Raw genomic sequence first — 72089 nt, forward strand, 5'->3', positions numbered from 1 at the left:
TATTCTGTAAAATTCGAGTTTAAATTATGAATGATTTTTGAAAAGTGTTAGGAATTGAAGCATGAGTTAGCATAATATAATGACGTCAGGCCAACGTGTTTATATTACAGTAAGTCATGCTAAATTTCTAATGGAAGATGATGATTCATAAACAATACCGTCATCATTTGCCATGTTACACGACTCTTACATTCTACTTAATCTCTAAACATATCAAGAACATATATTCTTGATAGTTCTATCCTCAGTAATTCTGGTAATTTAACAAATCAAATCATGATATTACGATCCTTTCTGCTTAGAACATGAGGTCCATTTGAAACTTCACACCTACAAATTCTGGACCATTACTCGCTTTACTTAAAGTCGAGAAGAGAAAACAAGAGCATAGAGCTCTGACATATGAGGGAAAATATAAAGCCCGATAACAACACAGAAACTACAAACCATGTATATCAATACATTTTACAACGTAAAGACACTGGAGAATTAAAAACATTATAACCCCAAGGTAACAGTAGAAGAAAATAAATTCCTCTGGTGGTAAATGAAAAAGAAGAATGACTGTATATATGGTCAATATAATAAAAGGATCAATACGGGATTGAGCATATTAACAAATCTTTTGGAAGTATGAATTGAGAAAGAAAGTATAGAAGTGGTGAAGATAATGAAAAGGAAGAAGCTAATTTATAGCGAAATTCCAGACACGACAATCAAGGCAATTCACCGCATTTAATCAAAGAAAATCCTAATTTCCTTAATTACCGGAGAAAAAAATCTTATAAAGATTTCGAAGATTTCTTTAAATCCCTTGAATTCCGGAAATCAACTTTAGCTATGTCAAAAGTTAAGACGAACATTTAATTTCCGCATTTCACTCTTTTGTGATAGCTTCGCTTATACTCTTCCTATAATCGAATTGTTTTATCCAAACTATTCAAAGGTGATAAAACTCTATTTATCAACTCATATTCGTCATGAAAACATTTTTATTGTTAGCCATGATGACAACAATCAAATTTCGGGACGAAATTTCTTTTAACGGGTCGGTATTGTAATGACCCGGAAAATTTCAAATTATTTTTAACTTAAACCTATAAATGATTTCATAATTCAGACGATAAGCAAAGTCTGTTATCTCGAATCTAAAAATTTTTTGAACTATTTATATGGATTCAATTAACCTTCGAATGTATCCGACGAATCACGAACAATCCTTCGTAAATAACTATGCATTAGTATCAATTCGTTATATTAATATTATTATTAATATCAATTTTAATAATATATCACTCATCATTATCAAGTATTATTATTAAAACTATTACTAATGTTATTATTATTAATAATTATTAATAACATTAATATTATTAGTGTTATCACTTTTACTAAAAGCGATAAGATTATTAGTAATATCATTAACATAATATATATCATTAACATTATTATTATTAGTATTATCATTACTAATATTATTATTATTAGTATTATTATTATTGTTACTAATATTATTATTATTAACATTATATAGTTATCATTATTAATAATGATAATTTAACATTTTTATTAAAATTATCATTGTTATTGATATTAACATATTATTATTAATATCATTATTAAACTTGATATTAATTATTATTATTATTATTATTATTATTATTATTATTATTATTATTATTATTATTATTATTATTATCATTATAATTTTTATGATTAATATTTATTATTAATTCTATTATTATTATTATTACTATTATTATTATTATAATATTATCAAATTATTATTATTAATATATTTATTAATTATTAATATCAATTGAAAAATAAATTAAAAAGTCAAATAAAGAGTACTAATAATTATCTACTTTTTATTTTTAAAACCCATCATAACTGCTTTTATTTTTTATTAAGATTGTAATCTGCTTTATATTTTTTTTATTTCTCCTTTATATTTTTTTTATTTTTTCTTTCCCTCTGTTCTTGACTTCTGCGAACCCATTTGGTATAATAAATTAATCATCTCAATTGTTATAGAATCATTCAACTTTCATCCCCATTATCAATTACAACTATCCACTACTGCACTTCATGAATCAAAACAGAAATTTTTATAAAAAAAAGCTCGATATCTCTGTTTTGAACTCAAAAGATCAAAAACTCAATTTCGTATTAATTTTAAAAATCCTTAAATGCAGTCTTGTTAGGAATCATTCACTCAATCTTTCTGCAAAATTTGAAGTTCCAATTCCTCAAAACGAATTCGAATTTCGAAGTCAAAGTTTTGGTTCAAAAAGTCAACTGAATCGTTCTTAGCAAAATTCGAACTCATTTTGATATCTCCAGTTAAATTAACAATTTATAAAGTTTATAGGAGTGATTTGAAAAACATTTTGTGTTATAATATTTGTCTATAACGTTTCTAAAATCACAATCAATATTTTTTTTAAATAAAAACACGAGCTGCAGTAGCAGCGACTTTAATTTTTATTTTTTTATTTTTTCTCTCATTCTCAAGTAATTCAAAGACTTATATTGATCGGTTATATTTTTTTAAAAGTCCTAAACCGTTTAGATAATTCATTGGTGTTGTGGCCGTTTGAATTGTAGAAGATGAAGAAGAAAATAGAAAAAGAAATACGGGTTATATTTTAAATTGTTCAAAGATTAATCAGAAAACAGAAATAGACGGATGGTAAGGGGTGTTAGCGGGTTAGCGAGAGGTCTTGGGTTCGAACCCGGTTCGTGGCATTTTTTTAAGACGGCTTATTTAAGGTAATTATTCTTTTTAATTATTATTATTATTATTATTATTATTATTATTATTATTATTATTATTATTATTATTATTATTATTATTATTATTATTATTATGATAATTATTATTATTATCATTAATATAATTAGTAGTATTATCATTATTATTATTATTAATAGTATTATCATTAAGTATTATTATTATTATTATTATTATTATTATTATTATTATAGTTATTATTATTACTAGTATTAAAGTATTATTATCAAATTATTATCTTCATTGAAAACTACTGCTATTATAATAATTATTATCAACATAAGTATTATTATTATTATTATTATTATTAACATTATCATTTTTATTATTAAATATTATCGTTAGTAGTATTGTTATTATTAAAAATTATTATCAAAATTATCATTTTTACAAAAATTATTATTTTTGCTATCATTAATACTATATTATTATTATTATTATTATTATTATTATTATTTTTATTACCATTATCATTATGAATATTATTATTATTATTATTACAAAATAATACAACTCTTTATTCATTATCATTATTAATATTATTTTATCAAATAAATACCTATATATAATATATATATATATATATATATATATATATATATATATATATATATATATATATATATATATAAAAGTATATATATAGAAATATAGAACTTATTCGATTACGAGTATATGTGTTAATATATATACTTGATATAGGTTCGTGAATCCGAGGACAACTCTACACTTGTTCAGTGCCATCATACTCGTAAAATACGAAATACAGTATAGTGAGTTTTCATAGCTCCCTTTTTGATATATATTTTTGGGCTGAGAATACATGCACAACTTTTATAACTATTTTACGTTTAGACACAAGTACTCAATTATTATTTATGCTGAATACGTGCTTTGTCATGCTAAATTCCTGTCGTAATATCGTTAATTGCTTGGTGAACGCAAATTTAGTTATTTTGAATATCGCTATTGAGAGTAACGTCTCTGTCCATTTGATCGTTGGTCTTGGATACATAATAAAGATTCAAACTGACACTAACTGTTCAAGGTATCTCGGGGTAAAATTCTGTTTAGTCGCGATATTACAAACTGCAGCAACTCTTTTTAGATTGATATGATGGGTATCAATCAACTTTAAACTAAATCTTGTGGTCTATATCTATTACTGAAATCATTATTTATAACAAACCTATGAACTCACTCAACCTCGTGTTGACTTTTTAAAGCATGTTTATTCTTAGGTACTTAAATATTGCTTCTGCTGTATATCTGCTGCTTTGATGATGATTTCTTGCCATGCTTGGAGTCTTCATGCATTACTTAGCAATTTAATTAAAAACATTTAATGCTCTAAATACAATGTAATCTATTTATCTTCCGTTGCAAAACTCAATAAAATGTCTCATATAGAGTCGTTCTCGTTTATACAACTGTGATTTGATATAATTAGTCACAAATACCCCAGGCCCTATTTGGGGGTGTGACAGCTGTAACTGATGCCAGTGAGGAAGTTGTTAAAAAGGCTGATGATGGGAAAAGGAAGTGGGATAACAACCGCAACCAGAACCAAAGTCAGTGGAAGAAATAAAATACTTATGGTTCTAAAAATCGTAATCAGTATGTTTGTCCGCGATGTTATAAGGCTCATGATGGTTATTGTACGGTTACTTGTAAAAGGTGTTCTAAGCAGGGACACATTGCTAAAAATTGTACGGTGATCATATCAGATACTGCTACTCCTGCTGCAAGTGGTGGTAATATTGGTGGTAATGGTAATGGGAAGCCGAGAAATGGTGGAAATCTGAAATTTTGTTATGAATGTGGTAAGCCGGGGCATTTCTGTGATGCCTGCCCTAATATAAATACTACGGAGAATGCACGTGGAAGGGCGTTCAACATTAATGCCAGGGATTCTGAGGAAGATCCAAAACTTGTTACAAGTACGTTCTCGATCAACGAATTATCGGTTTATGTACTATTTGATTCCGGGGCCGATTTAAGTTTTGTGTCAAGTAAATTTAGTTCAAAAATCAAAATACCGTTAACTCCTTTAGACAGAACTTATGTTGTAGAGGTAGCTAATGGTAAAGTGATTACTACTAAGAGTGTGTATCGTAAGTGTAACATTAATCTGCCTGGTAGAGAGTTTGAGGTAGATTTAATACCGATTGATCTAGGCAGCTTTGACGTTGTTATTGGTATAGATTGGTTGTCTGTGAATCGTGCTGAAATCGTGTGTTGTGAGAAAGTTGTTCGTATTACTAATGTGGTTGGAGAGCCGCTGATGGTTTTTGGGGATAAAAAATGCAGACAGTTAATCTTATTAGCTGTTTGAAAGTTCATAAATATCTTCGCAAGGGCTGTCATGCTATTCTAGCCCATGTTGTTGATTCTGATAGAGAAGAGCATTGGTGATGTTCGTATTGTTAGAGATTTTCCCGAGGTATTTTCCGAAGATTTACCTGGCCTTCTGCCGCAACGCGCGGTAGAATTTCAAATCGATCTTGTTCCCGGTGCTGCTCCTGTAGCACGTGCTCCTTATTGACTTGCGCAGTCCGAACTTCAAGAATTGACGAGTCAACTTCGTGAGTTGTTAGACAAGGGTTTTATTCGTCCCAGTTCGTCCCCTTGGGGAGCTTGTGACGACCCGGAAATTTCTGACTAAATTTAAACTTAATCTTTATATAATTCCGACTTGATAAGCAATGAATTTTAATAAATCTTAAACCTCTGAAAAGAGTTTTACACAAGCTTTTGGTCACCCTTTTATTCCGACGATTCATGAACGTCATAACTTGATTTAATTGTTTAATTGTTTAATTATTGTGTATATATATGGATTTATATATTTAACTTGAAAATATGATAATTAAATATCTCATTAAGTATATTAATAAAGTATTATATATATATTTTCATACTACTAATTTAAAGAGTTTTTGAACAATATATATGTTACTATTTAAACGACGTAATTAACTTATGTTAAAATGTATTTACATATAATGTATTATGAGTGTAAATACATCCTTACAAGTATTGAATACACTTTACAAATACATATAAAGGATAGCTATACTCATATTTCCATTCAATTTCCCCAAGAATTCTACTCGTATTCATACGACATTTTTACCCGTATTATACACAGCTTCTAGAAGTATTTACTATTGGTATATATACCAATAGAAATCTGAAATTATTTGTGTAATATGTCATCCATGACCTAATCAATTTAATATGTCATGCATGACTTAATACAATTTAACTTATCTTAGATATTTTCACTAAAAGCCAAAATTATAAGCTTATAAATAAGGACCATTTTAACTCATTTTTACTCCACATTTTCTTAAACTAAAAACACACACTTGAATGCTCTCATATCATACTTTAATCTCAGCAACTTTTCTCTTCATAATCAAGGTAAAATACTTCTCAAAATCCTTGTTCAATTCCTTGTATAGTTGCTATCTTATTATACTTATAAAACTTGTAAAAACTAGAACTTGTTTTGGTGAACACCAAGCTTGTTTGAAAAACTAATCTAATATTTCTAACTTAACTCTAATAACACTTATTTATATGTATTATGATGTTATATTAAGTTAATATAAGAACTTATAACTTGTACATATGAAGAACACCTTGAAACTTAACATATATCTTTTAATCTCCATTCGGTAAAAAGCGGGCTGTTTTAGGTTGTGAATTAAAAACCTATCTTAGACTATAAGTTCGAGGCTAAGACTTTGGAAATACGTTAATATATGTAAATAAGACTTCCAGTATTTTTTTCATGATTTTAGACAAAGTGGAAGTATTTTATCAAAAATCATATATTGGGTGGATGCCGGGAGTTTTCCAAATCTGTCTACCGACACAAAAAGAGGGTAAAGCTCTAAAAATTACTACTTGGGATGAACTTTTCGAATTGGTTTTGTAAAATTTACTTCTTAAGGAATCCATAGCAATTTGATTCACTTTAAACGGAGTTGTAATGAATATTTGGCGAGCAAAACAAAATCTGCTAAAATTAACGTTGTATGGACGAAATTTATATTATAAAAACTATATTAACCATATCCTTGTTAAATTTTCCTATATCCTATATATATTTAGACATGTTATCAGTAGTATAACAAAATATTATAATCTTGGTTAATTCTGTGATTGTATATATGTATAATAATATTCTTGGTACGTCCTAACACAATAAGTATACAATACGTTTTGATAAATCCTAAGACAATACGTACACAATACGTCTTAGTTAATTCTAAGATAATACGTATACAATACGTCTCTGGGTTGATGCAAAGACAATACGTATACAATACGTCGTGGGGTAATTCTAAGATTTTATATATATATATATATATATACCGATTATTGGACATTTCGGACTATTTTGGACTACTAACAAAAGACTACTAACAATGGACTACTAACATAAAATGTTAAAAATTATTATATAAGTATTCTATGAACTTGCTTTATTTTATTCATATGTCGTATTATTATCTGAATCGTTATTATTGTTATAGGTTCGTGAATCCAAAGACGACGTTCATATTTTTAATAAGTTGAAAGCTTATTATTAATATACTTTTACCACTGTGAGTATATAGTCCCATTTTTAAACTCTACAAATATTTTGGGATGAGAATACATGCATTTTATGTTTTACGCCATAGACACAAGTACTTAAAATATATTCTACGTTAAGTTGTACCACCTTGCATATCTTCCCTAATAGCTTGGTAACTAATATTTACATGTTGTAAGAACATGTAAGCGCGAATCCTATTGATAGATCTATCGGGTTTGACAACCCCAACCGGGCTAGTCGCTCTAGTATCGTAAACGGTTGCATAGTACTTCGTTTTTACTACACTTGTACAGTGTAGGGAGATTTCATAATAAAGGGAATATGCCACATTAATGGTTAAGTATGGTTACTGAAGCGCTCAACAACTTATAGAATACTTTTATACACTTGCGAGTGTACATATATTTATAACTATGAAATCTTGTGGTCTATATTTATATCGATGCTAAACCTATATATCTCACCAACCTTTGTGTTGACTGTTTAAGCATGTTTATTCTCAGGTCCTTAAGAAAGTCTTCTGCTGTTGCATTATCTGAGCAAGCTGTGCATGGAGTCTCATGTTTTTGTTTAAATGAAGTGTTGCATTCAATAAAACCTTCGTCATGTATTATATTCAACTTTTGTGTCACGTGTGTAGTATTTAGAAACTGATGTATTATGGGGATTATCTCTTAAATAATCGCCCACCTGTTTAAAACATGCATTATGTATAATAATGGTGTGCTTTTTATGAAACGAATGCAATAATTTCTAAAACGTATCATATAGAGGTCAAATACCTCGCTATGGGACCAATGAATAACGTACTGCATTTATAGTGATATGAACGGGTCGTTTTAGAGCTCCTGTTTTGTTTGTTAAGAAAAAAGATGGTTCATTTTGTTTGTGTATTCATTATCGTGAATTGAACAAGATTACAGTTAAAAACTGTTACCCACTTCCTAGAATTGATGACCTATTCGATCAGCTTCAAGGTTCGTCTGTTTATTCTAATATCGATCTTCGTTCCAGTTATCATCAATTGCGGGTTAAAGAATCTGATATTCCGAAAACCGCTTTCTGCACCCGTTATGGTCACTACGAATTCCTTGTTATGCCGTTCAGATTGACAAACGCAAATGCTGTGTTCATGGACCTCATGAACCGTGTATGTAGGCCCTATCTGGACAAGTTCGTTATCGTTTTCATCGATGACATCCTTATTTATTCCAAGAGTGATGTAGAGCACGAAGGACATTTTAAGTTGGTGCTTGATTTTTGAGAAAAGAAGAGTTGTACGCTAAGTTCTCTAAGTGTGCTTTCTGGCTAAGAGAAGTTCAATTCATTGGACATGTTGTTAGTAAACAGGGAATACAAGTTGATCCTGCCAAGATTGAGGCAATTGAGAAGTGGGAAATTCCGAAGACTCCTACTCAGATTCGTCAGTTTCTAGGGTTGGCAGGCTACTATAGAAGGTTCATTCAAGATTTCTCTCGTATAGCTAAACCTCTGACTGCTTTAACACACAAGGAGAAGAAATATGAGTGGAAGGATGAACAAAAGACTGCTTTTCAAACTCTGAAGAAGAAGTTGACTACCGCTCTGATATTATCACTACCTGAGGGTAATGACGATTTTTTTGTCTACCGTGATGCATCGCGTCAGGGCTTTGGTTGTGTTTTAATGCAACGAAAGAAAGTCATTGCATACGCGTCACGCAAGTTGAAGATCCACGAACAGAATTATATGACCCATGATTTAGAGTTGGGAGCTGTTGTGTTTGCGCTTAAGATTTGGAGACATTATCTATATGGGGTCAAAAGTACAGTGTACACTTATCACAAAAGTCCTCAACATATTCTTGATCAAAAACAGCTGAATATGAGGAAGCGAAGATGGGTTGAGACGTTAAATCATTATGATTGTGAACTTTTATATCATCCGGGAAAGGCCAATGTTGTGGCCGATGCATTAAGTCGTAAAGAAAGAGTTGAACCTCGCAGGTTTAGGGCCTTGAATATGACAATTCGAACTAACCTCGCTAGGAAAATTCTTGAAGCACAACAAGAAGCCTTGAAGGAGGAGAATTTTGTGAACGAGAAAGTCAAAGGCATGGCTAAGAAGTTTGAGGTACGAACCGATGGTACTCGGTACTTTGCGGGACGTCTTTGGGTTCCAAAATTTGGTGATCTGCGACAACTTGAATTAGATGAGGCTCATAAATCTAGGTACTCTATTCATCATGGTTCAGGAAAGATGTATCATGATCTTAAGGAGCTATATTGGTGGCCTAATTTGAAAACTGTTGTGGCTACATATGTGGCCAAGTGTTTGACCTGTGCTAAGGTTAAAGCTGAACATCAGAAACCGTCGGGACTTTTGGTGCAACCTGAGATTCCCGAGTGGAAGTGGGAAGGTATTACGATGGATTTTATTATGAAGTTACCGAGAGTGGTGGGTGGTTATGATACCATTTGGGTGATTGTTGACCGACTCACAAAGTCAGCTCATTTCTTGCCGATTAAGGAAACAGATTCGATGGAGAAGCTTACTCATTTGTATTTGAAGGAAATTGTTTCGAGACATGGTGTTCCTGTATCTATTATTTCAGACCGAGACAGTCGATTTATATCGAGGTTTTGACAATCCTTACAGGAAACTTTGAGAACAAAGTTGGATATGAGCACCGCTTATCATCCGCAGACGGATGGTCATATTGAAATGACCATTCAAACATTGAAAGACATGTTACGAGCGTGCGTTATTGATTTTGGTAATGGGTGGGATAGATATTTGCCACTAGCTGAATTTTCTTATAATAACAGTTATCATGCAAGTATTAAGGCCGCACCGTTTGAAGCTCTGTATGGTAGAAAGTGTAGGTCTCCTATCTATCAGAATGAGGTTGGGGATGCTCAACTAACAGGCCCAGAAATTATTCATGAGACTACCGAGAAGATCGTACAGATTAAAGAAAGATTGAGAACCGCCAGAAATTGGCAAAAGAGTTATGCCGATAAGAGAAGGAAAGATATAGAATTTCAAGTTGGTGACTGTGTTATGTTGAAGGTATCACCTTGGAAAGGTGTGGTACGATTTGGTAAAAGGGGAAAGTTGAATCCTCATTTTGTTGGACCGTTTGAGATTACCGAGAGAGTTAGACCCGTGGCTTACCGTTTGAAATTGCCACAAGAACTCAGTGCTGTTCATGACGTTTTTCATGTATCGAATTTGAAGAAGTGTTTGGCTGAGGCCGATGAAACCATTCCTTTGGAGGAGCTTCATGTTGATAAACAACTCCATTTTATTGAGGAACCTATTGCAATTATGGATCGAGAGGTTTAGACGCTCAAGCAAAGTAGAATTTCTATCGTCCGAGTTAGATGGAATGCCAGATGCGGACCCGAGTTCACTTGGGAATGTGAAGATCAGATGAGGCAGAAGTACCCGCATTTGTTCCCAGATGTCGAGTCAACCCCTGCACCTGCTTAAATTTCAGGACGAAATTTCCGTAACGGGAAGGTACTGTCACGACCCTACTTTTTCCGTTACCTTTTACCGTTTATTATTTAACGTCCGTTAATTGTTATTCGTGCCACGTCATTTCTATGACCTATATTATTATTTTTGTAATAATATATTAATTATTATGTGTTATATGAATATTTGTATTCGTATTTAAAATTGTGCGTTTCTACGCGTCGTGGATTTCTATCCGGCGAATCTTTTCGGTTTTCAAACCAACGGTTAAACTTTTGGGATTTTTAAATTCAAATTATTTTAAATATGATATTTTGATGTCATATGATTATATATAGTATTTATATATTTTATTCGTCGACCATTTGTTATCTCTCCGAATAATTAATCGCGTAATAGCTTTTTCGCGTTTTGGGCTTCGATCGGGCATTCGGGCTAAAAGCAAATCAACATTTTACAAGTTTGAGCCATGAGGCCCACCCCCATACCATGTTCGGCCGAACACTCCATGGGGAGGGAGTGTTAGGCTCATTTCTTCCCCAATTTTGATTTTTATAATTTCATTTCACCACTTTCCCTAAACCTAAAACTCTCTCATTTATTTTCTCCTCCCTCTCCCCTCTCCTTTTGGCCGTCACCATCTAGCACCACCATCATCATCATTTGATCATCAAATACTTCTTGGATCAAGCAATTGTTTACGTAATCGGATTCTACACATCGTTCTCTACGCGTTCATACCATCCGATTCTTGAGCAGGGTATAAACTCTAACCCTAAATTTTTGATTTTTACATTATTTTACTGTTTTTGATGTTTAATATGATAGTATAGTGCTTGTATGTTGTTGGATTATTGATTGTATGCATAGAATCACTCGTTATTACATGATTTCGGTTTGATTAAATCTGGACAGCGGAGTAATTGAACATTTCAGTAAACTAAACTGATGTTTTTGTTAAATTAAAGTGTTTATATGTGTTCCTCTCATCAAGACATTGATTTTAGACTCCGGATTCATGTTGTTTCGATTCCCGAAACTTAAGTTATGATTAAAATGGTGTTTTCATGAAATCAAAAGATAAAAACGAATGTGTTCAGAGTTGTTCCAACTTTGTGACCACTTTTGGAGTCTTTAGGGTGTACTAGTGTGTTAGGATTGATGATTGGATGAACATTCATGTTTGGGTCATCGAAATCCGAGCCACGAATCACCCGGTATGACTAAAACATGTTTTTGATCGGATTAAAGTCCCAAGTTGAATTATGGCTGTTGCTCACCACTTGGGGCTATTCTTGAGTGTACTAATGTGTCGGGTGGTTTGGTTACGCGAGGATATATATAAGACTCACCGAAAGCGACACCCGGGGCTCAAGTTATGACCCAATGAACTTTTAATTAAAAATTATGGTTATAAAATAAGACTTGTGATATAAATAATGATTTTCATTATTATTAAATTACTTATGATATAAAAGTAATTATTTTAATTTAATACCTATGATATATATTTATTATATCATTTATTAATTATATTTTGATTAATTAAACATTTAATTAAACTTATGATTAATAATACTTTTATTATTAATGAAAAATACTTATGATAACTATTAAACTTATGTTATGAGGTTATTATAATAAAGCTTATAAAAAGGATTAATTAATTATTTAATTATTATAAGGCTTAGTTATTATTTAATTATAATTTAATTATTAAATACTTATGATTTAATAATTATAATTAAAATTATGATATGATTAATAATTCATTATAAATTAATAATACTTATGATATGATTAAAAATTTATTATTAATTAATAATACTTATGTTATGACTAATATTTAATTAATTAATTAAATAATTATGTTATATTAATTATATCATTTAAACTTATGATTAACTTTATTAATTCAATTTAATTTAATTAAACTTATGTTATGACATGATTATACATATATGACTTTAAATAACATTATAACTTATATTATTATTATAATTTATACTTTAAAATTTAATGTTGACTATGTTTGACCAAGGTTGACTTTTTAGTTGACTTTCGGTTGACTCTGACTTTCAGTTGACTTTTGTTGACTTTCTAATTAAGGAAACTTTCCTAAATTATAAACTTTCCAAAAATAGTAACTTTCTAAATATGGAAACTTTCTAAAAATAGAAACTTTCTAAAAATAGAAACTTCCAAAAATAGAAACATTCCTAAAATAGAAACTTTTCAAAAATGAAAACATGCTAAAATTAGAAACTTTCTAAAAATAGAAAGTATGTGTCCTTACGTTATTCTGATCAAACCGAAGCATACTGAGTGTTATTCTATGTCTACTTGCAACAAGTACTATAGCTATCATACTAAGAGTTGACCTAAGTTAGTTATTTATATCGACCTGCTTTATTTATAGGTCGGCGTTGTGATCATTCTTAATCACTTTACTTCGTGCAGTTCACGTTTTCTGTGTTACTACTTCATTTACGTTAAGGTGAGTTATAGTCCCGTTTCCATACTATTTTAAAGTATTTTTGGGATGTGATTACATGCATTTTGTTTTACGTTTAGACACAAGTGGCAATTAAATTTCAATTATTCATTATGAGTTGAACGAAAATATTTCCTACTCCGGTAACTGTAATCACTGGTTTCTACTAGTGAACGCGAATCTTATGGATAGATCTATCGGGCTTGACAGCCCCATTTTGAGCAAGTCGCGCTAGCAATTTATAATAGGAATGTATTAGTACTTCGTATTTAATTGTAGATACACATGTTCAGTGTAAATATTGTGTTTGGTAAGGGTATGGAAATGGTTAAGTGGTTACCAGGTGGCTCATAGATAATGAAATAATGTTTTATGTTTTCTAACATTTGAAATCTTGTGGCCTAAAGTTTATACGTCTATTTAAACCTTTAATTCACTCAACATTTTTGTTGACAGTTTACTCGCATGTTTTCACAGGTACTTGATTTGTTTGGGCTTCCGCTGTGTTAGAGTGTCTGCATGCATTTGGGCAGGTTTTGTTAAACATTTTATGAAACATTGAACTTGCATTCTCTTTTGGATTATTAAATTGTGGGTATTTGGTTGACAGTGCTTTATGTCAACTTTGGTTATTTAATATGATGGGTTTGTTTAAACTACATATTTTGGTAAATTTTCTTTTTGAGAAACTTTTTAAATAAAAGAATGCAATGTTGTTTATTAAATTCATTTAAAGTTCGATCAAGCTGTGGGACGTGACGGAGCCGTTAAGGGTACTTGACGGGGCCATCACACCACCTGTCAGCGTTTTATGATATGTGGCATCGGTGGGTGCTATGTGTTGTTTTTTCGTGTTTTCCTTCAACCGCTTATTTTTTTTACATGTTTTGTTCCGCCGCTTACTTACATTTTTTCTCCATTTTTCTGTTCTTCAGAAAACTGTGCGAACGGCGTGTCACTTTCTGTTACCGTCCGTGGTGTGGCGTGGCAATGTTTGTGTTGCAGCCATGGCATGGTTTGGCAGTCGGAATGTTGCGGCCGTTTGTTTTGCATTTTGTTTCGTTTCCGATCACCGTATGTGATGTGGCGTGGAAATTTTGTGTTGCAGCCACCTCATGGTCTGGAAGCCAGAATGTTGCGACCGTATTGTCAGTCTTCGGTGACCTAATTTTAGGTTATTAGCATACCATTTAATTGTGAAAACGAATGTACATTAATCAGGGTTATAATCGTTAATTCAGCCTCAATGCCACATACGACCATTATCCGCCGTTTAAACAGGGGTGTATCTTCAAAAAATTGTACGAATGATGTGTGACTTCCGGTGACCGTATGTAGTATGACATCGCAATGTTTGTGTTGCAGCCATAACATGGTCTGGCAGCCGGAATGTTGCGGCCGTATTGTGAGTCTTTGGTGAACTAATTTTTGGTTATTCGAGCTTCAACTCATTGGTTTAACATGCTAATTATGTCTTTTATGTTATTATGTTAGTGTCTTTGTTTGATTGTTATGTAATTTTTGGTGAACTACTTTTATTGTCGTTGTACAGTTACCTCTGGTTGGTGGCTGTGTTCTGGCATTTTAATCTTTGTTGCGGCCCTATTGTGAGTCTTAGCCAAATAAATTTTGAACTGTTTGATTTTCATCCATTCGTGTTACTTGCTTTCATCTATTAATTTTGTTTTGTGGTATATTTTTTTTTTGTTGCAGCTATGGCATGGTCTGGCAGCTGTTTATTTTAATATTCTAAAATCTTTGATGGTTGATATGTGATGAGCGTGATTATCATTATCATTATCATTATGATATCTCCTAATTACAAAAATGATGTACGGCAAACAGTGGTAAAATTGTTATTGCTGAAACTTGAACTAGTTTGTTGTTATTGTCTTGTCGTTGCTGGTTTGTTACCAGTACATTGCAGCCATATTATCGTTATTATTGTCATTTGTATAGAACATTAATAAACGATAGGGTCTGTGTTACTAAACTTATGTTCATGCTGTTTGATAGCTGTTATGTTGTTTTGTCATATTTTCTTCCGTACCACCTGCGGTACGGCTACGGTATGGTTGGACGGCTGAATAGTTGTATTCTAATTGTGAAAACTGTTGTGCAGTAACCAGTGTTTTAGACCCAAATGCACCTGCAATCGTCATCCACCGTTTTAAAGGGGTCACGATTGTTGCTTCGGATGATATCCCACGCTATGTGACATTATTGGGTGCTACGTGTTGCCTTTGCGTGTTTTTTCTTCTCAACCGCTTCATTTTACTTTATGTGTAAGTGTTCGATTAATAACCAATTGTGCAACAATTGTGACACTTTTGGTTACCGACTATGGTGTGGCGTGGCAATCTTCGTATTGTGCCATAGCATTATCTGGCAGCCAGGATGTTGCAGTCGTATTGCAGTCTTCAATGAATTAACTTTTTGGTTATTTGTGATTTGATTCACTAGCTTAATTTTTGGTTATTAATTTTTGACTTAACTGGTCCGCCTTCTCTTTTTTTTTTTTTTGTAGAAACCGGTAAGATCTTTAGTGCAGCAAGAAGGGGTTGATCCGTATCACCTTGGTTTGATTCTTATTTCTCTGTCACTGAATTTGAATTCATGCTATTTGATTGCATCTATTAGATGAATCGCGGTCGCGAGTCTTCATCACAATCACGGCCGCATCGCATCAAATCGCGACCGCGAGGTTGCCTTGTTCCTGTCTTCCGAAGTTCTGTTAACGAATAGCGAACGCGAGATTTTTATCACGAGCAAACCCAAACTCGCGACCGCATTGAGTGGAATCGCGGACGCGAGATACACTAAATCGACCAGTATTTTTTTTTCTATTTTAATTCTTCACTTGGCACTCCGTTTCAGCTCACGATTTCTCCTTCAAAATAGCAGAACTTTTAACCAAAAATCTTCTAAAACCATATAACTCTTCAAATCATTTCATAGGAACGTTTCAACTCAAACATTAACATTTCCTTCACCATTTCCTCAATTATTAAACACAAACTCAATAAAAACTAAATGATATTGCGAGTAAAAATATGTATAAATGGAGCAATCTTAACGGGTAAAAAAGGTTAAAATTATTATGGTAAAAAGGTAAAACAAATAAAGACCATATTAAATAAACGTCATAAATAAATTTCAATAATTAATGAACAAAAAATTTATAAACCTTTCATCTTTGAAGTAACGTAAGTTATTTTTTTAGCCTATAAATATGTCATCTCCATTTCATTTTTATATATCAATCATACAAAAGAGCGCAATATATTACTAATGTTGTATTCTCGATTTTTTTTAAGATGGAAAAAAGAAGAGATGTCCTAATATATATATAAATATATATATATATATATATATATATATATATATATACATACATACATACATACATACATACATACATACATACATACATACATATATATGTACATACATATCTATATATATATCTATATATATATATATATATATATATATATATATATATATATATATATATATATATGTACATACATATATATATATATATGTATATATATATTTGTATATATATGTATATATGTATATATATATATATATATGTATATGTATATGTATATGTATATATAATATATTTTTGTTTGTTTTTGTAGGTATCGAAAATAATATATTTTTGTTTGTTTTTGTAGGTATCGAAGACACACCAATTTCAAAATATTGTAAACCGCAGACAAGGCAAGAAGAAGCGTGGTTGACTTTATGTTGAATCGATTCATTCGAACTATTTTTAATGTCACTATTATGATTATTATATTGTATATTTGTATAACTTATATGATTAATAATTAAGATTATGATTACTATTATGATTATAATTTATAATTATTATTATGAATATGATTACAATTATTATTTTTATTATTATTACATTTTAGTTATAATCCATATAACTATATGATTGTTATAGATGTAACGTTTTTATACATGTAGATATATAGATAATGTTTATTTAATCAATATATAAATAACTTTATTATATATATATATATATATATATATATATATATATATATATATATATATATATATATATATATATATATATATATATATATATATATATATATATATATATATGCAACGATAACTATAAATGTAAATACGAATAATAAAAAGTTTGAAACTATTGTTATTATTTATGTCTTAGTTTAATTTTAAATTTATGACAAAATTATGATAAGGAACACGAAAAGATTGAAACTAATCATATAATTTATGACATATAAAATATACTTATTATGAATGAATGTTTATAACTAAAGTTAAATTAAGAAAAATAAAAAGATAACAATTATTGAAAAGTTTATAAAGTTTACTACTCTTGGTGGTGTTACATATCTTTATTATAATAGTTAATAAATAATTATTAATTTTATATCAATTGTTATTCAATGTTATGAATCTCCAATTTTATTCTATTCACGAGTTTTATATTGTGTGGTGTAATAATACGTAACGGTTCATGTTTATATTTAGAAGTTTTTTTTATGTACTCCAATTATTATGTGTCTACTTATTGTCACATATGAAGTCATAAAGAGGGACCTTCAAAATTTCTAATGGTAAATTGTAAATGTAATATATGTTTTAATATTATGAATCGTACTACAATATGCAAGTCTTATAATGTATTTTAGCATTATTTGTTAACCCATTTAACCACCTTTAGTAAACTTTTGTTTATATATAGTTTCATGGTTAGTACATATGTCCCGAATGTGCAGATTTTCATAGTGGCAAACAAAACATATGCACAAAATTCTACTTGACCACTTGCATAATGGGACCAACATCAACTTTCACTTCAAGGTTAATATGTTTTCAACCAACTTCCATCATGACTCTAACCATTCGGAACACGAATTTCAAAATAGTGAAATTTGAGACAAGTCGTGCAACGCACGGGCATTGCCTCCTAGTTTTATCTATTCTACAGTCGCACGTGTTTACATGCGAGTGCGTAGTAGAAAGAATCGATGAAAAAAAACCGTGGTTTTACCTAGCATGCCCAACATGTAGAGCAAAAGTGGCTGACGAAGTAGGTCAACCTATGTTGTGTGTGAAAGACGGTGAACCAAATGAGCCCCTCTACAGGTAAACCGGAAAATACAATCTTTAATTTTTTTTAAACATAGTTAGAAACAACATAACCCAAAATAAAAAAAATACCAGCTACTCATTCAGAATCGTTGCAAGAGACGAAAACACAACTGCAGGGATCACCTTTATGCACGAGAAAGGCGATTGGTTAGTAGGTCGCGACTGTAAAGAAATAGTGTTGGAAATGGGGTATAACAACAGGAGAGAAATCCCACCCCCACTTAAAGAGCTCGAGCAACAAACATGAGTTTTTAACGTCAGATTCAATACCAAAGCCAGATCATCAAATACTGAATTCTTCTGAGAAATTCTTTGGAGAACTCGTGATTGAAACAGCAACACAAGAACCAGAAATTATATTTTTTTAAACGGCACTTTTATTATCACAAATTCACTGTTACAATTTTTTTAAACTTAAGATTAAACATAATAACAACGATAATAAGGCTAAACAATGATAATACAACACAACATTTAGAAATCATTGAGATCAGGAGAATCAGACGAATAGAATTTTCCATCCGTGTCGCACTGTGGCCCGGAGGGTACGTAGTCCTCTTCATCAGACACAATGTTTTCGCTCTCATCCCGGAATTCGATATACAACTTGATGATTTCGTTGTTGGTCACAGCTCGACCCACAAGCATGGTCCAGTCTTCTTCATCTATAAGAAAACTGGCCGAAACATTTGGTTCCTTGAAGAACCACACTTGTGAGAATGCAAGAGGTATGTCCTCTTTCAGAAAATCAAGTAGTTCAGACAACGGATAACTTCGGACATTCATGCAATACTCCCTCTGTTGAGAATCATCGGTGGAGTAATTCTTGACCTCACAGTCGAATTCCTCACCATAGTTAACTTGTAGCATAACATTCATTTGAGACATTTTGAAGTTATAAAAGTAAGAAGTTGTAGAGAAGTAAGTGTATGAGGTGAGACATCTTGAAGTTATAAAAGTAAGAAGTTATAGAGAAGTGTATGAGGTGTGGTTTGATAACAGATGAGGAGTTGTATTTATAGGGGTAGAAGCACTTGTTTGAACGAATTCAATGTTTGAATTAAACACACATGTTGAATACAGCTTTAATAAAGTAATAGTGGAATACAGCTTTATACAGAGCATCTCTGCTTAATACAACTTTATACAGAGCATCTCTGCTTAATACAGCTTTATTAAAGCAATAGTTTTATGCAGAGAATCTTTGTTGAGCATCTTTGAACGAATCCAAGGTTGAAACTACAAAATATATTGAAAATAAAAATCACACAATTTATTAAAATTCATAATTACACAATTTATTAAAATTCAAAATACAACAATTTATTAAACATAATACATACTGAAAATAGATTAAGCGTTTAAACTTCTAAAGTTCGGTGGAAGGGCCCAAATGTGTTCAGTGAGATCATTTCGAAGTTGGTCATGAATGTTTCTATCTCGTATTTCTTGTTCTCTTACATCACGACTTCTAGATCGATTCCTTACATAGTTAGGATTAGCTTCATTAGTCCTAAGTAATTCTTTTTCTAGCCATGAAATGTTGAAGCCATTATCCTCGACTATCATGTTGTGCAAGAGCACACAACAATACAATATCCCCCTCAACTTGTTGAAGGTGTGTGGTCATCCAGCCATTTGTAAAATATGGAATCTACCTTGAAGAATACCGAATGTTCTTTCGACATCTTTACGTGCACTGTCTTGAAATCTTTTAAATTTTGCATGTGGCTCGTCGGTTGGAGTCGAATATGCCTTCATCAGCGTTAACCAATTTGGATAAATACAGTCCGTCAAATAATAACCATTGGTGTATTCATTTCCATTTACAGTAAATGGAGCAAATGGTGCATTTCCATTCTTAATGTCATCAAACAACGAAGATTGATTCAAAACATTAACATCGTTGTTTGCACCTGCGGCACCGAAGAATGCATGCCAAATCCATGTATCATATGAAGCAACTGCTTCAAAAACTATGGTCGGATGGCCTTGATGACCACTAGTATATTGCCCTTTTCAAGCATTTGGACAATTCTTCCACTTCCAATGCATGCAGTCAATGCTTCCAAGCATTCCCTTAAACCCATGTTTTTCTTCGTGCGCGCTATACAAACGAGCTATATCGCTACTCGTTGATTTCCTCAAATATTCATCAACATATAGTTCTAAAACACATTTACAAAAGCTATTGAGACAGAGAATTGATGTACCTTCAGCCATTTGTAAGTATTCGTCAAACATGTCCGTTGTTGTACCGTAAGCCAATTGACGCATCGCGGATGTACATTTCTGTATCGTAGTAAAACCTTGTCGACCAAGAGCATCACTTTTTTGTTTAAAATATTCAAAATGAAGTGGTAATGGATCGGCATCGTAATTGATTATATCATTCACGATACGCTTAAATAATCTACTACTCATTCTAAAACGTCTCTTGAATCTATTTTCAGGATAAACTGGATTCTCTGAGAAGTAGTGTTTGTATAGGTTATCACATGCAAGTTCACGATCTCTACGAATATAAATTCTAGTTCGTGGAACACGTACATTGTTTGCAGCCTCTTCTGCTGCAGCCTCTTCAACATCTTATTCTTCGGCCATTTCTCGTAAAATCATCAATTCGTCTTCATCATCCGAATCCCATATATCAAAAAGTTTAAACAAAGCTTTTGCCATTGAATTTTTTGTTAAGTATATAAGTGATATATTGAAGAAAGTGTGTGAATAATTAAAATGGGAAGAGTGGTATATAAAACAAAAAAAAAAAAAAAATTTAATTCTGCATATTCAAACGGCTATAAAGCCGTTACATTCACGTGGCCAATTCCCATTCGATAAACGCATTCATCTTCCCCGGTGATGGACTCATCGCGCCGAGCAAAAAAAACCTCCATCACGCCGCACAGGGGCGCGATGGAGGCGCGGTGATGGCAAAAATGCTCCGATCACGCTGCATTGCGAATGGTTTTATGTGAATGTATATGTGATTATAAAGTTTAATGGGGGATATATGATATAAGCCCTTAATTTTAAAAGTGATATGGTGTAATTTTGAAACTGATAAGGTTTTAATTGGCATATCTTTATTTTAGGAAATTTTGATATATAACTTTAGAGATGATTTCGAGAGATAGTGCGGAGATAAGTTTAAAAATAATTAATATGTTTATTTATTTATTTAATTTTACTATTTGTTCATTTGATTTGATTAATGATAACAATAACAATAAATCCTAATATATCCCGTCGTATCGTATCGTACTTAATTATATAAGAAAATAAAAGATCACCATTCAATTTAAAATCGAAAATCTGAAGTCCTTAAGAGCATCTTTAGTATCATCGATCAGATTTCAAGCAGCTCATACGAACAAATAAACTTTTAAGGTATTGTGTATTTTCTTTCATTCATACATGAATCAATGTAATCCTTTTTATATTCTTATGATAATTAATTGTAAAGCATAATCAATATATAATATAGAACGCATGATAAGAATCTACTTACAGTTTTATTATTATAGATAATTGGCATGAATTAGTATATATAATATTATCAATAAGTTTCTTCGTAGTTAATTTGTTGATTACATTAATTTTTTGCGGCTTCTGCTGATCACTTGATCAGGGACGATCGATCGAGGATGGGAAACGATGTATTGTCGGTTAACGTGAAAGTATTTAGTGACAAAACGACACAAAAGGTGATGTTTATAGAAGCAAATCAAGACTTTGTTGAAGTTGTTTGCAGTTTTTTGACTTTACCACTCGGAACAATCGCAAGAAACTTCAATAACCTCAACAATCTTGGATGCTTGACTTCTATTTATCAAAGTGTTGTCAACCTTGATGTTGCGTATTTCACTAACGACAAGTGTAGATACGGACTCGTTAATCCAGTAAACGCGTCATACGATCTCTGCAACAATCTGGTTTTTAACCTTAATGCTACCGACATTACTAAAACTATTGGCAAGGCTACTGATCACGCTCAACCGGTGTTCCTTAAAAACAAAGGATCTTTCATCATCACTGATGATCTCACCATTACACCTGTCATGTTCCATACATATATCGAGTTTCTTAGAACTCTTGGTGTCAAAGACATGAATGATTTGGTCGAAGAAACTGTATCTTATGGTTTTGAAGCGGTAAGTTTTAAATTTTGGGATTAAAATTCTCTCGTACATTGTTCAACATATATAAAGATTGTGTTCTTAAATTTTTAGGATTCTTTTTGAAATACAATGTTTGTATTATTGTTTACAACTAAACTAATTTCTTTTAATTACTGTTTCAGTTTTATCAACTACTAGTGGAGGACCCGCGAATTCGCGGGACTATGTGAGTGTTTGTACAGAAATAATGTTTATAATTATTGTATTTAATGTAAGTAGTTATGTTAGTTGTTATGTATTCAATGTATGTACTTGAAATTTAAAATCCAACCATATATGTCTTTAAAAAACTTTAAAAGTTGAACATAGTATAAAATACTTAAACAGTTATTGTAGACATATAAAAAGCATTGGTAATGAAAACCAAAAACATATTTATTATATAAAAATCTAGAAGGAAATGTAGTCATTGAAATGCAACATAAAAACAAATTAAAAAGTTTGTTTGAGGCGTTTGCCTCGTGTGGTTGCACTATCAGACCACGTTTATTGTAGCATGAGTATTACGTGTTGAAAAAACACATGTTATATTTATTCAAAAATTTGACAATGCATCAAATAAGAATGGTTGAATCTTTGGTATTTTGAGAGATGCAACTGCATCAGATGTTTGTCGACTTGGTGCGTCTTCAGCAAGAAGGTTATTTGGGGTTGGACTCTTACGCCTAACGGAACTTGAATTCGAAAAACATTGTCGAACAAAATTCTTTTTTTGTGAAATGACGATTTAAATATAAAATCATCAATCGTAAATACATATCCAAAAAAATAATTGTATAAATTAGTATATATGTTAAGTCTAAATTATAATGTATGAATTTGACTACAGATTTCCAATGTATATAATGGTTTTCACCTGGTATGGTGTCGGTGGTTGGAAAATGGTGACCTCATCTAAAAGGTTGACTGACCCAACTTCTTCAAGTTGTTTTTTGTTAATCACCTCCATATAGACCTGTATGAAAGTGACCATAAGATAATGGACTGACACAAATACAACCCATTTTTTTTTTTATCATTCAATATTACCTATCCACATTCAAGATCAACAACCAAAAATTAATTATTCAAAGTTACATATCCTAAAGTGAAAGCAGAAAATTACTATCACATCTTAAAAAAGCAAGTTTTATACTCAACTGTACCCATCTATTTGAATATATGGCTTCAGAATTTTTAAGATCAATCAACTTTACATCATTATTAGCCTACTTATTTTGACCCCTCTAAGTTTTATACTCAGCTGTACCCATCTTTACAATAAAATCAGTCCAACTCTACCTGCATATCTAGATGGATAGTTCAACACTGGCATTCCTAATACATATAATTTGTGCTTCTCTTTTTGGATCAATCTATACATGAATACAAAAACAGTAAAGAACATATATACAACTGCCACGAATCTATGTAATTGAGCAAATAGAGTAGCACACATCACCAAAACTTTGAATTGAACCAAAATCATAGTTTACGTCTTTAAAGAAAGAACAATAGTAAAACAACTTAATAACTTTCGGAATATTTAATTTCAGAATATAACATGCGGCCAAAAAACACATTAAAATTCGGTAAGAACTGAAATAATATACTTCCGGATTTAGAGGTTGAAGTTGTATTCGTTGACCCGATCACATTTGCCACACTTGAAATCCAGAGACAGTATATAAAAATATAAAAATTGTGCATTAATCAAAACATGTAAACAATAAAACAAAAGATATTATCCCACAAAAATAACACAAACAACAAATCATACCAAATGAGGCAGATGCAAGATTATTCATACGTTGTTCACCGGTTGTAGACCTCAGATTACCTTGTTTGTATCTCAAATCCGAAGTCTATTATTAATATACTGAAACTCTAGGTTGTATAGAACTGCTACATAATAATCAATCAGGGCAGTGAAAATCAAGCAGAAAAATCAAATATACAAACAAAAATTGCACTAAACAGAAAAAGATAAATTTGTAAGTAGCCCCAGAATTGAAGATTAATCGAATACATTTTCTGTAAGTAGCCCCAGGTTGTAATGCTCCCAAGCGTAATGAACCCGAATTTGATTAGTATCAACAAACTGGATAGTGCAAATTTGAAAACACATTTACTCATTTAGTTCCACCACCCTTAACCATCTAACACGATGGTGGGTCTCCAGGTTAGCCTACATTCGAGTAACCCATAAGTCCTGGTCAACAGTCAGACACTATGTAAAGGAGACGACAAATTAATACTCCGTAAGCATTAAACTTTCAACGTATTACTATACCAGATCGACATTGATTCAAAGCTACCTAATCAATTTTTGTAGCGATTCACATTGTTGCCATCTGAAGAACAAAATTTTCATTGAATCAAAGGTATTTGCTGATCAAGGGTTTAAGTAGTAAAAAAAAACGAAACAAACCTCTGATTACCTCCTAAAAACATACCCTATAAATTACATTAGTTGAGTTTTCACCAATTCCCATTAAAAATTGAACCATATAGACATACCTCGTAAATTATGCAAAACTGAAGATGCCAACATATCGTTACAAAAGGTTACATCAGGCTTTGCACCCCTTAGATTTGCCATTTTTAGCATTTTCACCAATATTACCTTATTGTTTCTCTTCTTGAAACTCCCTCGATATATATATGCAAGTTCCTACATGTCAGTGGCGACTTATATATATGTGGTAATTCTAGCCCACTTAGTAATAGTAAACACGGGGTTCGCCAAGTCTAATTATACCCTTAACAACATACTTATTCATTCATTATTAATATATACAATTATTCTAAGATATAACTTTTTATCTAGTTTTTAGACACCTTAATTACCACCCATTATCTTACCCACTACAATAAATGCTACCACCTAATGATACAACACTTTTCATCAGAGTCGGACAGAAGATCAATAGACCTATTGAAATGAAATATTATGCTAAGGTAGAAGTAGCATCTTTTCCTAATCTTGTCGAAGGTCAAACGGGTCAAAAGTCACCCAAATTGTATTGAAAAAGTTTTCAATGAATCATATTTTTTTAGGCATATAAATTATACTTTTGAATATTAGACATATTTAGATACTGAAGAGAAAAGAAACATAAATGCTAGTGATCTGTATTACTAATTACCCATTCTAATCCAACCTTTTTATGGCCCACTAATTTTGGCACCCAATGCTAAAGATTAAAATGTACTCTTCGGGAAGAAAACTTGCCAGGAGATTTTCTACATGTGATGCAGAAGAGAGGCCTAATATCCTACTAAAAACAATTGCAAAAATTTAAGTCTTACTAAACAATCTTACAAAAGTGCAGACTATAATCGAATGATATTGTGAACTAAAACACGTTCTTGACTATAATTAAATGTGCACCATTTTTAAAATGATGAAACTGACAATTGATCCCATCTTTCTAATCTCAAAAGGATGAACAATAAAAAGGAAAAAAAAAACAAACAATTGATTTTTCTGTATTTTTATGAAGAAAAAAACACAAAAAACGGAGTGGGAATTTGTTAATGGAGTTGGGGATGTAAAAGAGAGACAAAGAAGGTTTGGTTATGTTTGATGATTGTAAGTCACAAAACAACAAAAAAGGATTTTTTTTTTCTAGACTATGTAAAAATTCAATACACATGAACTTAATAAAATATGATTGAAAATTATGCCAACTCTATTTGCAAGATGCTATCAATATGAGTTGATTTGATTAAAAACAAAACTAACCGCAAGTGGTTCTTTAGTGTTGGATCTTTCACTGTCCATAGGGCAAAGTCCAACTATACCCCGAGAAAGATATTTTGAGTCATGTTTTCTTATGTGCCAAAATTCAAGATCATGTTTTAACACTATTTAAAAATCTTTTAAACTCAACAAAGTCAAACATATAATATATCAATTTAAAGCTCTTCGTGAAAACTTTAAGCCCAATCTATTAGTTTTCACCATTAATTACTCATTTTTAAATAACAAACTCGCAAAGTAGGCCCGAGAGTAACCTTTGACACTTTTATCGAGATTGTATAAAAGGTCGTCTAAGAAAGTAAGCATAAAGAAAACAACATGGGCTGAAAAAGTTGATACCACAAGTATAAATTAACATTTTAACATGTTGGTAGCTTTTGTTTATTTGAATAACGTATATGGGTCAAATAGGCACGTATTTGAATAACGTATATGGGTCAAATAGGCACGTGTGACTTGTCCCAAAAAGTTTCAAAGTTTTACCATTTGTGATCAAAAGAGTGACCTTAGCGGTTGTAATAATCATCACGGTCTTCTCATATCCTCCATTGTTGATTGTCTAGATGCAACCCGTAATGATAATTCTTGACATGACAACAATGTTCGAATTTAGTGCATTAGATAAATTAGTCACCTTGAGAAGTTCCATATAGTTCGAATTTCAAGGCTGATAAAAAATAATACATAATTACTTCTCATATAGCAGATCAATATAATCCTTATGATGATGATAATTGAGAAATATACATGTACCAGTTTGCTTTCACCCCCGAGTGAAACTCATTGTTTGTTAATAAAAGAAATACTTATCCGGTAATTAGCTCTCCAATAAAGACTGAACATAGAAACCTGAAAAACATTTAACAATGATAGAGGTTTTGATGTTTTATACAATGACGTAAAAAAAAAAATGTAGACTGTCACTACAAAAATGTTTACCTAAAGCAAACTCTATTCTCGTTGTCCATATATTCGTGATGATATCTTATGGTACCTCGCATGTGTAAAAAGTATAGATTTACAAATATGGTTAGAAAGTATTATAGAAGGTCGTACAAAGTCATATATTGCCTTGAAAATAAAATTTGAGTAGGAAGCGTATCATGCACTTGACCTTCAAACTGAAGCATCAGGTAGTGCAACTAATACTAAAGTTCATAATTTTTCAGATTAACTGCAATTAATCAGCCTAATAATCATAAGTCAATAGGTAAATTGCTCATTTTTATATTACTAAAACCCAAATATCTAACTACAAACAATGACAATACTAACCCGAAAAATTCTTAATTAAGGGAAGGTGCATATATACCAACATATCCATCACCTGTACAATTGTACCCATAAGGTTGAAAACGTGTGCTAATCAAAGTCTTGTCAAGTTCTTAATGTTGAGTCTGCAACATTCGAGCTTCATTTTCTTTGTAAGAAACATCTTTCTTCGGGTTACACGTGTAGAACATAAAAGCTACAAAGAAAGCACGGTATTGAAGATTGTAGTTATTGTGCCTAAATCTAAGAATAAGTTTGAAAATGATAAGATCTAAGCTTTTTAATGTAACCATAAAACAACTGGAGGATGAAAAATATATGATTCTCTATTGACCCATTGATTATTCGATATAAACCCAATATAAGTTTATTAAGCTTATGCCAATTTAGGTTTCGTATTCGAGAATTGGAAAGGAGTATAACCAAGATTCTCTTATAAATGAATCAAAGTACTGCTTAGTAGGCTGTTACAAATTACATGGTAGTTAATTGCACATTTGGTTGAATCAATCTATCAATTCACAATAAATGCAGAGAATATGATAACACTGAGTTTTTCCACAATATATGATAATAAGTATATACAATAAGTTTTTCCACAATACAAATAAATAATCACAAACACATAAAATCATTAATTAGAAACAAAATAAATGGGAAACATATAGAATCAAAACAGTAATGGATCTCAGTATATCAATATACTTATTAAAACCTAATCGATTTCATGAATGAATATCAGTTTAATAGATCGACTAAAGCAGAATTCGAAATAAGATGAGCAGATTACCTGAGTAAATAGACGTGAGGTCAAAGATTAAAACGAAAATCTTCAAGTAATAGTCGAATATGGCTTATTGATTTGAGAAGTTTAACCGATCGAAATTTCCTACTACACCTGGAATCGGAAACTGAAATTATAACAACAAACTAAATTAAACTGGCGATTTGTGTGAACCCTAAATTAAACTGACGATTTGAAAATGAATAGATGGTTATGATGATGAAGATGAAGAAGCACGATGATGATGGTTTAATTGAGAGAATGGAAAATGATTTTTGAATCGAAACCCTAATTGAATGCAGGAGTGTAGCGTAAGAAGGAAGAATGATGAAGAATGGAGCGTGTAAATGCAAATGAGGTTTCTTTGCTTGAACCCTAAAAACGATGCCCAACCCCGCTTGTTTAATTTTGATGAGGGCATTTTAGTCTGATTAGATGCAAAAGAAGGGTCTAATCACGTGATTAAGTGTATTATCCTTATTGTATGGTTAAGATAGATGGAGATCGGCTAGGATTTATTTTTAAAGGGATTTGTCACTCAATTGTGTGTTCACTTTAATATATAGAGAGATTTCAGCGTTCATTATACACAGATTATCCACTAACAAATGTGGTTTTTGGTAGAGAAACCTCTACAACAGCGAGCTTTTCGTCCAAACCTAAAATGGTGAAATTTGTGATACAAAAATCAAAAAAGAAGGTGTTATGTGCACAAGTGGATAACTTTTTTGTGGAGTTGCTCTTTAGCTTTCTAACCATACCTTTGGGTGCTGTTGTGCGTTTAACAAACGATACATCGGCTATCCGTAATTTGAGTAATAGTATTTCCAAGTTGGGAGACGAAAACTACTTTAAATCTGAAGATATCAAGAAAAGGTTAGTTGAACCAATGCTTGAACCGCGTTATATGAAAGTTACTGACTATTTGCCTCAGATTTATAAACAAGATACAGTTAAAGGTAGTTTCCTCAAGGAAAATGCGTCGTTGGTAGTTTCAGATGATTTGCAGATACTTGTCTCACCGTCTGTTAACACTGTTAAGGAATTTACTTCTGGTATTCCACTTGATGATATTGAGCTTCTCCCCATGAGCATTGGTGAACCAGAGGTATAATAATTTGAATTATTATATAATACATTTTAGATCATATATGCACTTGTATAATTTTCAAGGCACACTTTAATGTTTATTATGATTATGATTATGATGCAGGCACTGTTGATTCTCAAATTGTCTCTTCACTCGAAGTCAGTTTTAACTGATTTCTTCAAGTCCTCAAAACATTATGAACAAGTTGAAGGTGGAGCCAAATAATATATTGAGTTCAGTCATTAGTTGAGTTATGACATTTCAAGTTTTTATTTTAATCTTATTTAGAGTTTGAATTTGGTAAAAATTTTAGACTGTCTTTTGATATATGTTCATGTGTAACTGGCACATTTATTTGGAAATTTTATTTTAATGGATCTTTATATTATAAGTTGTACGTAGAGCATAATTTTATTTTGACTGTGTTTTGATATGTTAATTTGTAACTGCCACATGTGTAACTGGCACATGTATTTGGTATTATTATGGAGTATATGGTTTTAGATTAAAAGATCCGTTGGTCAAGCTCTTTGTACATTGTGGTTTGTGTTTCGGGTAATTATGTGCCATTGTTGGTCAAAGCTTTGGTTTAAGACTAAGTATGATAATAATAGCTACAAGTCAAAACATTTTGTCTTTGGGTTCATTTTTTCCCCTTAAATGCACCGAGGCAACCCTTAAGGTAATGGAAGCATTTACAATAAAAAGTGATTCCATATATAAACTAGTAAATGTTAGCAACTACATAAAACACGATAATTGAAAATACATTTATTATTATTGAAATTTTTTATTTTGGACGAATATTTAGTTTGGTCAGGGATGGGTTGGAAACACAAACAAGAGAAAATCTTCTACCTTTTATTATCCGAATAATATTATTATTAATATAAATATTAATTATTAATTACCTTCGTTTCACCGATGCTCACTTCCAGAATCTCAAGATCATCAACATGAATTGATGCCAAAAGTGAATTATTAATTAATATTATATATTAATATTAATATATAATCATAATATTATTATTATTAGTATTTAATTATTAATTATTATTTTCTTGGACATTAGTTTGGGATCACCCAGGGACTTTAACCACCCACGCGTTCATCTGCAGTAGTTGCATAACCTGCCCTCAACTATTGCCTTAGAGAAACCCGGACCAATCCGAGGGCATGGCTGATAAAACCCTCCTCTCTGCAGTCATACTTCACGTCAGGAATAACATTGAGTGCAATGTTGCAGTCTTGCGGAGTTGAACTCCTGACTTCTCGTTAAGAGAGGAAGATCACTACCAGCTGAGCTACAACTTAATGTTTGATTATTATTATTATTAATGTTAATTATTAATTATTATTTTATTTATTATTACATAAGAAGAAAGTAGAAAATGAGGGTGTAATTGCTACTCGTATTTTATATGTCTCGTTTTTAATTACTAGGTTGGGTAAAACCCAACATGTAAGGATCCAACTTGTAATTCGTAAGATAGGTAGATCACATATTGTAACTTTGTTTTAATAACAGAAAAAGCGATGTAGACTGTAGTCCTTTAATTTTATTTTGCTTCTTTATTTTTCAAACACAATTTATTTTTGCTACTACTTTACTTCTGATGCATTTGTGAGTTAACGAGGGACCCATGCAGTAATTGCTATTTTAAGATCTTTTTATAAAAATAATAAGCTCTTCAAAAATAGGTTACTTGTAGTAGCTTATGAAAAAAAATAGAGCTTATGAACTGGAAAATAAGCTCCAGCTAGTTTACCAAACACTTATAAAAAATAATAAGCTCCAGCTACCAGCTTTAAAAATAAGCTCCAGCTCCAGCTATAAGCTACATCTCCAGCTAGTTTCACCCAAACACACCCCTATATGAAAAATTATTATTATTACTTTAGATATAATATAATAACTTTGATATATAAGTTTTATTTAAATGTGGTAATTAATTAACTATATGCGTAATCTTATCCTAAGAAAATGGTCATCAAAACGAATTAAATCTTATCAGTTTGAGATTAATACAGAGTTCTTTCTATTATATGGTCATTTGATTTGATTAATTTGATTTTGATTAATTAATGATACAAATAAAAATAAATAAATCCTAATATTTCTCGTCGTGTTTAATATAATATAATAAAATATAAAATAATAATAATATAAGAAGAATAAAAGATCACTATTCAGATCGAAATTTTGATGTCTATAAGAACATCTTTAGTATTATCAGATTTCAAGCAGCGCTTGCGATTACGAACAAAGAAACTTCAAGGTATGATGTATTTTCATTCATTCATGCATCAATTTAATCCTTTTTTATATTCTTATGTCAATAATTAGTGCTTATTAATTGTAAAACATAACCAATACAATATAGAACGCATAAGACCAATTCTAAGGGTGGGTTAGTTCTCATACTCTTTGCCCTCATGCTATTTGCCCTCATCACATTACACATTTGATGACGCAACAATTGTATTCATGAGTTGTACATCAAATTTTGATATTTGTATCATAAAATAATTAATTAATATAGTGGTTCAATTTTTATGTGGAAATATGTTATTGTTGAAAACTTGGAAGAAGTGCCGATGGTGCTAATGTGCTCCTGTATGTTATGGTTGGGAATGACCAATAAGAATCTATTTATAGTTTATTAAATGAGTTGGTCATGAATTAGTATAAACATTAATATTATCAATCAGGGACGATCGACCGAGGATGGGAAACAGTGTATCGTCAGTTAACGTGAAAGTATTTAGTGACAAAAAAACGCAAAAGGTGATGTTTATAGAAGCAAATCAAGATTTTGTTGAAGTTGTTTGCAGTTTTATGACTTTACCACTCGGAACAATCGTAAGACACTTCTACAACAACAACCGGAAAAATAACAATCTTGGATGCTTGACATCTATTTATCAAAGTGTTGTCAACCTTAACGTTGCGCATTTCACTGACGATAAGTGTAGATACGTACTCGTTAATCCAGTAAACGCGTCATACGATCTTTGCAAGAATCTGGTTTTTAACCTTAATGATACAGGAATTAGTGCTACTATTGGCAAGGCTACTGATCATGTTGAACCGGTCTTCCTAAAAAAGAAAGGATCTTTCATCATCACCGATGATCTCACTTTTACACCTCTCTTATTCGATACATACATCCAACTTCTTAAAACTCTTGGTGTTAAAGACATGAAAGATTTGGTCGAACAAACTGTACCCTATAATTTTGAAAGGGTAAGTTTCGAATTCTAAGATTAAAATTCTCTCACACAGGGTTCAACATATATAGAAGGTTCTGTTCTTAAATTTTTTCGGATTCTTTTTGAAATACAATCTTTGTATTGTATTATACAGCTAAATTAATTTCATTTACTTACTGTTTCAGTTATATCAGCTACTAATGGATTTGGTTTTTGTTCGAGGTTGGGCATCGTCCTTCACAACCTCTATAACGAGTGATTTGTCCCAACCTACAACGGCTAAATTTGTGATACAAAAATCAAAAAATAAGGTGTTATGTGCACAAGTGGATAACCTTTTTGTGGAGTTGCTCTTTAGCTTTCTAACCATACCTTTGGGTGCTGTAGTGCGTTTAACAAACAGTGGATTTGTCTCTGATTGTTCATCGGCTATCTATACTTTGATTAATAGTATTTCAAAGTTGGCAGACGAAAACTACCTCAAATCTGAGGATATCAAGAAAAGGTTACTTGAGCCGATGGTTGAATCGAATTATTTGAATGTAACTGACTATTTGCCTCAGATTTATAAAGAAGATACAGTTAAAGGTAGTTTCCTCAAGGAAAAAGCATCGTTTGTAGTTTCAGATGATTTGCAGATAAAAGTCTCACCGTCTATTAAGACATTTACCGAATTTACTTCTGATATTCCTGTTGATGATATTGAGGTTATCCCTGTGAGCATTGGTGTACAAGAGGTATAATTTGAATAATATAATATACATATATACATTTTAGATCATATATTATACGCGCTTATATATTTTTCATGACACACATTAATGTTATGATGCAGGGACCTTTAATTCTCAAATTGTCTGTTCACTCAAAGTCAGTTTTAACTGATTTCTTCAACTCTTCACAAAACAATGTTATGAACAAGTTAAAGGTGGAGCCAAATAATATACAGGGTTGAATCATTAGTTATGACTTTTAAAGTTTTTTTAATCTTTATTAAGGTTTGAATTTGGTAAAGTTTTTAGACATTCTTTTGATATGTTCATGTGTAACTAGCACATGTATTTGGAATTGTTATTTTGATCATCATGGAATAGTTATGGATCCTTTATATTATAAGATGTTGAGCACATTTGTATTAGTTTTGAGTATGTTTGATGAATTCATCTCTGATTCTCTGTATGATAAATCGTGCCAACCGGGAGGTAAAGAAAGTAATGCTCCTTCAGGCTTTGCGTTGGGCCCAAAAAAGATTTTTTTTGTAAGGGAACATGTTAAATGGTAATAAGTAGGGTGGCAATTTGGGTTGGGTCAGGTTGGTGGGTCCAAATTACTTAACTCTAAGACTGCAAATAATCCAGCGCGATCGGGCCTTTTTTTGGTGCATCACGCCCCCACCGCGCCCTAACGCGGCGCCATCGGAGTAAAAGGGGTCCGGCGTGATGGTTGGATCACCGGAAGAATTTGCAGGGTGATGGGGGTGAGACGAATGGGAGCAAGCCACGTGGGGAGAGCAACGGATATATATCCGTTAGAAATGAAAAATATTAATTTTTTTTTTTTTAAATATCATATTCCTATACAATTTTTACACACTTCTTTCATTTCAATACTTCTAAAATATTTAAAATATTCTAAACTTTCCAAAAAAAAATGTCACAAAGTTTGTTTAATGCTTTTGATATGTGGGATTCCGATGATCTTGAACATTCGGTGTTCTTCAGGGTAGATTTCATATTCTACAAATGGCTGGTCGACCACAAAGTGTCAACAAGTTGAGACGAATATTATATTGTTGTGTGTTATTGCACAACATGATAGTTGAGGATAATGGCTTCAACATTTCATGGCTCGAGGAAGAATTACTTAACACTAGAGATGCTAATCCTAACTATGTAAGGAATCGATCTACAAGTCGTGATGTAAGAGATCAGAAAATACGAGATAGAAACATTCATGACCAACTCCGAGAAGATCTCACTCAACACATTTGGGACCTTCCACCAAACTTTAGAACTTTAAATGCTTAATTTGATTTCAGTTTGTTTTGTGTTTAGTTTCTGTAATTTGAATAATTTGTAAGCGTTATCTTTAATTTGAATAATTTGAATTATTTGTAATCGTTATCTTTAATTTGAATAAATTTTAATCGTTATCTTTAATTTTATTCATAACTGAGCAAAGATGCTTTCAGAAAACTGAGATGATTTGACATAGCATAGCATCTTTAATTAAAGCTGTATGTAACACAGATTCATTGACTAAAGAGCAATGCATCAGAGATGCTTTAATTAAAGCTGATGAAGACAGAGATTCTTTGACCTGAATCAGATTTGCTTTATTTAAAGTTGTATATCAATAGTTGTATTCAACAAACGTGTTTATTGACACAACTACCTACTACCTTCTACCTCTATAAATAGAAGCCCTTATTTCTCATCAAACCACACCTACTTCAAAACTTATCTACTACTTCTCTACTACTTCAAAATGAGTCAAATTCATGTTTTGGTCCAAGTGAACTACGGTGGAGAATTTGACCCTCAGGTCAAGAATTACTCCACCACCGTCAATGCTGAACAAAGGGAGTACCGCTTGAACGTCCGTAATCATCCACTGTCCAATCTGCTTGATTTCCTCAAGGAGGAGATACCTCTTGTATTCTCACAAGTCTGGTTCTTCAAGGAACCCAATGTTCCAGCCTCTCCTCTTAAAGAAGAAGATGACTGGTCTATGCTTGTGGGTCGAGCTGTGACTCGCAACGAGTCAATCAAGTTGTACATCGAGTATCCGGTTGAGATGAGGTACATTGATCCCTCTGATGAAGAGGACTATGTACCAAGCGGGCCACAGTATGACACGGATGGCAAGTTCTACTCGCTTGGTGATTCAGGCGATTTCTAAATGTTTAACATAATTATCGTTGTAATTGTGTTGGATGTTTAGTTTTTAAAAAACTTGTAACCGTGTTTGTTTGTGTTTAATAAAAGTTCTGTTTAAAAAATGAATGTTTTCTGTGATAATTATTATAATTAATAATACGAATTAAATAATATTAATAATAATTATTATTATTATTATTATTATAAAAACTCAAATAAAAATGAAAAATAAATTAAAAATGTGAGACCAACAACCCCCATCACACCCCATCACGCCTACCATTACAAACTTCATCACCTCATCACCTTTGCCACATCAGCACTATACCCCACAAAAACCTCATCACCCCCATCACCATTAAAAAGAGTCTAAATCGACTTGATTAAATAAATATACTGAATAACATGTAATCTTGTATATGTTTGAAATTAAAATACAACCTTATCATTTCCTGTTATGTTTATTTATTTTTTCTTTCTTTCTTTATTAGGGCACTGGGTGTCGTGACGCGTCAGTTCGGTGTTAGTTCAGTGTCTTGCTGATGACTGGACACTGACTGGACTGACATTGTAAACTGAAATTATTGAGAAAATAGGGGAATTGAAAAGATGGTCAGTTCAGTGTCTTGGAAAGAAAAGAAATAGGGGAAGAATACTCTTGGAGAGAGAAGAAATGGGACCACATGTACACTTTTACTAGCGTCGGGGTAGAGACTTTGGCAACAAAGACACCGGACTGACACCGAAAGGGTGTGGAGCGACCGTCAGTGGTAGGCAAATCACAATCTGACGATGAAGTGATTGCCTCCACACCTCAAGCTCTAATAACAATCATTTCACCGATAAGGGTGTACAACCCTATTTCACAAATCATGCACGATACAACCTATACAAATTTACATATAATGCATATTTTAATTCAAATGTGAACATTAGTACGAATATCATTATCTTAGCCACCATCAACCAGATTCTAGCTTCAAGTCATAGATTTCGCCTTCTTAAATGCGCTAAGGCAATCAGTTAGTGCTGCTGATGTTGAGGTAAGAGAAGCCTTAAGAATTAATAGTGCCTGCGTAATCAACAAATCAAACAAATGGTGTTAATAATATATATATATATATATATATATATATATATATATATATATATATATATATATATATATATATATATATATATATATATATATATATATATATATATATGTATGTATAGAGAGAGAGATAGAGAGATTTAATCAAGAGAGAAGCACTTTTTGGGGGGAAGTGGGGGGAAATAATTTTTTTTCGTTTTTTGAAAAAACTTTGTTCACGAACATTATAGATTAGATGAAAATATGAACATTTAAAAAAGACTTTGTGATCAATGTCATTATTTTGGCGAGAAAACGCTCGAAGAAAAAAAATAAAAACATTCAATGCATTGAATGTTTTGCTGCTGAGTTTTATTAAGGGTTAAGAAATTAGGGTTTAGAAATTAGGGGGTTATAAATTAGGGTTTAGCTGGGGGTTTAGAAAAGGTTTAGAAATTAGGGTTTAGGGTTTAGAAATTAGGATTTAGATTGAATATTTTAACACGAACGGTTTAGAGTTTAGGGTTTTGGGTTGAGGGTTTACGGAGTAAACCTGAAAACCCAAAACCCTAAACCTTAAACCCTAAACTCTAAATCGGGCTAAATTCGAAAAAAACACTTCACACAAAATGAAAACAAAACGATGCAAATAAACTCAGCAGCAAAACATTCAATGCATTGAATGTTTTAATTTTTTTATTCGAGCGTTTTCCCGCCAAAATAATGATATTCATCACAAAGTGTCTTTTTTAAACTTTCATATTTTTATCTAATCTATAATGTTCGTGAACAAAGCTTTTTCAAAAAACGAAAAAAAAATTGCTTCCCCTTTCCCCCCTAAAAAGTGCTTCCCTCTTGATTATGACCCTATATATATATATATATATATATATATATATATACACTATGTTTTTGAGCCCGTGCGTTGCACGGGTGTGTAAAAAACCATGCAAAAAAATGTAATTTACAGTTCATATGAGTATGTAAATAATGATAATAAAAATAAAAAAAGTATAAGAATTATTTAAGGGCATGTGGTGTTGACAAATTTCAAAAATTCTTTAGAGTTTAAGAGCCCGTGATTTCCAAGTAGGAAAAGTATAAGAATCATTTAAGCCCATGGTGTTGAGATATTTTTTTTTTTTAAAGATTTAGTTTAAGAGCCCGTGATATGCAGTTAATATTGTTATGTAAGTAACGATATTAAAAAATGACACGTAAGCAAAAAATTTGTAATCTATACATATATATGTATAGATTAAATATTTATTTAAAATATATTTATCTATATTTTTCTATTAAAATTCTAAAATGATGATGTAATAAATAAGTATTTATCAAACTTAAAAAAACTAAAAAAAAATTAGAATATTATTTAAAGCCTCCTGATGATGTCATTAACCTTAATTAATTTAGAATTAATTATTTATCAAAATACATTATATGTTTCACGACTCCTTTCGTAAATACAAAAGGAAAAACCCTAAAAAAAACACGACACAAGATTCTCCCTCTCAACTCTCCAGACTTCTTTTCTCAAATCTCAAAAAAAAAAAAAAAAAAAAAAAAAAAAAAAAAAAAAAAAAAAAAAAAAAACATTCTTTCAATTCCAGAAAACAAGAATTCTTTAGATTAAACTGGTTGTTATTTCCTCCCTTATTTATGATTTAAGTCTATCTTTCTTGCGTGAATAATTGGTTGTGATTAAATAGATTTTGAAACCGAACAAGCTGATATTATATTTTTTATATCGTTATGTGAATGATGTTTATGTTTGGATGCACTCTTAGTGTATGTTAAAACATCTATGTTCGTATCGTGTGGTTATATCAAGTTTTTTTTTCCCCTTTTTATGTGCAGGTCGAAGTTGATGATCTTGAAACTTTTTTTTCCCTTTTTTGAGAATTATGGGCTCCTGACAAAAAAAAAAAAAAAAAAAAAAAAGTTCATTAACCAATGGAGGATGCTAAGGTAATTATTTCATATGGTCGGTTAATTTCCTTTCGTATTTATTATACATAAAATTATACATAAATGTATTTTTAAAGTTAAGTATACATAAATGTATTACCTTTCTAAAGTAGTGCTTTTGATCATCTGTTAAGATTTGCAATACTCAAATGGCTTTTAATAGAATAGTTCCGCATTAGTAATGTTGTATGTGCAAAGGTACTATAACATTATCTCATAGTCGTTTCAAGTAAGCATAGTTGATATTGGGATCACTATATGTTGAGTTCATAATAATTAGATTACCGCAAAATCATATTTTCTTAGTGTTGGGTTTGCTACAAGAACTTTATAGGCTAGGCATTTATGAACACTCTTCTCCTCTTGTACTTTTGATTTAATTTAGATTTTTTTTTTTATGTTTTTCTTACTGTTTTATAATGAGCAAAGTTATTTACGTTAGTATAATATAAAAGTTAGTCACCATTACAACAACATTAGAAGTTGTACAAAATGTACGATGCAGACTTGATAAGCATGTGAAAATTTTAGTCACTACTAAAATACTCCTTCCGTCCCATCTAAGTGTCCACTGTTGACTTTTCAAAGTCATTCTTTGTCAACTTTGACCATAAATATTTTTATTTGTGCTATATAATATTTGATGAAAATTATATGAATGAATTGAGTTTTAAATGTGTTTTCATTCCATATAATTTTCATCAAATATTATATAACACAAATAAAGATATTTACGGTCAAAGTTGACAAACAAAAACTTTGAAAAGTCAACAGGGGACACTTAAGATGGGATGAAGGTAGTATATTTTTTCAGTATATTAACGTAGCAACAGAAGTTAAATGGTATTTGACTATTATATTACATATTGATTGATGGAAATTTTATTTTCAAATATTAAATGGAATTTCACTACTACCATACTGTTGTGATAATTGGATCCTATAACAAAATCAACAAATGGGTGGTTGACTTGATGTTTGAAAGAGGATAAACAAGCTGGTATTCTGTTGGTAAGACATTATAGTCAATATCAAACTTCAGTTACACCCCAAACTGTTACAAAAGGAGGGGACTGGTAAGATGACATTGTTCGGTTACACGTAGGCAGTAGTGACTTTTTCATCATTGTGTCATTTAAGTATGTTTTCTTGAAACAGTTTTTTATCTACCATTGTGGCATTTAAGTATGTTTTCTTGAGTAACTTGCATCATATTAGCTCAAACCGTTTAACCTTTTATAAGCTAACTTTTATTTTTGACTCATTTTAGATTTTGCATATAGTACAGAACCCAATAGGGTTGGCTTGAACAGATCCAAATGATATTTTAGTTTTGGTCTAGATAGGTTTATTATATTTTGTCCGTTATCATATTAATACTTTTGTTTTATGGTCTAAGGTTTGATAATGGTTCTTTTTTAGGTAATGTGCATAATCCATTGCAAATAAATTGAATTGAAATATATTTGTACATATATGCATGATGGAAAACAAAAAGTATGGATCAAATATCTTTATTATTAGATATCTAAAAAAGTTGTCCCGCAAATCGCTAATCCCTCAAAAACTTGGAATATTTGTATTGCATGCTTCAAGAAAGAGACCACCGGTTAGAGAAGAACTCGACAAAAGAGGTGTAGACGCTGGGAGAGGATCTTAGAATCAACCTAACACGATCTAGAGGCGGAATAACACTAGAACGAGCTTAAATGAATATCTATGGGTTTTCGGGTTCGTACGAGTCAAACCAAGATTAGATCTTGATAAACACGAAGCCTAGACTGACATTCTGTGGTATTTGGACATGAAGATTGAAAGAGACCCAATCTGGAACTGTTTTTGTGTGTGAAAATATACAGGGTGATTAACCAAATTAGTGGAGATTAACTTGGCTTAAATATCCCAGTTCCTATGTCGGTCGACTGTGGTTGACAGTCGGTCGACTGACTATGTCAGTCGGCCGACTGTCGAGTAACATTACAGATTATATTTAAACGTTTACAAATATAAAATAACAAATCGACAATCAACGTTTAACAATTTTGCAGGTTACAACATGATCGAATAAAACGTTAAAGTTCATGGAACTAGGGATTACAAAATATGCACTAACAAACTCCCCCTAAGACCTAGTTCCTCATAAGTCTTCGATCTGCTTCAATCTCGGTACGGATCTGTAACCATATTGTTCAAATAGCAAACCTTTGCAACACGAATGTACTGTTGTGCTTGAACTCTATTTTCTGGCCTGTACAGCATCCGATTGTAGTACAATGTGAAGATGTCAACTTCACAGCAATTTCTCAACCAAACGGGATCTAAAACCCGTATCGAGTCGGTCTCATCTTCCTTCAATTTGTCCAAAACGATGACTGCTTCTTCTGAGCGTTCATCGTAGTACCACCAGCGAAAACGTGGGCTAAAGTTCTGCGGCATTTTCATCACAGGAACCTTTCTCATATAATTTACTGGCTTGTATTTAACAATCTTTCTTCGTTCGCCCGTTTTCTTGTTTGTTCGATAAGTGATCGTGGGAAATTGAGGGCTGAATCCCTCAAAGTTCTTTGACAAGTACGATCGTCTTATCTTCTTGCAGACAATATTAGGAATTCCGTCATAATCCCTATATAACATCTTGAGCCTAGCCACCTGCATAAATTCAAAGTACGGTAGAGTCGTAAACTCGAATCCATGTTTGATGTAATCCACTCCGTACTCCTTCTTTATTGCGTATATATTAAACTCTTTGATGTAGGCCCATGCAATGATTTTTCCTTTAGCCAAAAGATTCGCCGGCCTATTAATGTAATTCATCCATTCAGGTTCCGGCGCTGGCTTCTCACAATATTTTCTGATCCTCAACAGGATCTTCCACTCAGCTTCTAAAAATTCTATCTTTTCTTTATTTATTTTGACCGGTAAAAACCCTGGAGGCAAATCTCCAGTCTTTTCTTTTTCTTCACATTTACGGTTTAGAAGCACTTCATTCATTTTGAAGTAGTCTTGAAACGTAGGTAGATCTTTATCGTTATTACATTCGTACTCCGAAAAATCACCTATTGGTTCATCTTCAATAATTACTTCATCAAAATCGTTGTCGTTTTCATTTCTTACGACAATTTCCTCAAAATCATCACTAGAATCGTAACGATTCTCAAAAGATGAGCTAGCAGTTGCGTTAGCTGAAGTACTTGCTTGTTGCTCTTGACGCACTAGCTCGGCCTGCTCCTCAGCGCTTAGATCCGGCGGGATCTCCCCTTCTTCTAAATCATCAAATACAACTGAGTGATTCAGACGATCCTGCTTTGCCAAAAATTCACGTAAAGAATAATCAATATTTAGAGGAATTACTGACAGTGGGTTCTCGCTTGTGCCTTTAGCAAGATCCAAACCTAGCTCATCCTCGCCTTGATCGTTAAAATTACCAAAGTCTATATCCTCCTCGAGATCAATAGCCTCAATATCGAAATTATTTTCCCACTCAAGCACCTTCGACAGTGCCTTGTTCGCTGCAGTCTCGGCCTTTACAATCAGCAAATTCTGAGCATCAAACTTAGTTTGTAACTTCTTCATTTCAACCTGTTGATCTTCAACCTGCTTAGTCAGTTTGGCAATCTCAGCATCCTTTCTTCTCTCTCGTTCATCAGCTTTTTCTTTAAACTTTTCAAATTCAGAAGCCATATTTACAACCTTCTCGCTTAATATAGAAACCGCAGCATCTTGTGTAATAACAGTCGTGGATGCAGCAGCATGAACTCCTGTATCAGTTTCAGCACGTGTTTCTTGAGTAGCAGCAGCTGAAGGTTGTCGTTGTGGTTGTGATTGCTGTGATTGTCGCTGTTCAGTAGCTGAAGATGACTCAGTCCTTTTTGCCTTCTTAATGAATCTTATTCGCCTCTGCTTCGGCTTTATCGTAACTGAAGGACGCTCATATTGTTTTCGCTTTCTCAGCTCGAATTGATCAGGGTCAAAGTCATCTCCTTCACCGTCTTCATCAACCAGTATCTGTTCAGTTGTAACAACTGGCGGTGGCTGATTAACCTCTTGATCGTCTTCACCAACTGCAACGATATCATCTTCATTACCAGACGTACAGTTCTCATGACGACAGGCAGCACCTGGTGAACATACATAGTTTTCATTTGCGAGGTGGCCAACCAATCTCTTGAATGGTTCATCCGGACCTCTCTTTTGCTTGACTCGATTGAAAGTCAAGTCGTTCAGATGATTCAGCTTAATCTCATCCTCCCAAACCTTATTCAATCCTTGCACTTGTTTTTCAATCATCACCTGCAAGAACCTAGGAAACATTAAGTGGCTTTTCTTTTTCACGTTCACCAACATGCTTCTGAAAATCACTTCGGAGAAATTGAAATCCGCATGAAGAACTAGTACTACAAACATCGAGCTATAAGTCTCGTTCAGCTCATCAAAACTGCCTACCATTGGACTCATGCATCTCAACAACACCAAAGTTAGGTATTTGTATTGATGACAGAATCGAGTTCTCTTAACAGCACCTTTCATCGGATCACCAGAGTATCCACATCTTACTAAACACCTTCGGACCTTAGTTCTATTCAGTGTGACTGGCATAGAATCATTATCGGGAAAGCCTAAGTCTTCACGAACTGTTTGAGCTGAGATCTTCACAATTGTACCACCAACGCTGCTTCGTATCACCTTCCTTCCTTATTCAGTGACAATAGAAGCATTGTTCCAGAATTCTCGTTGATGCGAGTAGTATGCCTTGCATTCTAGAGTGATTGCAGTATGAATCTTGGACCTTTTCAAGAATTTGATAATATCAACAAAGCCTTCCTTTGCTTCAGGTCCTTCCTCGTTTAGACATGCCTCTAGATTGGCGTTTTCGCTTGCCGTCAAGCTCAGAAGATTCTTGGACAGAATCACCTCTTCCTCATGTACGTCTTTGTTCACTGGACTACCCTGTTAAGCCATTGATTCTGCTATACAAACATATATACAATAATCGAAAAGCGTTAAATCGAAAAACGTAAAAAAAATACAAGAAACAACAGTCGGTCGACATACTATATAAGTCGGTCGATTTTCAAGGACAGTCGACCGACATATATATAAATCGGTCGACTTATAAAGTCGCCCGACATACGGTAAGTCGGTCTACTTAGGAGGTCAATCGGCCGACTGATCAACGAAGCAAAACACAGATCTGAACACAAATTCTTCGATTTTATGTTGTTTTGTCTCAATCAATGACTAATACAAGTACAGAGGAGGCCGATTTACATTATCTAATCAACAATTAACATTAACAGGTCCTAAACAACACAAATTGAATCGAAAAAGAAAAGTAAACAAGAAACTTCAATAACTTTCGATTTAGAAGGAATTACCTCGATTGGATTACGGTGCTGGAATCACGAAACAAAGTTGTATAAGAAAAACACGATCAAAAACTCCTCCTTACAAAGTTCAAATTTTTGGTAAAACAACTCAATCGCACGAAATAAAGAACATCGGCCGTCTGAGGTCTTTTTATACTCAGCTCGACAATCGGTCGACTATGTGATTATATCGGTGGACATATGTGACAATCGGTCGACATACGTGACAAACGACCGACATATGTGACAAACATCCGACATATGTAACAAGCCAGTAAGTCGGTCGATTTTTGTTCAATGTCGACCGACTTATAGTACAAATCGGTCGACTGTCTCCTCCTAATTAAAAAATTATTTTTCGATACAGAAACCCCGATAATTCCCTCTATTCACATCCACTGGCTGATTTTACACGCAAAATATTTTCGTTTTGAAGACTTTAACAAGTTTATGATTTGAGATGTGTAGTTCGTTTCTTTTTGACGTCGAGACACTATTTGTAACTTCAAGGAAATATACACATATTCACATAAGCAAACAAATAAAATGTTTTTGTATTTTTCAAAATAAATAACAACACGCTGAAAAATCTTTTTGTAGTTTTTAGGATTTTAAAACTTATCACAATAAAAATGCAAATGAAGTACAATTCATGTCAGAAAGTCAATGATCAAGGTTAAGAAAGATTCAAGATTGTATGGTATAGAACATGTTATTTACAGGAAGCAGTTTCTGTAAGTCATAAACCTAAGGAAGCTAAATTATCAAAATGTTTACATGTTCAATCAACATTCAGACAACAATATGTACACAAAATTTCACAAGTAAAAGCAAACAATAACAGAGAAATTGATCTTAACATGGTATCTATTTTCATTAACCTTTTACAGACTTTCCTCTTAGACATTTTGATGATCAAGTTAATTAATTACTTTAACATATTGCTATGTTAGATTCAATCACAGACTCGGTCATCAATGTGAGATAGCACGATTTTTTAGGTAGTCAATTGAGCACAAGTCTATTGACGCTTTCCGTTACCACAAACACATACGTTAGGTCTAATTGAACTGGAAGGTTCTCATAGTAATTTTGGAATATCCCTGTCAGCCATTAGCTTCTATCGTAACGTATACTTTTCAATTCATATGATTCTGATGGATCTCATAGTATATTTAATATTCTGTCAATCGTGCAATCTTTTATGTAACCAACTGCTATCAATCTCATTCCTTCTTTATTATTAAAGTTATTGGAGGAAACAGAATGAAAGACGTAGCTTTCTTAATAAGTGAGTATTCAGAATACCCCTCTGAAAACATCTTTCGCTGTCTAGGCCTTAATGGGCACAGTCCCATATCACAGACAATGATAATATGTCCAATAGAATAGTTTTGTTGAAGTATGAATGATTTAAGTTCTTCTTATGAATGATTTAAGTTCTTCTTGGTAATCTTCAAACTCATTAGTATTCTTACAAAGACTTCTCTTCTCGATTTCATCATTATCTTGACCTTGATATTTTCGTCTTCCATGATTTCACTTCTGTTTTCATGATATAATAACTTGATATGCAATGTGCCATAAATATATATATATATATATATATATATATATATTTGTAACAACACATTGCAGTATTGACTTTGATTTAGTTCTCGAATTGACTTCCTTGCGATGAAGATCTCTTTTCTTCATTTGTGTAACAATTAACTTAAATCATTCATTCATGGACTGTCTGTAATATAGAACCACACTTTTCAACCTGTTCACAGGAAAGACACTCTCATTGAGATAAACTTACTATTTTGGAGTTTAGGTACGATTCAAGAATTAAAGTTTGATAGAAGCCGGTATGCACAGTCAATCAGAACATTTTCAACGCTTATTGATCGCTTGAATATCCCAATTAGTCGTGAGACTCAATGGTGCAGCAATTTGGAATTTGCTTGGGGATATTCTACATCATGTGTTTCTAGATTATACGTCATGATAGGGGACACCCTCACCTTTTGTTGATTTCCTCAACAATTTTCTTTAAAGTATGCACCTGTGGTAATTAAGTGACTACCCTCAACCGCTGTAATCCTTTCCATGAGTTCCTTATCAAGATATTTACATGATTGTGATTATGATCATCTCCATTCTATGATTAAGTCTGTATCCCATTTTTATTTAGATCAAACTCATTTTTTTTTCTTCTGAATATCTGATGTTGCATTCATTACTCCCCCTAAAATACTAAAAATCTAAAATCTTTTTGGTTTTTGGATTTTAAACACACAGAAACAATCAGAAAGAAAAGAAATATAATCACACAGTATATACAGCTATGCATGCAGAACACATAAAATAAAGTTACTCTTTGGTCTCTTCGTCAGAAATGACATCTGACAATATTTTGACACTTAACTCAGTTAACAAGTAATCAAAACGTGGTTTATCAAAAGATTTTGTGAAAAGATCAGCCCTTTGCGTAGTTGTGCCAATTTAGACAACATCAATTAGCCTTTTCTCATAACAGTCTCGAATAAAATGGTATTTAATCCCTATGTGTTTGGTCTTAGAATGATTCACAGGATTTTTCGTAACAGCTATGGCAGCAGAATTATCAACAAAAATAGGAGTGTTAGAAATATTCAAACCGTAGTCACGAAGCTGCTGTTGTATCCGCACAACCTGAGATGCACAACTTGCTGCAGCAATGTATTCAGCTTCACAAGTGGACAAGGCCACTGCTGTCTGCTTCTTGCACTGCCATGTAACTAGTCTGATTCCAAGGAATTGACAACCTCCTGATGTTGACTTAAAATCTTTCTTGCATCCACCATAGTTGGAATCACTATAAGCCGTCAGTACAAAATCATTATCACAGGGATACCATAGGCCCAAATTCGGAGTTTGCTTTAAATAACGCATAATCTTTTTCACCACAAGCAAATGATGTACATTCGAATTTGCTTGATAGCGAGCACATAAACAAACTGTGAACATGATATCAGGGCGAGACGCTATTAGATACATCAACGAACCAATGATGGCTCTATATAAGGTTTGATCAACCTTATCACCTTCCTTATCCGGTGTAATCCCGTGATTCACCGATAGCGGCATCCTTGCAGGACGTTCATCTTCCATTTTGAATCTTTTCAGAATATCTGATACATATTTTGTCTGATGTAAAAAGATACCCTGATTTGTTTGTACAACCTGAATACCAAGGAAGAATTTGATAGTTCCCATTGAACTCATCTTGAACCGTTTCTGCATTACCTCCTCAAAATCATCCACCATCGTCTTATATGTAGATCCAAAGATAATATCATCCACGTACACCTGTACTAGCATAATATGCTTGCCCTTTTCTTTGATGAAAAGTGTCTGATCGATGACACCTCTTCTGAAACCATTATCAATCATATAGTTGGACAACGTACCATACCACGCTCTTGGAGCTTGATGAAGCCCATACAGTGCTTTTTCTAGACGATATACCTTTTCTGGAGAATGTGGATCTGTAAAACCCAATGGTTGCTTAACAAACGTGGTCTCATTGAGAGTCCCGTACAAAAAGGCGCTTTTGACATCCATTTGATAGACCTTGAAGCCTTTAAAAGATGCGAATGCCAAAAATATTCGAATTGCCTCAAGTCTAGCCACTGGTGCAAATACTTCATCATAATCTATATCAGGGATCTGTTGATATCCCTTCACAACCAGTCTAGCTTTATTTCGAATTACAATACCTTGCTCGTCTTTTTTATTCTTCCATACCCATCGAAGCCCATAAGGTTTGCAACCATGAGGCGGAGTCACCAGTTTCCATACTCCTAAATGCTTGAATTGCAAAAGCTCTTCTTGCATGGCATTTACCCAATCATCATAAAGAAGAGCTTCCTCAACAGAATTTGGTTCAATTTGACACACAAAGCATGAATATGCATGTAAGAAGAGTTTACCTGACCTATTTAGTAAAGAATAGAAAGCTTGCATAACATTTTCAGTTGAAGCTTTCTGATTTTCAGACGTTGAGGCATCATTTGATGGTGCTCCAGAAACTCCTTTCGAATCAACAATAAAATCATCTAAGTATTGAGGTAGGACAACTGTTCGTGATGATCTACAAACACCTTCAGGTTCTGGTTGTTCTTCCTGAACTTCTACAATTTGTGGCAGATTATGAACACTTTCACCACTATCTATAGGTTGTGACTCCTCTTCAGAATCAGATCCATCATAAGATGGATCATCTTGATAATCACCGGATTCTTCATCATCTTGAACAAGTTGTTGTTGCGGCACTGTGTGATGTTGTGGTGCCGTTTGTGATTGCGGAACCATTTGTGATGGAGACGTCTGCATTTCATTCAGCAATTTTGCAATAATTTCATCATCAGTAGCAACAGACGGAAGACCAAAAGAATCAAACAAATCTTCATAATCAAACTGCCATGAAAAACCTTTCCCAGCAGGAATAGCAGCATTTCTTTGAACATCTACTTCTAAATGTTGTTCAACACGTTTCGATACAGTGTTGAAAACTCTTTTGTTTGGATTCCCATAACCAAGAAATATACCAGGAACAGCCTTAGGATTAAATTTTCCTCCAGTATCTCGTATCATGATTGAACACGGTGCACCAAAGGGTTCGAAATGTTTAATGTTAGGCTTCCTTTTATGTAGCAATTCATAGCAAGTCTTTCCATGTCTCTTGACTACTAACAATCGGTTCATTGTATAACATGCTGTAGCCACAGCTTCACTCCAGAAGTTAACCGGTAAACTTGAGTCGGCTAACATAGTTCTCGCAGTTTCAATTAACGTTCTGTTACGTCTTTCAACAACACCATTTGATTGCGGAGTATAAGCTGGACTGAACTGTTGTTGAATGCCTTTCTCGTTGCAGAAATTCTCCATCTGCTGATTCTTGAATTCAGTACCATTATCTGTTCGAGTCTTCCTAACCTTTAACTTGTACAAAGATTCCAGCTTCAAAAACAATAACTTTATATTTTCAAACGTGTCAGACTTCTTCTTTAACATCACTACCCAAGAGTATCGTGAGTATTCATCAGTCACTACCAAACAATATGAATCTCCAGAGATGCTTGTTCGATTAATCGGACCAAAAAGATCCATATGTAACAACTCTAGAGGAACAACAATTGAATGATGTTTCTTTGTTGCATGTGACTTTTTAGTCTGTTTGCCTTTCTTACACGGAAGACATCCTTCAGGAATTTGAAAACTCTTAACATTTACTCCCTCAATCAGATTATTATGAACAAGATTGTTCATCTTTCTCAAGCTCAAATGACCCATACGCTTGTGCCATGAAATTGATTCTTGTTCTGTAGCTTTGGATATGAAAGCTTGATGACCTGTTGCAGCTTTAACATGGGCTGTTGACATATCCAAAATATACAAATCTTTATTTCTGGGAGCTGTCATAAGAATCATCTCTTCCGGTATTACGTACTTTTTCTTTAAAATGTAGCATCTTTGATCATCAAAAGCAACCTTATGCTTTTTATCTGCTACTTGCGAAACTGACAGCAGATTATTTGACATCTGCTTCACAAAATTCACTTTATCAAAACTAACATTAGCATTAGAAATCACACCCTGAGCTGTAATAAAACCTCCTTCATCTCCTGCAAAAGAAACAGATCCTCCATTTACTGACTTGACATTAGAAAGTAAGGACATGTTTCCTGTCATGTGCCGGGATGCCCCACCATCAACAATCCAGGTATTTCTACTTGAATCGTAGGCGACCTGCACAACAATAAAAGAAATTAGTTTAAGATGGACACCCATGCCCGAATGGCAGTGGGTTTCCCATCGACACCAATAACTTGCACATCCATCCATTGACCCTTTGATCCTGATGGATCATTGGACTTGTCAACAACCTTTGTCTCGGTTTTAGGCTTTCAAACGGTACGTTTACCAACAGATTTCTTATAATAGTCATTTGTTTGAAAATTTTTATTCACACTTGACTGTACCCATGTGTATGAATTAGCAATAGAATTTGACTTTGGTCTATAAAAACTTTTTGAACTATTACTTGAAGTACCTATGGAACTGTAACTAGAAGCATAGTGTGTAGTTTTCATTTCAGTGTCAGATTTTCTGTTTGGTGTTTTCCAACCCTGTTGACAGTTAACAACACAATGACCCTTTTTCCCACATTTATTACAGTTTTGAGTTTCTTGAGTACGTGCTTTTGAACTCAGATTCTTATTGGGCAAAGACTGTTTCTTGGGTGACATAGGCTTCTCAACATGATGTTTCAAGCCTGGTGGACGGTTAGGATGCACATATTTAGGCACATTGTTAGTATTAGGGCTCCTTTTATTAAATAGTTCTTCAGGTGCTTGTGTAAGAACATATTCTTTATCTAGGTTGAGTCCCTGCTGATACTTAACAAGTGTCTGAAATATTTTCTTTCCATTGGAGTTCCTAGAGTTTACTTGTTTTCTAGGTGTGGGTTGTCTGCTTTCACTAGCCTTACTAGCATTCAATGGATTTTTCAGGATAGTGATTGGTTTGGATTTTGGTGTTGCAAACTCAGAAACTTTTTCATACTCTGAATCAGATTTACTGTCCTCCGCTAAGCCTTCAACAACCGGCTTAGTGCTGTCTGATTTTTCATTCTCTACAGGCTTAACACTTAGGATTTCACTAAGGCAAGAATCAGAAGGTTTATTAATGTACTCATTCCTAAGAGGAGGAGGACACTCTTTATAACCTAAACCCTTTTTACCATCATTCTTGTTATAGACAGTATAGTCAATGACATATGACATTCGCTGCCAAGTGTCATTTCTAGCCTTTTCTGACTCATACTTAATCTTAAACTCTTCCTTTTCTCTCTTAGCACATTCAAGTTGATTTAAGTACATCATTATGGCCTTTTGGTCACCTGAAATTGTAGCTCTTAAATCATGAACTTGATTTTCTAGAGTTTTGATTGTCTCCCTGAATTCCCTTTTATTGTTAAACTGAATTAAATTAGTCTCGTATAGGCCTTTTACCTCAAGATAAGCTGCTTTAACAATCCTAAGTTCCTATTTTACTTCAGGACAATAAATACATCCTAAGGGGATATCATTCAGTTTAGAAACTATGGATTCAAGTTTAGCAATTTCTAACTTATGATCAGCACAATCGTTACATACCAAAGGAAATTCAGTTTGTACCTTAGAGTCACTTGATGTGTTTGCCATGAACGCATATTCCTTTTCTTCAGTCTCTGATTCAGGTTCAGATTCTGAACTAGAACTGGAACAGTCAGAATTACTCAACTCAACTGAAGTCTTGACATCATCTACCACAATAGTTTCGCCATGTGATGAAGACGAACTACTGTAATCAGTCCATACATCGCCATCATTGTGCATTGCGTATTTGAACTTCTCATACACTCTCTTGTTAAGAACACCTCTTCTAACATATCTGATCATTGCATAAGTTCGCTCAATTCTTGCTTCCATCTTACAGATGTAACACATGCATTCATTCGCAGTACCAACACAACCAGCTTTCTCTCTCTCTCTCTTGTTTCTCACTTTCAGTTTCTTCTTCGGTCTTAGGCATTCTAACAACGTTAGCATGATTTTCATCATCAGCAAATACTGTCCAATCACAACCTTCGTCTGAATATGTTGCAATTAAGCCTTTTGCTTTATCATTTCTGATAGTATCACTGCTCGTTGTTTCAACTGGCACATTAACCTTTGTCTTATTATACTAATTGTGAAATGGGTTGTGAAAACCAGTTTTCTGTGGCCTGGTACATGTTCTTTTGAAGTGTCCTAACTCATTACAATTGAAACATCTCACTTTTGTAGCGACCCGACCAAATCATGTTTGACGGCGCCGTCTACTTAGGTCCCGTTACGTGGTCATAAGTCTTTAAAACAACGTTTGACCAAAAGATATGTCGCATTCATTTCAAATGTAAGGATTGTTCAAAGTTTACGAGAATAGTTCCACCACAAGTTACGATACAAAGTTTTAAGTACAAATGAAACTTATGCGACACAATTTAAAAGTAGCCAAAAGACGCTCCATGTATGCATATATACTCGACATCCAATGCAAGTATCAAAATAATGAGCGGAAGCATGTATCATGTATCGTTCAAGGACCTGAGAAAAACATAGAAATCTGTCAACGAAAACGTTGGTGAAATCATAGGTTTAAGTAAGTAAGTACAAGTGAACCACAAGATTTGCATCAATGAAATAATAGTAATACATTCCAAAAGTTTGTTTCACGAGCACCCAATTATCAATGCTTAACATTCCTTCCATTGAACCCCATCACTTAGTGCTAGAACATACACTGTTTCTCGAAAATATATTTCATTCGTAAACGGTAGCGAACCGTTTGAATGAGGGTTTGTCAAACCGATATGGATCCATACAACATAAGTTCTCGCTTACACCCGTCAAGTGTAACTAATGATAATCGAATTGAGGATTTTGTTCTAAACTCGTATGTAGAATGTTTGTTTTCCTGTACTTGTGTTCACTTAGTAAAGAAATGTTTATGTTTTCTCATCCCAAATGTAAGTTCAAAAAGAGTAAAAGTGGGACTATGATCTCACCTTGAGTGCACGAGTAGTAAAGTACTTCAACAAGTAAACGTGTGCAAAGAACAATGCTAGTCTTGACCTAAACAATAGGTTGTATCATTAACGGTAAACACGATAGGTCAAAGATGTTCAATTAGTCATATGGCTCGTTAAGACTCGATCATAATAGCATGTGAATCAAATTGTCATGTTTCATGCAAGGTACAAGTATAAAAACATGTTAGAACGATTGCACAAATATTTGGTTAAGTTTGATTAAAAGTCAACTTAGGTCGGGTCAAAGTCAACGAAAAAGTCAACATGTTCGGGTCGGGTCCCGAACTATTTTTCTGAGGTTTTTAATCATATATGAGCATGTTAGAACAAGTTTCATGTGAATCGGAGGTCCGTAGTATGCCAAACATTTTTTGTATTTTGGACATTGAGGTCAGAACCTGACCACGGCTTATGTCGCGCCGCGACATAAGCTGGCCGCGCCGCGGCATTGGCCGTGCGCTGGTACCTGGTCAGTCTCAATTGTTCAAGTCCCAAATCAAAACTCTTTCAAGCATAAATTACAAACCGCTAACTCTTAGAACTCGCACCTTATATCGTTGGGAAGGTAATTTGACAAAGAACACAACTAAATATATTTCACCAACCAAAAACATTATTTGTAACAATCGGCTTTCCAAAATAATTGATCGATTAATGCACACATTTAATACTCGAATTTGATAAGTGCACATTTATGATTCGGGCATTTAATGCATACATACAACACGCCGTTTTGTAGGTAATCGAGCATACAATACAACTAACTACTTACTAACAATAATTCATGGCATTCAATGTATCATCTATTCATTTCAAGCTTATCAAACCCTAACCCAAATTCACCAAAAATCACTAATCAAGTTTATGGAGTTTTCTCAAGCAACCTACACATCAAATTGAAGCTAGTGATACTAGGAACACAATTAGAACATGAACTTTTAACATCTAACAACATATGATCATCCAAAATTCAAGAACAACACACCAAAATTCAAGTTCATGCTAGTTATACTAAAACAACGAGATCGAGCATACAAATTACATACACGACATCACAATGAGCCATAGACACTAACTAACACCATTTCAAGTCAAAAACACGAATTTAGAGAAATCTAGAGTTTTAGAAATGTTACCCAAACGAGATGAAGTTGGTACCAAAATGAAGAGGATGAAGAGAGGATTACGAATATGTAATTTATTTTGTTGTAAGCCTCCTAGATCGGATTTAGATGATGATTGAATGAATTTGGAAATGGTGTGGGTGTTCTTGCTAGAGAGAAAGAGAGAGAGATGGAGATGATAATGAATGAGTGAAAGGGGTTTGACCCTTTGACCTAGTCAAGGGTTTGATCCCTTGTAAAGTTTAGTCCCTTGATAATGCTAAAAACGAACATATATTTCATAGCATTATTCCTCAAGAAAGACAAGCTTTTAGTTGCAATTGTTCTATTTACAAGTGATATTCGTTTAAATAATAAAAGGTGAAGACAAAAGACAGATTCGACGAATTGAAGACGCAAACGACCAAAAAGCTCAAAAGTACAAAAGACAATCAAAGAGGTTCCAATTATTGATAAGAAACGTCTCGAAATTACAAGAGTACAAGATTCAAAACGCAAAGTACAAGATATTAAATTGTACGCAAGGACGTTCGAAAATCCGGAACCGGGACCAGAGTCAACTCTCAACGCTCGACGCAACGGACTAAAAATTACAAGTTAACTATGTATATAAATATAATATAATATATAATTAATTATATTAATTATATATATATTATATTTATAAATAAAAACCGTCGGCAGAGAAAGACTCCAAGGGTGTGAGCTGTAAATTCATTCTCCGCGACTCGCGGAGTTTGAAGAGGATTTCACCGCGAGTCGCGGAGCCCCAAAATGAAAAACTCCCTATAAAGCAAACCGAAATCTGATCATTTTCATCATCTTTTTCCTCCTCATTCATACGTAAAATTTATATTTATATTTATAATTTATATTTTAATTTTAATTATAATTCTAATAATAAGGGTATGTTAGCGAATGTTGTAAGGGTGTAAGTCGAAATTCTGTCCGTGTAACGCTACGCTATTTTTAATCATTGTAAGTTATGTTCAACCTTTTTACATTAATGTCTCGTAGCTAAGTTATTATTATGCTTATTTAAAACGAAGTAATCATGATGTTGGGCTAATTACTAAAATTGGGTAATTGGGCTTTGTACCATAATTGGGGTTTGGACAAAAGAACGACACTTGTGGAAATTAGACTATGAGCTATTAATGGGCTTTATATTTGTTTAACTAAATGATAGTTTGTTAATGTTAATATAAAGATTTACAATTGGGCGTCCCTATAAATTACCATATACACTCGATCGGACACGATGGGCGGGGTATTTATATGTACGAATAATCGTTCATTTAACCGGACACGGGAATGGATTAATAGCCACTAGAATAATTAAAACAGGGGTGAAATTACATTCAAGGGTAATTGGTGTAATTGTTAACAAAGTAGTAAAACCTTGGTTTACACGCAGTCGATAACCTGGTGTATTCATTAAACAAAGTATTAAAACCTTGTTACAATTCGAATCCCCAATTAGTTGGAATATTTAACTTCGGGTATAAGAATAATTTGACGAGGACACTCGCACTTTATATTTATGACTGATGGACTGTTATGGACAAAAACCAGACGGACATATTAAATAATCCAGGACAAAGGACAATTAACCCATGGGCATAAAACTAAAATCAACACGTCAAACATCATGATTACGGGAGTTTAAATAAGCATAATTCTTTTATTTCATATTTAATTTCCTTTATTTCATATTTAATTGCACTTCTAATTATCGCACTTTTATTTATTGTTATTTAATCGCACTTTTAATTATCGTACTTTTTAATTATCGCAATTTTATTTTATCGCACTTTTATTGCAATTTCATTATCGTTATTTATTTTACGCTTTAAATTAAGTCTTTTATTTATTTAATATTTTACATTAGGTTTTAACTGCGATTAAAGTTTTAAAATCGACAAACCGGTCATTAAACGGTAAAAACCCCCCTTTATAATAATAATATTACTTATATATATATTTGTATTTTTATAAAAGTAAACTAATATAGCGTTAAGCTTTTTTTAAAGATTTCCCTGTGGAACGAACCGGACTTACTAAAAACTACACTACTGTACGATTAGGTACACTGCCTATAAGTGTTGTAGCAAGGTTTAAGTATATCCATTCTATAAATAAATAAATATCTTGTGTAAAATTGTATCGTATTTAATAGTATTTCCTGCAAAAATTTAATAGTATTTTATACCCCTTAGCTTTGACATCAAGTATTTTTGGCGCCGCTGCCGGGGAACTATCTTAAAAGCCGGAAGCGCAACGCTAATATAAAAAAAAAAAAAAGATTTTTTTATTTACTTCTATTAAAAGTCGCTTTTGTAAAAATACGTTTTAATTATTCAAAAATATAAAAAGAAAAACAAAAATATAAGTATTTTTAAGATTTTGTTAAAAATTTAAGTTTTATAAGTTTCTTTATTTTTATTTTAGTTTATAAAAATATAAGTTTTATTTAAATATCTTTTATTTATATAAAAACAGAAAACAGAAAATAAAAAAAATAAATAAAAAAAACGCGTAAATTAAAACAGCTCCAGAGTTGAATTTCTGAACCCCGCGACTAGCGGGGTTTGATGCAATAAATACCGCGACTCGCGGAGACTTTCTGACAGGCGACAAAACCCTAATCCTGCATTTATTACGGATTATTATTAATTATTATTATTATTAACCCTAGTTATTATTATTATTATAATTAAGTTTATTTTTAATTTAAGTTTTATTTAATTTATATTTTAGTTAAATTAGTTTAATTAAATTGTAAAATTAATAGTTTAATAAAATAAATAATATAAAAATAATATTTTTATAAAAATTGTAATTTTTACAACTTTTTGTATATTTTTATATTTTGTCCCTTTTAATCGTTGTAGCATAACTTTTGTATTTTTAGCTCATATTTAGTTTTAAACTTAGTTTTTGCTATAAGTCATTTTTACTCCTAGATTTTTAGGCCTTGCCGTAGAATTCCTTAAGTGCTTTTTCTTTAGACTAAGATTTAGGTACTTTAGAATTTTGCGACGCCTTTTTAAGTTTTAGTTTCTTTTTAAATTATTTCCATTTGGGATTTAGTTTTTCCTGTAAGCTTTAATATTTTTAGACACCTTTTACTATGTATCAATTATCATTCCAATTAGTAATTTCAATTTGCGATTATAATTTTAAGTTAGTTGTAGTAATAAGATTAGGTTAGTCAAGTATTTTTAAGTTTTATAAGTTTCTTTTATTTTTTTTTCGTCACCTTTTATTTTTCAACCATTTTTCTTTTTCGACCTTTTTCGACGAACTCTTTTTCTCTCTTATTTCTCGCCATTCTAGTTTTTAGGACTTAGAATTTTTTTCTACTTCTTCTCTAAATTTCTTAAAATTACGAAAATTTATTTTAAGTGGTTAAATTGATAGACATCAAAATTTTCTGGTTCGTAGTAATAGTTGGATTTGTACGTGGACCGGGTTATTGGAGCCAAACAGTCCTCAATTATATTGAGACCAAACGAATCCTGCCCCTCTGCTGCATCTTTTGGCTATTCGAAACGTGGGCAAAATCAGAAAAGTCTATTGATTGGATAACTTATTATAATTTTTCTTTCCTTTTAAAAACTAATAGGATATTCAGTGAATGCACCGAGCAAGACGTTCACCACCTTTTGTACGTTCACCACCTTTTGTACGTTCACCACCTGTAAGTAGATCAAGACATTTAGCAAATATAACTGCCGTTGATTTTTCTTTAGAATCGTCATCCAGTCGACCAAGTACTTCAGTTCAAATTTCCGATAATCCATTTTTTGAACCCGACCTCACAATTGAGAATCCGGAAAATATTCAGGAACGGTTCGTAGATCCTGAACCATTAAACTTTCCTCCGGAGCCACCAATCATTCAAACAGAGATTGTTGAGGAACGAACCATTAAATCAGAATCATCTAGTGATACCGATTCAACAAATTCAATTATGGAAAATCTGGAACCTTTAAGTATGGAAGACCGAATGAGAGCTAAACGCACTGGCCAAGGTCACGCAATTACTCATCCAGACATTAATGCGCCAGATTAAGAAATCAAAGGACAAATTCTACACATGGTGACTAATCAATGCCAATTTAGTGGTGCGCCGAAGGAAGATCCAAATGAACATCTACGTACCTTTAATAGGATCTGCACACTATTTAAAATACGAGAAGTGGAGGATGAACAGATATATCTCATGTTATTTCCCTGGACTTTAAAGGGAGAAGCCAAAGATTGGTTGGAATCGTTACCTGAAGGGGCGATCGATACATGGAACGTTTTAGTTGACAAATTTCTTAAACAATTCTTTCCTGCATCTAAAGCCGTAAGACTTCAAGCAGAAATTGTTACGTTCACACAGAAACCAAATGAAACTCTATATGAGGCGTGGACAAGATATGGAAAGTTGTTAAGAGGATGTCCGCAACATGGTTTAGATACCTGTCAAATAGTACAAATATATTCTATTAAGGATGCGACATCACTACAAGGAAAGACATAGATATAGCAGCTGGTGGTTCTATTATGAAGAAAACCGAAACTGATGCTTACAAAATTATTGATAACACTGCTTCCCACTCACATGAGTGGCACCAAGAAAAAGATATCGTTAGATCATCTAAAGCAGCTAGAGTTGATTCTAGCCATGACTTAGATTCCATTTCCGCAAAGATAGATGTTGTGGAGCGACGAATGGAAAAGATGACTAAGGATATTCACTCAATACGAATTAGTTGTGAGCAGTGTGGAGGACCACATTTGACAAAAGATTGTCTCAGTATTGAATTAACAATGGAACAAAGAGAGAATATTTCATACATAAACCAAAGGCCTGGAAATAATTATCAGAATAATTATCAACCGCCAAGACCGATTTACAATCAAAACCAGAATTATAACCGAAATATTCCATACAACAACCAACAAGGTCCTAGCAATCAACAAGTATCCAATAATACTTACAATCAGCAAAGACCGAATTTTCAAAACAAACCACCACAACAAACCGATGATAAAAAGCCGAATTTAGAAGATATGATGACGAAGCTAGTTGAAACTCAAACGCAGTTTTTCACATCTCAGAAACAAACCAATGAACAAAATGCTCAAGCATTTAGAAATCAAAAAGCTTCTATTCAAAATCTGGAACAAGAAGTGAGTAACCTAGCAAGGTTAATAGGTGAAAGAAAACCGGGAAGTTTACCGAGCGATACAAATGCTAACCCCCGAAATGAAACAGCTAAAGCCATTACCACAAGAAGTGGTACAACACTTAAACCACCTGAAATACCTGTAACTTCTGATGAAGCTATTCCTACTCCACAAGAACCACAACCTGATCAAGATAAGGAAAAAGAACCGGTAGTTGAAAAGGTTAATGAAGATAACACAGTTAAGGATAAACCTTATGTTAAACCATATCAACCACCACTTCCTTACCCAAGTAAAATGAAGAAAGAGAAACTTGAAGCCGAGCAATCCAAATTCTTGGATATGTTTAAACAGATAAATGTAAATCTTCCTTTCATTGATGTGATTTCAGGAATGCCTAGATATGCTAAATTCTTGAAAGATCTAATCTCAAATAGAAAGAAAATGGAAGAACTCTCGGCTGTTACTATGAATGCTAATTGTTCAGCAGTGCTGTTGAATAAGATACCAGAAAAACTATCTGATCCAGGAAGTTTCACAATTCCATGTTTTCTGGGTAGTCTTAGTTCAATAGAAGCATTGGCAGACTTAGGTGCTAGTATAAATTTAATGCCGTATTCACTATACGCTAAACTAGACCTTGGAGAATTGAAACCAACCAGAATAAGCATACAACTAGCCGATAGATCAATAAAATATCCTAGAGGGATAATGGAGAACATGCTAGTTAAAGTTGGTACTTTAGTATTTCCAGTAGATTTTGTTGTTCTGGACATGGAAGAAGATTCTCAAGTTCCTCTCATATTAGGAAGACCATTCTTAAACACGGCTAAAGCAATGATAGACGTGTTCGGTAAGAAACTGACCCTAAGTATAGAGGATGAGAGTGTTACCTTTTCAGTTGATAGAGCAATGCAACAACCACAATCTGCAGATGATACATGTTATTATATTCAAACTATAGATGCACATGCAGAATTATTAGAAGAATTTTCAGAATTACAAGGAACAGGAGAATGTTCTTTAGGAGAAGGTAATGAACCAATTGATGAAGCTGAAATGTTAGCTACACTTATAGCTAATGGATATGAACCAACAACAGAAGAAATTCAAATGCTAAAAGAAGAAGACAGATATCGATATAAATCATCGACAGAAGAACCTCCGAAATTAGAGTTAAAGCCACTTCCAAACCATTTGGAATACGCTTATTTACATGGTGAATCTGAATTACCTGTAATAATATCGTCTTCTCTTACTGAAAATGAGAAATCACAACTCATTTCTGTGTTGAAAGCTCATAAACCAGCCATTGCATGGAAGATTCATGATATTAAAGGAATAAGTCCTTCGTATTGCACACATAAAATCCTTATGGAAGAAGGTCATAAAACGTATGTGCAACGCCAACGAAGACTAAATCCTAATATGCAAGATGTAGTTAAGAAAGAGATTATTAAACTGCTAGATGCAGGTTTGATATATCCAATTTCTGATAGTCCATGGGTAAGCCCAGTTCAATGCGTGCCTAAGAAGGGTGGCATGACTGTCATTACAAATGAGAAAAATGAGCTTATTCCTACTAGGACTGTAACAGGATGGCGTGTATGTATTGATTATAGAAAATTAAATGACGCCACCAGAAAAGATCACTTTCCCTTACCTTTCATAGATCAAATGTTGGAAAGATTAGCCGGAAATAGTTACTATTGTTTTCTAGATGGATTTTCCGGATATTTTCAAATTCCAATAGCACCTGAAGATCAAGAGAAAACCACATTCACGTGCCCTTATGGTACTTTTGCTTACAAACGCATGTCATTTGGACTTTGCAACGCCCCTGCAACCTTTCAAAGGTGTATGATGGCGATTTTTCACGACATGATAGAAGAATGCATGGAAGTATTCATGGATGACTTTTCAGTCTTCGGTGATACATTTAAATCATGTCTAGTTAATCTGGAACGAATGCTAATTAGATGCGAAAAATCAAATCTAGTACTTAATTGGGAGAAATGTCATTTCATGGTTAAAGAAGGCATCGTTCTTGGACATAAAATTTCAAAAGAAGGAATTGAAGTGGATAGAGCTAAAGTAGATGTAATTGCTAAACTTTGACATCCCACCAATGCTAGAGGAGTTAGGAGTTTTCTAGGGCATGCCGGTTTTTACCGACGTTTCATAAAAGATTTTTCTAAAATTGCCACTCCTATGAATAAACTCCTAGAAAAGGATGCGCCATTTATCTTTTCAGATGAGTGATGTTATGCGAGGTGTATATAAAATAGTTATTAATTTTAGCAGAAAACACTATTAAATACGATACAATTTTACACAAGATATTTATTTATTTATAGAATGGATATACTTAAACCTTGCTACAACACTTATAGGCAGTGTACCTAATCGTACAGTAGTGTAGTTTTTAGTAAGTCCGGTTCGTTCCACAGGGAAATCTTTAAACAAAGCTCAACGCTATATTAGTTTACTTTTATAAAAATACAAATATATATATAAGTAATATTATTATTATAAAGGGGGGTTTTTACCGTTTAATGACCGGTTTGTCGATTTTAAGACTTTAGTCGCAGTTAAAACCTAATGTAAAATATAAAATAAATACAAGACTTAAATTAAAGCGTAAAGTAAATAACGATAATGAAATTGCGAATAATAAAAGTGCGATAAAATAAACTTGCGATAATTAAAAAGTACGATAATTAAAAATGCGATTAAATAACAATAAATAAAAGTGCGATAATTAGAAGTGCAATTAAATATAAAATAAAGGAAATTAAATATGAAATAAAAGAATTATGCTTATTTAAACTTCCGTAATCATGATGTTTGACGTGTTGATTTTAGTTTTATGCCCATGGGTTAATTGTCCTTTGTCCTGGATTATTTAATATGTCCGTCTGGTTTTTGTCCATAACAGTCCATCAGTCATAAATATAAAGTGCGAGTGTCCTCATCAAATTATTCTTATACCCGAAGTTAAATATTCCAACTAATTGGGGATTCGAATTGTAACAAGGTTTTAATACTTTGTTTAATGAATACACCAGGTTATCGACTGCGTGTAAACCAAGGTTTTACTACTTTGTTAACAATTACACCAATTACCCTTGAATGTAATTTCACCCCTGTTTTAATTATTCTAGTGGCTATTAATCCATTCCCGTGTCCGGTTAAATGAACGATTATTCGTACATATAAATACCCCGCCCATCGTGTCCGATCGAGTTTATATGGTAATTTATAGGGATGCCCAATTGTAAATCTTTATATTAACATTAACAAACTATCATTTAGTTAAACAAATATAAAGCCCATTAATAGCCCATAGTCTAATTTCCACAAGTGTCGTTCTTTTGTCCAAACCCCATTTATGGTACAAAGCCCAATTACCCAATTTTAGTAATTAGCCCAACATCATGATTACTTCGTTTTAAATAAGCATAATAATAACTTAGCTACGAGACATTAATATAAAAAGGTTGAACATAACTTACAATGATTAAAAATAGCGTAGCGTTACACGGACAGAATTTCGACTTACACCCTTACAATATTCGCTAACATACCCTTATTATTAGAATTATAATTATAATTAAAATTAAAATATAAATTATATATATATATATATATATATATATATATATATATATATATATATATATATATATATCGTATATATGAGAGAAGAGAGAAAATAGATTATGAATTTTGATCAGAATTCGGTTGGCTTTATAGGGATTTTCGAAATTTGGGGCTCCGCGACTCGTGGTAAAATCCTCTTCAAACTCCGCGAGTCGCGGAGAATGAATTTACAGCTCACACCCTTGGAGTCTTTCTCTGCCGACGGTTTTATAATATATATATAATTAATATAATTAATTATATATTATATTATATTTATATACATAGTTAACTTGTAATTTTTAGTCCGTTGCGTCGAGCGTTAAGAGTTGACTCTGGTCCCGGTTCCGGATTTTCGAACGTCCTTGCGTACAATTTTATATTTTGTACTTTGCGTTTTGAATCTTGTACTCTTGTAATTTCGAGACGTTTCTTATCAATAATTGGAACCTCTTTGATTGTCTTTTGTTCTTTTGAGCTTTTTGGTCGTTTGCGTCTTCAATTCGTCGAATCTGTCTTTTGTCTTCACCTTTTATTATTTAAACGAATATCACTTGTAAATAGAACAATTGTAACTAAAAGCTTGTCTTTCTTGAGGAATAATGCTATGAAATATATGTTCGTTTTTAGCATTATCAAATATTCCCACACTTGAGCGTTGCTTGTCCTCAAGCAATATCGTCTTGAAATACTAGAATCACTTCTTTATTCTTCACACTTTGTACATCAGTGATTTCTATACGGCGGTATAAACAATGGTAGTAACGATATGGTTTACAGTCCCACATGACTATAAAAATTTAGATCCATTAAGGAAATTGGATCTTTATGAAAACATTTGATCTTTTGAAAATTAAATCTAGTTTTTACCCTAGATAAGTTTTCCGGGATAACCCTTTACCGGTGTTTGCAAAATATTTTTGTGGGTTTGGTGGGTTTCAGATTTGAAAATTTTAGCTCAAAACTTGCGGTTTTGTGTCACCCACTTGCTAACCTTGTATTTGGAAAGCAACACGTCCAGTTTACTTGTCCCGTATATTACCTTTCGATAAACTACCGTCCGGTTGTAAAGGAAAGCGTTGAACAAGCAACTGTTAAGGCAATGTCCCCTGACATGCTTTTAATTATGGTCTGTAACGTGTCGGACGCAATTACTATCCTTGGTAGGAGCAATAGTAAAGCTCACCCTCATAATTTTTCGGTATGGCACAAGGTCCTGTCTTTGACCATGCTATGCAACCACCGTTCTTACGGTTGACACCCGATTTAGTTCAGGTGACCTAATGAATTCCAGGTGAATTCCTAGGATTTTACGTTCAATGGTAATGAACGCATTGAAAATAGGGTTTTCAGAAAACAAATCGGTTTATAATTTTGATCAAAATATTTTCTCGTTCAAGCTCGAGTTTAGATATCATTGAATTTCATGAGTTTGAATTCTCAATCTTTAAGGTCAATCTCTAGGATTGAGTAATATCAGTCTTAAAAGCTGATTTTTAATCTTTAAGGAGATTATCCTTTCTGGGGATCTGATTCATTAGTCTTATCCAGCTAATTTGCATGGTGCCCCCCCATTGTACGAGATAAATCCTTCTCATGGTTAGGATAAATCTGACCACTTGGCGACCCTGTTTAATGCTGAGGTCCGTGGATTTCCAACCGATTTTAGTGATGACTTTTCTAGATTTTTTGTCAACCTACAGCTGGTCTGGACGACAACTTCATGACCTAAATCAAGAAGCGCGTGTCTTTTTCGGAAGACTTTACTTTCTTTTAATGATGGAATTGATTCATCGTGTAGATCCATCTCTTCTTTTCTTTCATTGGGTAAAACAGTTTAGTTTAGTTCAAAGCAAAAGTATTTTCAGTTATTTGTTACAGATATATGTGACATATGTTTAAAATATCTTGGTAAATTTTCTCACACTTGGCTTTTATTTTCCTTTTTATCGTCCTCTATTCCATTTTAAATGAATTTTAACATTTTAGTTTGTTTCTCAATTTATGTCCTTTCCGAGGTAACAATAATTTCGGTGTTAAAACCTAGTTTTATCGTTCATAAATATGTATAACATAATTTGAATTCATTTAATTGAAAATTTTGAAAAATTTTACTAGAATTGGGTAGTCAGTATATAAGACTAGGGCTGTTCTTTTTTATCAGAGAGCACTAGATTCTAATACAACTACTGCTTTACTAGTATTTTTAATGGTAACCAAGTGTTTAAGATAAAAATTTTAAAATCCGAAAGAATTTAACCCCTTCCCACACTTAAGATCTTGCAATGCCCTCATTTGCAAGAAATCAGTAACAATTTAAATTATTGAGGGTGATTAGTGTGAAAATGATTAAATTTTTACCAAAGTTTCCAATTATATTGGCGTTTGTTTGCTGAATGATAAATGGTGCACATCATTTGTTCATTCCGTCTTGTTGTTATTTCACATATATTTTGCATCTTGTCGTCAAAATTAGTTGCTTTTGCTGAACTTAATGCCAGTCTTTGAAAATGCGTTGTTTTACCCTGTTGTGTACATAAGATAAACTTGCAAACATATATACATATTTTTGAAGTTTGGTACATTACCCCACATTCAAAAATTATTAAAATCTAAGAATAAAAGTTAGATAATTATAAAAATGATTACAATATTAACAAAAGTATTAAACGTATCAATAATTACAAATTACAAAATAATAAAAAATAATAAGTAAACTAAGGATGATATTGGTACCAATAGGGGTTCCAGGCATAACCATAAGTGCTATAGAATGCTTCGGCAGGGTCATACGTAGGATACGGTGGCTGCATCTCTATAGACCAAGGAGGGAAGATGGGTTTCGGTGTAGGAATATAGTTTCTACCTATATGTTGGCAATGAGCTATGATCTGGTTCTGATGAACTTGCCAATCTTCAAATGCTCTCTGTCTAGCATTTTCGTATTCCTGAGAAGCTATAAACCTATGCATTTCTTGCATCTCATTCCCCCCTCCTACATTACCTTGCTGTTGGTTTCTCTCCACCTGTGGATGTCTACCATGGTATCGTACTGCGGCGTTATTTCGCCTCTTCAAAACTTTCGCACCATGGTATACATTTAAACCTATAGTATCGCGGGGTTCCGGCTCTTCTAGTAATAATCCCCCCCCCCCCCCCGACTTATATCCACACCGAGATATTCTCCAATCAAAGTAATAAAAATACCACCTCCTATTATGCTATGTGGTCGCATCCCCCGAACCATAGCTGATAAATAATAACCCACACAATATGGTATACTTACAGCGCTTTGTGGGTCTCGAATACACATATGGTAAAACAAATCTTGTTCATTTACTTTTTCCTTGTTCTTACCCCTTTGTGTAATCGAATTAGCTAAAAACCTATGTATCACTCTTAATTCGGCTCTATCTATATCCAAATAAGAGTAATTTCCCCCTTTGAAACGGTGATGGCTTGTCATTTGACTCCACACACCGTGTGTATCAAAATTTTCATCTATCTTTCTACCGTTTAGTATCAATCCTCTACAATCGGCAGACGCTAACTCCTCAGGCGTATATATACGTAAAGCCTGAGCCATGTCCAGTAAAGACATGTGGCGCATCGAACCGCCTAACAAAAATCTAATAAAAGAACGATCGGTTAAACTAGCTACCCGATCATTCAACTCTATACTACATAACAATTCTTCACACCATACTTTATATACAGGTCTACGTATGGTGAATAAACATACCCAGTCATTAAAAGAAGAATTACCATACCTCTGTATAAGTAATTCCCTAATTGGCCCGGCCAATTCTACAGCTTCTAAGGGTCCCCATTCTATGACCCTCGGTACCTCAACAACCTTGGAATGAAGAGTATGCAAACCCCGTTGATATTTTGGATAATCTATCCAAAGTCTGTCAAATCTCAGGTTCGGGTGCAACTCTTCCAAGTGCATATCAGAAAAGGTCATGACTGGATGAGGTATATCCTGCTTGTAGTAGTTATCCACCTCCTGTTGTTCCAAATTCTCAGCAGGAGCATTGCGGGCTTGGGATGAAGATTCACCCCTTTCATTCTGCAAAACACATCAAACACAAATTTTGTGCATCCAAATATGCATTAGTGTCAGCAAAATCATCAATCAAAATAATTACAATGACATTATCAATTTATATCAAACTTAAGCTCATTTTCATATTTTCATCAAATCTACACTTTTTCAAATAAGCATATACGAAAATGTTCGCCAAGTTCATAAGCATTCAACTCAAATAATATGTCAAAATAATCATTACTAGCAATTAAACAAGTCTCAAATGGCATTATCTTTCAAAAATCAAGTTCATGAATTTTAGACTTGAAAAAGTCCACTTTAATTCTCAAAATCATGTTTAGGCTCAAAGTTTGGATCATTCAACTACCTAGACATGTTACACTACTTATTTTAGCAACAATTCATGACAAAAATCGGCCATAACCTGTTTATATCAAAAAGCCCCAAATTTGCTCAAGAACACAAACCCTAGATTTTTCAAAATTTGAAGTTTAAGGCTTCTAATCATGTTAAACAGCATCAATCTAGGTTATACAAGCATAATACATAAACAATTTAAGCATAATTACACTAAAAAGCATCAAAATCAAATTGGAAAAAAAATGACTCAAGAACATCAAATTTCGAATTAAATGGTATTTAAGTGTAGAAATTTACCGTTTTTCTTGAGTAATTCTTAGATAGCATCCTTCTCAACATGATTTTAGCAAAAGATTTGGTGATTAACGGTTAAAAATTGTGATTTTGGGGGTGTTTTTGGGTGGTTTTTCGGGGTTTTTTCGTGCAGAATTCGCAGTATTTTTTTTGGTTTGGGTTGGGGACTGATCTGTTCTGTGGGTATATTTTTTTTTCTGATTTTTAGACCCTCCGCGAGTCGCGGTGAAATACTCTTCAAACTCCGCGAGTCGCGGAGTTTGTTTTTTTTTTTTTTTTTTTTTTTTTATAATCATTAACTTTTGAAAACAATTAAGAAATTAATTTTAAAATTTTGTTTCCCTTGTTATTTAGGACGAGGTCGTTTCGGATCGATGTCCTAGTCCGTCTCTCGACAAAATTTTAAAATTTGTCTTTTTGTAGCGATTGTTTTAAAAGCTAAGATTTTTGGGTTTTTTAATGTTTTTGGCATACTTCAAATCAAAAAGATTAAAAATAATGATAATAAAAGTTCTCGTCCCTCCCTTGGGTAAAGCAATTTCGGTTCAAAGACCTAGTCTTCAACTTACGACGAATTTTAAAAATCATATTCTTAACTTAATGAGATAAAGTAAATTTTTGTTTTTAAATTCACACAACTTAAATATAAAATTCAAAATTATTATTAAAAATTCACACAAACTTAATTTAAAAATTTATAAATTCATACTAAACTTATATTAATTTTTCAAATATTTACAATTTTAAATATATTGTTTTTACAAAGTTTACAATATTAATTTAAGATTTAAATATTAATTTTAAAAATATGGTAAAAATAAAATTAAAAATCTTTTTGTCTTTTTATCCCACTTAATCAAATATTATCAAAAATATGCGCCCCTCTTTTCGGTAAAGTAATTTCGGTTCCAAGACCTAATTTAACTCATGACGAATTTTTGAAATATTTTGGGTTGATTGTTTAAAGATATTTATACCTTAAGAATAAACGTTAAATTTCGCAGTGATGTAATAAATTTTTTTGAATGATATCAATAATTTCGGTCACCAAACCTAATTTTATTCAATACCAATTTAATACTTTTTAGCGAAAAAAATTAGCGTTTATTATCAAAAGGTTAAAAATAAAAATAAAAATAAAAACTGTACAGACATACCTGTGAAATAGATTTCTTAGTTATATGATCTATCCCATTCATAAGATAGTCGGTTTAATTGGTTTTCCATGGCTACATAGGCGTAACCTCGAGCATTCAGTATCTTTTCTTCTAAACATATGAACGGTCCGTCTCTGCATAAAGTAACAAATTCGGTATTTGAATAGGTTTGATTATTTGAACATTTACCTCCATGTGACCATTTTCCGCATTTGTGACATCTTTCTAGGTGTCATGCTCTTCTTTTCGCTGCGGATTTTGATTTTTCTTTACCAAATTGTAACTTATTATCTACGCATCTGGATTCTTTTCTAACTCCGTCCATTCTTTCTCTGATTACTGATACTATTTCACTCGGTAGTATGTCATTATTACGTTTAGTGATCAAAGCGTGTAGCATTAGACCATGGTTTAGTTCACAGGCAGTCTTCATTTCGTAAAAACCTAAAAAAAATAAAAATTCAGAATGGGGGGAGAAGACTAGTTCTTTAGGGTCTGCTAGGGAAAGACCATTCGGGTTCCATTTTCGAGAACTACACGAAAACAGACAATCTAACTCTAACAGAAATACATATTATCCTTTAAAGACTTGATTCTCCCCACACTTAGTTAGCTGTGGTGTCGAAATTGTGATTAACTTCGTTGTCGACTTCCATCGGACCATGTATGTAATGTTTAACTCTGTGACCATTAACTTTAAATTCAATCCTATTTGAATTTATCAATTCTATCGTTCCGTATGGGAAAACTCTTTTGACTATGAATGGTCCAGACCATCTTGATTTCAATTTTCCAGGAAATAGCTTGAATCGTGAATTGAAAAGAAGAACTCTGTCTCCTTCTTTAAATTCTTTTGAACTTCTGATTCTTTTATCATGCCATTTCTTCGTTCTTTCTTTATAGATTAACGAATTTTCGTATGCTTCATGTCTTAATTCTTCTAATTCGTTTAGTTGACTTAATCATAGACGTCCAGCTTCATGTAAATCAAGATTACATGTTTTCAAAGCCCAAAATGCTTTGTGTTCAATTTCTACTGGAAGATGACATGCTTTTCCATAAACAAGTCTAAAAGGTGTGGTTCCAATTGGAGTTTTGTAGGCTGTTCTAAAAGCCCAGAGTGCATCCTCCAATTTAATGGACCATTCCTTCGGATTTGATCCTACGGTTTTCTCTAGAATACGTTTTAAAGCTCGGTTTGTATTTTCAACTTGTCCACTTGTTTGTGGATGATATGCGGTGGAGATTTTATGAGTTACTCCATATCTTTTAAGAACTTTCTCAAGTTGATTATTACAGAAATGAGTACCCCGATCACTTATTAAAGCTTTCGGTGTTCCAAACCTTGCAAAAAGACGTTTTAAAAAGTTGACTACAACTCGTGCATCGTTAGTTGGGAGAGCTTGTGCTTCCGCCCATTTAGATACATAATCAATGGCTACGAGTATATATAGATTATTATTAGATTTTGGAAATGGACCCATAAAGTCAATACCCCAAATGTCAAATACTTCACATACTTGGATGACATTTTGTGGCATTTCATCACGTTGGCTTATTTTTCCGGCCCTTTGACATGCATCACAGGATTTGCAAAGAAGGTGTGCGTCTTTGTAAATTGTAGGCCAATAGAATCCAGTTTCATAAACTTTTTTTGCTGTTAGTTGAGGCCCATAATGCCCTCCTGTTGGTCCTGTGTGACAATGGTTTAATATTTTACTAGCTTCATCTCCAAATACACATCGGCGTATTATTCCATCGGGACAACTTTTAAACAGATGTGGATCTTCCCAAAAATAGTGTTTTATATCACTGAAGAATTTCTTTCGTCTTTGGTATGATAATCCTTTTTCAAGGAATCCACAAACTAAGTAGTTTGCATAGTCTGCAAACCATGGGATTTCTTTATAATCTATCTTCAATAGATATTCATCAGGAAAGTTGTCTTGTATGGTCGATTCATTTAGAACTTCTAACTCAGGATTTTCAAGACGAGAAAGATGATCAGCGGCGAGATTTTCTGCTCCTCTTTTATCTCGGATTTCAATATCAAACTCTTGTAAGAGTAAGATCCAACAGATTAATCTTGGTTTAGCATCTTGTTTTGAAAATAGGTATCTAAGAGCAGAATGGTCGGTATAGACCACCGTTTTTGCTAGAACGAGATATGATCGAAATTTGTCAAAAGCAAAGACAATAGCAAGGAGTTCTTTTTCAGTAGTTGTATAGTTTGTTTGTGCTCCTTGTAACGTCTTACTAGCATAATATATTGGTTGAAATCGTTTTTCAATCCTTTGTCCTAAAACGGCTCCCATTGCAAAATCACTTGCATCGCACATTAGTTCAAATGGTAGATTCCAATTTGGTGTTATCATGATCGGCGCATTAGTGAGTTTTTCTTTAAGAATATTAAAAGATTTGATACACTCATCTGAAAAGATGAATGGAGCATCCTTTTCTAGGAGTTTATTCATAGGAGTGGCAATTTTTGAAAAATCTTTTATGAAACGTCGGTAAAAATCGGCATGCCCTAGAAAACTCATAACTCCTCTAACATTGGTGGGATGTGGAAGTTTAGCAATTACATCTACTTTAGCTCTATCCACTTCAATTCCTTCTTTTGAAATTTTATGTCCAAGAACGATGCCTTCTTTAACCATGAAATGGCATTTCTCCCAATTAAGTACTAGATTTGATTGTTCGCATCTAATTAGCATTCGTTCCAGATTAACTAGACATGATTTAAATGTATCACCGAAGACTGAAAAGTCATCCATGAATACTTCCATGCATTCTTCTATCATGTCATGAAAAATCGCCATCATACACCTTTGAAAGGTTGCAGGGGCGTTACAAAGTCCAAATGGCATGCGTTTGTAAACAAAAGTACCATAAGGGCACGTGAAAGTGGTTTTCTCTTGATCCTCGGGTGCTATTGGAATTTGAAAATATCCGGAAAATCCATCTAGAAAACAATAGTAACTATTTCCGGCTAATCTTTCCAACATTTGATCTATGAAAGGTAAGGGAAAGTGATCTTTTCTGGTGGCGTCATTTAATTTTCTATAATCAATACATACACGCCATCCTGTTACAGTCCTAGTAGGAATAAGCTCATTTTTCTCATTTGTAATGACAGTCATGCCACCCTTCTTAGGCACACATTGAACTGGGCTTACCCATGGACTATCAGAGATTGGATAAATTAAACCTGCATCTAGCAGTTTAATAATCTCTTTCTTAACTACATCTTGCATATTAGGATTTAGTCTTCGTTGGCGTTGCACATACGTTTTATGACCTTCTTCCATAAGGATTTTATGTGTGCAATACGAAGGACTTATTCCTTTAATATCATGAATCTTCCATGCAATGGCTGGTTTATGAGCTTTCAACACAGAAATGAGTTGTGATTTTTCATTTTCAGTAAGAGAAGACGATATTATTACAGGTAATTCAGATTCACCATGTAAATAAGCGTATTCCAAATGGTTTGGAAGTGGCTTTAACTCTAATTTCGGAGGTTCTTCTATCG

General features: G+C 32.9%; 3 protein-coding genes across 3 annotated transcripts; 2 read left to right on the top strand and 1 right to left on the bottom strand.

Moving 5' to 3' along the window:
* Window positions 1-19875: 19875 nt before the first annotated feature.
* On the bottom strand, window positions 19876-20799 carry LOC139872712 (uncharacterized). Its single transcript, XM_071860638.1, has 4 exons — window positions 20736-20799; window positions 20556-20690; window positions 20181-20438; window positions 19876-20084 (listed from the first exon to the last, which is right to left on the bottom strand). The coding sequence occupies exons 1-4, from the start codon at window positions 20797-20799 to the stop codon at window positions 19876-19878; spliced, it is 666 nt and encodes a 221-aa protein (XP_071716739.1).
* An 8318-nt stretch (window positions 20800-29117) lies between these two features.
* Window positions 29118-29852, top strand: LOC139871923 (uncharacterized). Its single transcript, XM_071859675.1, has 2 exons — window positions 29118-29612; window positions 29718-29852. Exons 1-2 carry the CDS (start codon window positions 29169-29171, stop codon window positions 29817-29819), a joined length of 546 nt encoding a protein of 181 aa, XP_071715776.1. The 5' UTR covers window positions 29118-29168; the 3' UTR covers window positions 29820-29852.
* Window positions 29853-31810: 1958 nt separating this feature from the next.
* LOC139873563 (uncharacterized) lies at window positions 31811-33901 on the top strand. Its single transcript, XM_071861483.1, has 4 exons — window positions 31811-31873; window positions 32307-32841; window positions 32993-33544; window positions 33643-33901. Exons 2-4 carry the CDS (start codon window positions 32323-32325, stop codon window positions 33760-33762), a joined length of 1191 nt encoding a protein of 396 aa, XP_071717584.1. The 5' UTR covers window positions 31811-31873; window positions 32307-32322; the 3' UTR covers window positions 33763-33901.
* Window positions 33902-72089: the final 38188 nt, after the last annotated feature.

The sequence above is a fragment of the Rutidosis leptorrhynchoides genome, chromosome 10 (assembly GCF_046630445.1).
Source record: "Rutidosis leptorrhynchoides isolate AG116_Rl617_1_P2 chromosome 10, CSIRO_AGI_Rlap_v1, whole genome shotgun sequence".
Classification (NCBI taxonomy): domain Eukaryota; kingdom Viridiplantae; phylum Streptophyta; class Magnoliopsida; order Asterales; family Asteraceae; genus Rutidosis; species Rutidosis leptorrhynchoides.

Bases quoted from the DNA above. Each gene is read 5' to 3' on its own strand.
- LOC139872712 (XM_071860638.1), bottom strand. From the start codon at position 20,799: ATGCGTCAATTGGCTTACGGTACAACAACGGACATGTTTGACGAATAC. The intron at 20,691-20,735 runs GTACATCAATTC...AATGTGTTTTAG, and splicing joins ATACTTACAAATGGCTGAAG to AACTATATGTTGATGAATAT. The intron at 20,085-20,180 runs GTAGATTCCATA...ACAACATGATAG, and splicing joins AACATTCGGTATTCTTCAAG to TCGAGGATAATGGCTTCAAC.
- LOC139871923 (XM_071859675.1), top strand. From the start codon at position 29,169: ATGGTGAAATTTGTGATACAAAAATCAAAAAAGAAGGTGTTATGTGCA. The intron at 29,613-29,717 runs GTATAATAATTT...ATTATGATGCAG, and splicing joins TGAGCATTGGTGAACCAGAG to GCACTGTTGATTCTCAAATT.
- LOC139873563 (XM_071861483.1), top strand. From the start codon at position 32,323: ATGGGAAACAGTGTATCGTCAGTTAACGTGAAAGTATTTAGTGACAAA. The intron at 32,842-32,992 runs GTAAGTTTCGAA...TTACTGTTTCAG, and splicing joins TACCCTATAATTTTGAAAGG to TTATATCAGCTACTAATGGA. The intron at 33,545-33,642 runs GTATAATTTGAA...GTTATGATGCAG, and splicing joins TGAGCATTGGTGTACAAGAG to GGACCTTTAATTCTCAAATT.